Below are 72,089 nucleotides of genomic sequence, written 5' to 3' on the forward strand. Positions count from 1 at the left end.
GAACATGAAAGTAAAGGCTCTGTAGCCCATTCCATAGTCAGTCTAGACCATCTTTGTCTGATAATAACCCTGACAGAGTTTAAATTCAAAGCTCCCAGGCAAACATTTCAGAAATGGGCCTTTTTCATTTTTAAGGGCTGCAAATTCCCAAAACAAACAAAACAACCCAGAATACATGTACACCGAAAAGGTGAGTCTGTCATTTTGAGCCCACCCTGCTTCACCCAAAGTGCAGGAGAGGTTATTTTTAAAGGTTTTTGCCCCTTGGAAGAGGCTAAAATTCAGGAGTCAGCCTTTCCAGAACCTAATTAAAATGCAGTAAAAGAAAAATTATTTGGATGTTTGTTGAAAATGGTAAGAAAGACTATATTCAAGACTAGCAATAGAGGAGATTGAACTCAACTCCCAATACAATAAAGACAGCTGGAGATTTATAGCTGATGAGCAGAGTGGATGGAAAATTGCTAAGAGGAGCTTCATTAGTAGCAAGGGTAGGGGTAAGAATAGCTCACCACTATTCTTGCTAAAAGGCAGGCCAATGACATGATATCAAGAGTGGGGGGTGAGAAACTTGATCAGATTGGGGGGAGGTGTGCATATACGGACTTAGCCAGATTCTTCTCTAAAGCTGGGCTGAGCAGGCCAAGTGAAGCCCTAGTCAAGGAGATGACCCACAGGAGCCTGATTCAAGTGTGGTCAAGGAGCAAGCCTTTGTCAAAGGAGATAAAGTTGGTTTGTTTGTTACCATGACTTTATTTATGAATATTTGGAGTCTATAAAAGATAGACATACGATGACTTTGTGCAGGAACTTTGGAAAAGTAAATTTCCTTCCCCTACACATATCTGTAAAAAGAACCCTACAGAATTAATTGAGATTGAACAATAATACAAAAAAATGGGGGCAAGAATGAACTTAGCATACACACACACACACACACACACACACGGGGTACAGTCATACTAAAATGAAAAGTGTGTGTTGGAGAGTGGTGGAAATACAACTGGAAAGTATGCAGAAATAGATTAGGGAAAGCTAAAATCAATTAAAATTTAGACTATATTGAGTAAGTTATGAGAATTGAAATTAGAGCCTCGAAGATGTTTTCATTGATTAACATGGGAAAGTTGTAAGGGGGAGATGATTTTGGAGAAGAGATAAAATGTTTAGTTTAAGATATATTGAGTTTGAGGTGATGACATAATATGTAAATAAAAGTCCTGATATACTATCAGTCTAGGAAGAGAATGAGAATTCATGGCTAATGATGAAAACTTAGGACCCATCAGAATGTATTTACCACTAAATTCCTGGCCTTTCTGAGTGTTTTCTCTTTAATGTTTTGGGGGAGTGGGTAATCACGTAAGCAGCCCTGATGTAAGGTTCTCCCTTGGACATAATTGACTCTAAACTGTTTCTATTTTTTTAAAAAAATACGTCTCCATTGATCTCAGAGAGAGGAAGGGAGAGGGAGAGAGAGACGGAAACATCAGTGATGAGAGAGTCCCCTACCGGCTGCCTCCTGCACGCCCCCGACTGGGGACCAAGATCGCAGCCTGAGGATGTGCCCTGACCGGGCATCGAACCCCCACCCTCCGGGTCACAGGTCGACACTCAGCGCCTGAGCCCCTGGTCTTTCTTATTGACCATTATACACACCCTGCTTCTTTCTACACCTGTTCAATAGCAACCGTTATCCTTAATTAAGGGCCTATCATATAATAAATGCTTTATTTTCTTTTTGTTATTGATAATCCCCATTTGATATATGAGAAAATTGACTTTTGGGGTTCGTACAGTCTCAGACAAGGCCAAATGGATAAAGAAGGCAGCACTGGAATCCAGAACAAGTCTGTTGGGATGGTGTGAACAGGAACCCGCTCTTTTCACTACACCATTCTGCCTGCTCCACCGACTCCTTTCTCTTATCTCTATATGTCTAAATTCTACTTGTTATTTAAGGTTCACTTCAAATGAACCTTATCCATGAAAACCGCTGTGAGAGTTTAAGCCCCACCCCTGAACTCTAATAGTCCCTGCACACGTTCGTGGAGTCGTCAGTCCCCCCAGAACTGTAGTTAGGTATGCATGTTCCTTGTCTCCCTTTAGTCTTTTGAGGTGAGAGTCCACATATGATTTGTCTATTTGTCCTGCACACATCCCAACACCCATCCCAGCCCCATGAATGTTGTAGGCACTTTATGAATGAAAAATGAGTGAATGACAGCTGAATCCATAAGAATTACAGAATAAGTTTAGAGAGATTTAAGCAAAGGGCTAATGACCATTTCCTGCCAATATCCAGCATCAAATTTTGGTTGAGTTAGTGAAAGAGAAAGAAAAAAAAAAAAAAGGAAAGAAAATAAATGAAGAGAAATGGGAAGTAAAAGAAAGGGGAAAGGAGAGAAAAGAGAGGGAAGGGGGTGGAGACACAGAGATACTTAACTAGAGGAGAAAGGTGATTAAACTCAAAAGACAGAAAGTGGTAGGAGGGAAAATGACAGTGGAGTGCCACAGCTCTCAGCCCTTTCTCCCTCCAACCTGCTCCAACATGTGTCAAGAATGAATGAAGGTATGAATGAGGCCACCTGACAGCACCCATCTCACCCATTCTTCAGGACTGGGGAAAGGGCTTCCTGACGAGAGGATTGGAGAAATGAAGGCAGGAGTCTCTCCTACAGAGAATGTAAGTGGAACCCATCAGTATGAGTCCCAGAGGAAAAGAGACACGTGGGGGATGGAGAGCTATTTTCTAGTATAAACCTTAAGCTGAAGTGGTAGGTGAGTCTCTGTAATATGTGGCCCAACTCATGAGAACAGGGAAACATCTGGAGAGGCTTCTCTAAGCCCAAATGTGTGTGAAAGCCACAGCTCATTTCCTATTTAGATTCTAATAATAAAGGTGATTTATTTAAAGCTTGGCTTTAGGAGATAATTAAGAGAATTCCTCTGAGAATTGCATACCAACTCCTGCCAGAGGGCACAGCTGGGAAGTGGGAAGTGCCTGTGTCTGAAATCCCAACACGGCCTCAAGTTCTCACTCTGGGGCATGTTCCTTGGCAAGTCACTGAATTCTTTTGAGCCTTCATTCCTCCCTTGTCATATGAGAGCGAAAACAAGGCCTGTTGTTAATTTCTTTATTCACTTAAGACAGATTCACTAGCATATACTGTGCGATAGATGCTGGAATTGTTGGGGCCAGGATTACTAAAGAAAGAACTGAGACGTGCATGAAAGCCTTCTGCATAATGCAAAGCGTTGTAACCAGTTAACAGTTACCACGATGGTGGCCGTACTTCATGCCCCAGGCTTAGAGTCAAGATATATGACATTAGTCCCAGCTTCTTCCCCTAAGAACTACAATGGGTTATGATGGTTTATTGAATCACTTGTGAATGATTCCTTCTTAAATTCCCACCAGCGGTGCAGAAGATGATGATCTGACTTATAATTCAAATATTATTTGCCTGGGAGAAATATCATCCAGAAATTATCTTAATAAATAGTTTCAAAAACTCCACAGAAGTAGGAAACAAAATGTAGGCACATTTAAAGTGAGCCAAGTACTATATATTCTTTTAACTTTAAAAGGATGACGCCTGTGGTAAGTGATTGCCCAAGTTATAATGAGTCCAACAAGCTCATTCTTGTGTGCTCTCTAAAGCCAAGCTCATGTCGGAATAGTCATAGGGATCCTTTCTGGTAAATTGAATTTGCTGGGTGGACACGATGCAAACGATAACCTATCTTGACTTAAGTAGCTTTTTAAGGTACAGAAAACATGAGCAATTGAAATCCCCGAGAGAAAGTCACTGTACCTCTGCAGAAAATATTTATAAGTTATACATAACAATTTGGGGCAAGTGAAAATGTATGGGAAACTCCTTATAGTCACAAAATGTAATAACAATAGTGATATGTTTTGGCCTTTTACAGGACACTTTAATAAACTAACTAGATTAGCAGGGAGAAACATTCGAAGGTTGTGTTAAATTTAAAACTTTCTACTCACTGGATGTACCAAACATAAATATTTTGATTTTATCTCAATGGAAATATTACTATTATTATTGTTGTTACTGTTGTTATTATGTCCCGGTCTTCTTCTCGCCTACTCTTTGGGGCACAGATTTAAGCATTGTACTTCCCAGAACTTAGTAGCCCATTTCACTTATTCAGAAAAATACTAAATGACAGAATGATACAAGGGCAAATGTTATACAGCTAAAAATAATTATTTGTATGCAACTTGTAATAATAAAACTGGGTAGCAAAAACTAAAACGGAATATTAAACCTCTGCTTCAACACAAGGGGAATTGTGGTCCCTGCGCTAAGTTATAAACTGTCTCGATTGGCTGGGAAACCCAGCCGGTACCGAAGGCAGGCCGGGACCGTCTCTCATTCGCGGGCCGTGCTGTCTCCAGCTGGCAAACACTATCACAGCCCCCCTGCAGGGGCCTGGCGGGGGCTGCTAGGAACTCGGGAGCTGGTGCAATTATCTTTCCGCCAGTGGGGCATTCCTGGCTTTAGCGTCTTTTTTGCTGCTGTCGTTTTAAGTGCTTTTACCTTCCCGGTTATGCCCACAGGTAATAGGAAATAAGCGTTTCAAAGGAAAACTTGATCACGCTGCGAGATAGCGCGTATCCTGCCCGGGGTGTGAGCGCCCGAGGCTTTCTGGTGCTGCCAGAAGTACATATTTTTTTGATTGGTAACTGCCAGGTGACGCTTCATCAAATATAAATTCCAGCAAGACAAGGAGCGCTCCACAAAGCCGTCGGCCGGCAGCGGGAGTGAGACAAGGCAGGCTGGCAAGGACGGGCGATGGCTTTCGGAGTTTCCATGTCAGCCTATCTCCTGTTCAATGGTAGGTAACCCCTTTCTGTTCTGTTAACTTGCTGTCAGTGTAAAACCTGAATAGGATTTGTTCTCTCTGAATCAGTGAGAAGTTGGCTCTGATGGTTGCTCTTCATGACAAAGATTAGAGTAAGGAACCTGTGAATTAATTTAGTTTCTTATCCAATGTATGTTCCTCTTCTGATACATTTTGACACCTCTTTTTTTGAAACCTTTAAAATGTTTGCTTTCTAAAACTGGTGTCATTAATACATTTTAACTTCTATATGACAGCATCCTTGTGATCGAATCAGTATATAAATGTATTCGCTTTCTCTTAAATATTAATGTCTATTTTCTATAATTATAATGTAGTCAGTGGACTGGGTATGGATGAGAAACTGTCAGCAAATTGCCCTCGTCAGGTTATGGATCTCAAATATAAATGAATTAAAAATAAAACACAGGTGGGAATAAATAGAAAAACTTTCAGTCTGTTGCTTGGACATAGAAGGAGGCTCACCTGCTAAGGACGCCTTTCCCCCCACAGCAATGGCAGCCTTAACTGAAGAGGTGGCCTTGAATGTGACGCCCGCAGTCACAACCCAGCAAAGCAACTGGACAGTTAACAGAACAAAAGGTATTTGCTTCGTAATTTTGTATTTCAAGGGACTTCTTAACTTTTGAGAGCAATTTGGGTTTTGGTAAGAGCAACGTCGGGATAACCAACTCTTCCAGCACGGTGCCGTCAAATGGCCGCGACAGGTAAACGTGTCCGCCAAGAATTCGCTTTGTAAAAGGAAGAAGTGAGGCCGATGACAGAAACGCCTCCGTTACTGTCCTGGGTGTTAAACAGGCCACGTTTTCTGCCTTATTCCTGCTTGGTGCCCGTATCTCACCCTGTCTAGAGGCAGTTTGTCATCCTTTGGGGATTATATTTTGATCTGGTACTAACAACTTTGCAGCCAAAGAAATGATGGCTACAAGATGAAGCCTGAATTCATGTCCCCTCGTCTTTGGAAGTATTTTTTCCTTGTTCCTTTTAGGGGGCTTTTGTTGTTTTGGCACAGGCTATATTTCCTAACTACCTAATTTTGTCTTTCCTATTGTATTATTATTATCGGAATAGCTTCCCAGTGCTGTTGAGCATCAGCACAGTTTCACACCTGTCTGAACTCTTGGAGGTGAACTTGGAAAGCTTATCGCCTGCCAAGGCCTGTGTACTGGGTGGTTATGATTTCCTCGCAAATCACACGCCGCGCCCTGACGTGGGGATGGGTGACGCGACATGGGCCGGGGCAATACCGCGTCTCACTCTCAGAGCCAGGCAGGTAAACGCAGATCAAGTCAAACATTTTGTTTCTGAATATGAAAGAGAGTGATAATTAAGAATCTTCATTTCACTAATAATTTTAAATTCTAAAAAATGTATTTGAAATAAAGTTTCCCGTTTCAGTTTTTTAAAACTTACCTTTATTGTTCAAAGTATTGCAGGCGTCCCCTTCCCCCCACACTGACCTGCTCCACCCGCTCCACCCTGCTCCTGCCCATCTGAGGTTTTGAAGATCTGTCAATTTGCAAACAAAAATCAGTGTACCGTTTAAAATAACTTTTATGTCTTCATGTCTTCTGAGCTTTTGAACATAAAGGAAAAGAAATATGTTTTCTAGAAGATAATACTGCAGACAATTAAAGTGTGGCTCCTCTCAGTGAGTGAGTTCAGGACAGGGAACTGCAAGTAAATTCTCCACGTTACAGGTAATGATAGTGGCAAAACGTGACTGGGTAGATCATCTCTAGCGTGTTCCCTGCCTTTCTTCACGGGGAGCTTCAGTTTTTCCTTCCTTGCTTTTTATTTAACTTAAAAACCTGAATCTGGTATTTTAGGAAATTTAAAAATGTTATATACAGCAAATATTCTTCCACTTGAAGGAAAGCTTACTCTCTCTAGCGCACCCTTTCTTTGGAAATGTCTTCTTTCGGTTCTCACACTTTCTGGCAAATCTTGATTCAGGCTCTAGTCCTGAAGTAGGAAGACCCTAGCCCAGCTTACAGTGCAAATTGAATGAATTACTAAAATGAGAAATTAGACTCGCGACACCACATTCAACAAAATGAATGTGAATTTTAAGGTAATATTGTATGTTCTCAACCAAAAGGAAGTTATATAACAGAGGATCTCGTTGGTGTCTTAGTACTGAAACATTTAGTGTTTTCAATATAAAAAAGTCCTCCCTTTTAGATCTGAACAAGTAAATAGGAGTGTCTCAATCTGTGTAGCAAGACCAGTATGTTGTAACATAACTAAGGATGAGATATTCATGATATATTTATTCATAACAATAACAAAATAAAACGCCACTAAATCTACTTGAGAAAAGCGTAAGAAGCAGCAATTAAAGTGTACCAAAGAGGCCCGATTATACAGTTTTACTGCTGGCATTCCCACGTCATCACCCCCAGGGGTTATGTAGGCGTATGTCCCTAGCACACCAGGGAACGAAGAGTCCGCATCCTGAAAATACACGTTTTCCCACAACGCAGCTTCCCAAAGGGAAGCTCCTCATAAAGAGGCTTCTGGACACTTGACCACAAAAGTCCTGTCAAGTGTGGTCACTTGTTTAGTATAAGAGCGAGGAATCAAACCTCAGGTTTTTAATTTCCAGCTCCAAGGCTTTTCCCACTATTTCATAATGTCTCTTACGTGACTACAATTTCTAAATGATATTTGAAAGTATTGTCTGAACTGTGCTAAGCCTGAGCCATAGCTGCTCCTGGCGTCTTGCGCAGGCCATAACCGCACGCCTCCTGCATTCCGGTAGGGAAAACGCTCCCTCTCGATGAGCTGCTCAGGGTCGTCCACAGAAGAGGGGGTTCGCACCTCACTCTCCTCTGGTCATCTCACCATCAGAAACCCAAGTGGTCCTAAGTGCTGACTTCTGAGGTATAAAGGGAGAGTGAAAAAACTGTGTGAGATCTTTTATACCTATTAGCATTCAGACCTACATCTGGGAAGCCATGCTCAAGATAGCTTGCTAAGACTAGATTTGCTGCTGCCACCTTTTGGCAAACTTGTATTTATACCTTATTATGTAGCTTTTAAAAAATGGAACAACGATCAGTTTACCTCCATCCCCTAATTAATCAGTGATATGTCTAGGTGATATTAACCTACCCTTTGAATATAACCTGCCAAGGGAACCAATCGATAACTCAATGGACAGAGTACCCAAAGAATATCCTTAAAACTAAAGGTCTTTTTAACATGTTACAAATCTACTATAAAAAGTGACCCATATCATCTGCTAATATTGTGTCTCTTCCTATCTGACTACACAGAAGGACCCATAGCCTTGAAGTTCTCACACCCTTGCTTGGAAAACCACAACAATTACTGCATCAACGGTGCTTGCACCTTCCACCATGAATTGAAGAAAGCCATCTGCAGGTAACTGCAAAGAACTTTCCAAGTCCTAGAGATGGGAGAAAGCAAATGTATGCCTCTGGTGTTTCACATGGTCCGTTCCCACACACCTCTATTTTACGGAACCGAAAGGGTGCATGACCTGACCGTGACTCACCAGTCCTCTTTGAGGTTGAATATCTAATGAGTCTCTTTCTAAGCTACCTAATCCTCACTGCTCAAAACCGCGGTTCCCACACTAGCAGCATCTGTGCAACCTGGGAGCCTGTTAGGAACGCAGAAGCCAATGCTCCACCTAAACCTGCTGAATCCCTATCAGCATTTTAACATCATGCAAATACGATCATAGGATGAAATGAAATAGGTTATGGTTAAAACTCTTCGAGGATGTAGAGTTCTAGAGCAACTAAGATGCTGTTTTTATGATCACTGATTCGCTCAGCATCCTCCCAGTAATTTTCTAGATCAAGGCATGCAAGCCCTGTGCTAGCTCCCCCTTCACCAGTGAGGCAAGTTGCACTGATATGGGGCCTTAATGAAAGGATTATTGTAAAATGCAGAGCTTCTTCAATACCTGTAACACATGGGCTTTCATTTGGTACCTGCCTCTTTAATTTAAATTGCATACTTTCCATTGAAATTGCTTCATTCTTTGTAACTGGTCTTTTCTTTGTATTTCTATCATTGTGAATTTTAAAATTATTCATTCTTTTCTTTTCGTAAAGGTGTTTTACTGGTTATACTGGAGAAAGGTGTGAGCATTTGACCTTAACTTCATATGCTGTGAATTCTTATGAAAAATACATTGCAATTGGGATTGGCGTTGGATTATTATTAAGTGGTTTTCTTGCTATTTTTTACTGCTACATAAGAAAGAGGTATGGAAAAACAAACAAACAAAAAACCCAAAATACAAAGTCACTGGGTACAAGTTCATTTGAAAAATTTTTATTGAGTCCCTACAATGTACTAGGCGTTGACGTATATAATTTTTGGTGAAAATATGGCTGTAAATCTTGCAGGTTCCAACATATCTGTTTTGATGCCTTTTCTCATAAATCCAGACAAGCAGTAAAAATTTACCTGCAGCTGCAATAGGATAGCTTCAGTTTAGTTTCCCTCCACCCTGTCACTGTCTACATCGAAGTTATAATGAGGACAGTAGGCCCCACAAAGGCAGAGGTTAAGTGTGTCTTGTTCACAGTTATATATTCAGTGCCAAACACTGTGCCTGGCACACAACAGATACTCAGTATATATTTGTCGAATGAAGAAATCAAGAAATGAGTATTAAATGAAAGAAAATATGTGACAAACAGGGGTCATTTACTTCCAAACAATCAACTGAGGGTATATTCAGGAGATATTATCTACGGCTAGAAGCTTAGAGAAGATAAGCTTGATCCACTAAGTATAAGTTACTTGTGTATTAATTCTTATTTCTGTCTATCCACACTGGTGATTTTTTCCTTAAAGCCATATAGCTAGGGAAAATCAAGAAATAATGTGAGATAAATTAAAGAAAAAAGTATAAATACACTCCCTTGCTATACCCTATTAACTAAGTTGTCATTTTATAGACGACCAAGACTGACAAAATAAGAAAATTTTGGGTTGCTTAATTATTGCATCTTAGAGAGAATAAAATCTGTTATATAAAATATAGATCAATTGATATAAAATCTGTTAATCAACGGATATTATTACATCAATTGCCTAAGAAACCAAAAAGAAAAAAAAGGAGGAAGTAGACCTTTTAATGTTAATGAGACAGCTGTCTGAGGTCAGGTGCCCTAGAAGCAGAACACAAAATGGGGATTCTTGTGCAACTTATTGGTCAAGGGCCGCCCCACGGTGAGGCCTGTAATGAAGTAAGGAAAGCCAAGCAGAGGAAGGAGGTAAGCAAAGATGTGGCATTAGCTGAAGTCCAGCCTCAGCCTGACTCCACAGGGCGATCTCCAACTAGGATGGCATTGCAGACCTATCCCAGAAGGTAAAGGGTCTTGGTGTTAGCACCCTGTGCCATCAAGCCTGGGTGTCAGGATGCTCCTGGCAGGGTGGTGGCACAGGCCAGGAGTCTTCCAGGAATCTCTAGGCAAAGTTCTCTGTGGGCCCAGGGAACACTCTGGAAAAAGATGCTGCTGTGGTCCTGTTAACACCCACGGCCGCTGGGGTGGGTCTACCAGTGGGTGAAAGGGACCTGGGTGGGGCACAGCAGCAACTGCTACACCAGAACATTGATATAATCCTCAATAAGCTATACAAACGGTAGTCGAATTCATATGGCAATCAATACTCTGTTTTAGGTGTCTAAAACTGAAATCACCTTACAACGTCTGCTCTGGAGGAAGACGACTGTGAGGCCTTTGTAAGAAAATTTCACAAGGCATTTGTAAAAATCGGTGGACCCAAAATTGAAATCTTCAAATGAATCAACAAAACTTCCCAAGCTCACTAGACTTGAACATTACGGAAGCTGGGATCCTGATGAAATGAGAGAATGCATTTCAGCATTGGTCTTTGGACTTCGCCATTGTTGGGTACCGTGGGAGCCAATGGAACAAGCTTACGGTGACAGGAGTCACGTTCACAGCACCGCTCTGGGCCTGCTGCTGTCGTCGTGTGGTTGTTGTTCCTACCGCAGAGAGACTGAGTTCCACGCTTCTGACCACGTCAGATGTGAGCTTTCCTGAGCAAAAGGATCAGCCTTGCAGCAAGTCAGAGCGATGCCAAGCTTGGGTTCCTCCTGTGCTTGCTACCAGTATTTGCACCACTGCTCGAGAGACCTACTCCCAAACATGCTGCTTTCACAGTGCCTAACAGAGTGTGGCGTCAACTGTTAGGATGAGATCAGGGTCGTGGCACCTTCGGTGAACCAAACAGGTGCCTGGAGTCTAAGCCAGAGACAAGGAAATGGAATGTCCAAGGCAAACAACACCCTACCCAGCTTGTGGCGACACTGTGGCGCCTGTATGTGTGAAATGTGGAATAAGCTGAAGAGTTTCTGATGACTGAAAGCTATCTGGATATCAGGCTCCGAGCAGGCAGAACAGTTTTGCTTCTGCGTGGATTATAAAATGTTGTGTTGGACTCACGGGTCCCCCGATGCTTATGGTCATCGCTTCCTCCTGTTGGTAGTGGAATTACCTGGTGACCATCCATTTAGACTGAAATTCTAGAGTTCTACTAATAAGTGAAATTCTGCAATTGACCTTGAAAGAGAAACTGAAGAATCGGACACAGGAATTTTTTCGTCAGCCAGCAGCATGTGGAAACTTTCTTAAGCATTCTGAGTACTTGATAGCAGATTTGCACCTAGGGAGAGAAAATGCAACGAGGGTAGAAATAACTATTTGGGAATTAGGGTCCTTTCTCTTTAATCACAGGTATTCCATGTAATTAGAATAATCTTGGGCAGGACCACTGATATCTTTGGGCTTTGGTTTCATTTTCTACAGGGCCCTTCTGTCTCTAAAATTTGACAGTGGGAGAAGAAAGCAATTTTTCCATATCTGTGCTGCAAGTGGAATATTCTCAAGCCCACCTCTAAATCCAAAACACACCACTGGCTGTCATCTTAGGTGTATACTTTAGTGTTTGTTTTGTAAAATAACAATTTAAAAATGTGTATTTAAAGAAAGCAAAACATATAATTTAAAAATAAAATCTACAACTTTTATTTTAGATTCAATCTAAAACTCTGGACTTCTTTTCCACTGTGATGCTGAGAAGCAAAACAACTGTCATGAGATGGGTTGAAGGAGTACCAATCGTGAATATTCTTACAGTGGCTGCCCAGTAACCAGCCTTCCGCTTGTACTAAGCTATGACTTCGCATTCACTCTTAAACAAAACTTTACGCTCTGCTTTCCTCTGAGTAGAAGGTATTTCACTTGCTTTGTTTTGCCTCCAAAAGGAATTTAAGTTGGATGAATCGCGTGTCAGCACTTTCTCACTGTGCTCACAAAGTATGTAAAGATTACATCATACCAAGGAGTGGGGAGGCGAAGGTTCCTCCCAGTGACTCCAGGGACCACACCTAGAAAGCTATGCTCTCCCTGAGCATTTCAAAAAGGTGTTAAGAAGCTGGGGAGAGGCCAGGGAGAAACAATAAAGCTTAATTAAGGAACTGCCGCCGATGAAAGAGGAATTAATGCTGGAGTCTGGAGAGGCGATAACATAAAAAGTTATAAATATTTGCTGTCTATAAATATTTATAAATTGTAAACACAATATAATTGAAATTAAACAACGTCAGACAAAAATTTAAATTCCCAGATTGCCAAACTGAAAAGTACACCAAAGCAAAAAACAATAGAGATTCAATTTTTTTCACCTGTGGAGCAATATGCATTAACAGTATAAAATCCACCCAGTGAGGCTATAGAAATTTAGAGTGTGGTTCATGAGAATTCATCTGTTACGGTCTGTCATACACATGAATACACATGATCTTGTGATCCCCCCAACCCTGAGAGTTAAATTTGCAGGAAGGACTTAATCTCTGGCATTCCTATGAAGCTAGAGCACATCTACTGATATTTATGTATGTAAGCAGGACTTAAGTGAAAAAAAAAAAGCAGAAATACAAGATGTTCTGCACATTTTTTTCACCTCATATTTTTTCCTATGTGCAACAAGACCCTGAAAGAAGTCTACCAGTGAAGCCCTTGCATTAGAACTACGTTTTCAACTATCAACCTATGGATCATAGGTGGGTGGGTCATTTAGGAAAGAAATGAAAACAAGTTTCTGGCATTTTTGACTAAATCAGACTGGCGAAGGGGTTCATCAATGTCTTTCATTCATATTTTGTGTTCTTCCCATGTCTATCCTTCAATTCTTTGAGAAAACATCCTAGGATATGAGTTCATGAGTTAGCATTTTGAAGCATGATGGTGTTATTGGTGGAAGTGGAGTTCTTGGAGTGCCACGAGGAAAAGAATTTCCTGAGGCCCCCACAAGAGGGTAGGGCTTTGTGGAAAGCTTTATTGATGACGTACAATTAAGGGGGTTCTCCAAGGTCCAATCCCTGTCTATCTTGCCTTGGAAGAAGTCCAGTCTTGTCGTCAGCAAGACCAGAATTAAGGCCACTGCCCAGAATTTCTGTTCCATAGTAAAGTCCAGTCCAGTCCAGCATCTGTCTAGTTTAGCCTATATTCCCAGATGCATTTCAGTGGGTGTGGGATCCATATGGCCATGGGCCATGTGTCTTCTTAAGGCCACATGGCTATGGAGAGAGAATAGGTGAGCACTCAGGTGAGTGGGGGTCATGGAGCAAGAGAGAGCAAGTGAGAACAAGAGAGAGAGAGAAAGCTTCTTTGTTCTGGGAATTTAATGAGGAGCTTAGATTTCAACTACTTCTGATGGGGTTCACTCCCTAGCCAATCCATTGTTCCCCGGGCTAGACTGACAGGCAAGGGCCTTCCCTATGTTATCCCTACTTCACTGCACATGCACCCATCTCCCCATTTGTTCCATCCCTTCCCCCAGTGATCTGCAAGGAATGGACTGGTGGTGGTGGTTCCCTGGGAGCATGAAGCTGTAGCTTTCTGGTGAGGCCACCCAGGTGACCATGCTTATAATGTCTGGCCTCACTTTTCCTCTCTTCCTATTATTAATATTAACTAGCTAATGACAATGGTAACAACGGGATTGCGAGCAAACACTATAATTTGTCATACTTGAGCCAGTAAATTTATACAAAGGGAATCATAGTTTCTTGTTATTGCATCTTCTTTCCCCAAATTATTTTTTTGTATAATTATGTTTTTATAACATTTGAAGTGAATAAAATTATAACATAGTTTATCTTTTAGTGTTTCCTAGAACAATACGAATCTAATCCTTTAATTCTGAAATGTCCTTTTTGGTGACATCAAGAAGGTTTTTGTTCATTATACGTAATTGAAAATAAAAAGTCTTAAGACAATCACAAGGCAAACACCAGCAATTTAAGCTTTTGATGTTGAACATAAAAACAATTCCTTTCTGCCGAGGCTGTGAGTAAGCCATCTAACTTTTGTGAATTACAAAATATAAAACACTCTCTGTGCTGTAATGTAAATATTGATATCCTGCAGCTCACACTCATGGGGAGGGTTACCAGAATCGCTCTATTGCAAAATACCCACTCTTTCTGGCTTACATCACGGCTGCATGACTTCAGGACACTAGCATCTGCCAAGATGAACTGGAAGTGTTGAAATTTAATTTGTCAGAGTCTGGCACTGCTAATCTGGGTGAGTCTATGTTTCTGTCCAAATCTTTGGCACAGCCCCATGCAGTAGCACATTCAGAAGAATATCTCCCAAATTCAGCAATAAATTTCTGTTAATTATTCAATCAATGAATGTACAGCTCAGAGCAAAAGAGCCTAAGCAGCTAATTTCCTAAGAAATCAAATATTAGGCCATTTGAGAATATCTACCTGAATAAATGTGCTCCTTCATTATATTTCACTCTGCCAAAAATCAACATGATAGATGTTCCAGATCGTGGGCAACACCCACAGCTTCCAATGAGACATCTCATAAAGATTAGCAATGTTATTTTATGGTAACAGGGAGAAGTGAATTATTTAGTCAGGGCTTATCTATATACTTTATGTCCTTTCTTTGTAACTCTTATGTATCAGATATTATTGGAGCATAAATTGTTTAGATTGAAACTAGGTGAAGACCACAGTCAAGCAAGAATCAAACTCACCATGCTTTTGGTCTTTAAGAAGATATTAATTAGGCCCCCCAACTTTCTGGAAAGAACGGCATCTCTAGATCTTTAAAACCTCACAAAATATTAATTTAATATTAAGTCCTTTTGCAGATTCAGATGAAGCCAATGTGTAATATAGCTACCATTTATAAGCACTCACAATGTTTGAAAAGCATTACTAGCATTGTTTTAATGAACCCAAACCTGTGTATATTTGAGGCATAGAGAAGAAGGACCTGAACCAGGTAGATCTGAAGCCAAAGTCTAAACTCTATATGATAATGCTTTGCAATATTTTATGGAAAATATTATTGTTGGGATTCCATTTCTTAATGAGCTTAGAGATATACCCAAGTGATTTGTATGCAAATGAAAAAAGTTTTTTTCTTTAAAATATATAAAATAATAACTTTTGTCCTGGATCAAGCATAAAAACTCGCTGCTGTCCCCTGCAGATTATTAAGATATGCATGCCATCCTTAGGGTGGGGCCAGAACAGGCCTCGAGTGCCTGCTGACAGTTGACTGTTCAGGCTGGGAAAAGACTGTAGACTGTAAATGAATCCCGATTTATCCTCAGGACTCAGGGTACAAGAAGGTCACTTGGGAACACTTGACCCCAGGGTCCTCTGGCCCTGATGCTGCTGTAACGGGGACATGCCTGGCTCAGTCTGGTGATGGGATGAGTGAGTGCTTTTCACATCTACAGTAAAATCTCATCAACTGCCTTTTGGCTGTATCACCCTCAGTCTCACCCCTGGTCCCACATACACCTTAAAGAAAAACAGTCACTGGTGGTGATCCAGCTTGGGGCAAAAAGTGTAAGCAACATTAAAAAATCCATGCAGTGGGCGGACACCTTAATGACCTGTGGTCTCGTCCAGCTGCAGGATTATTTAACTTTTCAGGGACCCTTTGGACATGATATTCTTGCCTGTTAAATGGAGAAATTAGACTCTAAAGATGAGCTCCACATTCCCTTCCTGATTGGAAGTTATATGTTAAAAACTTGCAACCTAGAAGGCAGATCCAGCCCACAGACATCTTTATTTTGGTTTTCACTGTGTTTGTTTTAAATCAAGACCAACATCTAGAAATCAAGATGTTTTTCCGTAAAAATCGAGCTTTTCTAGCTTCTTTAGAAAACTAGAAATATAGAGCAATGGCCCTGTATTCTTACACAGGTTTGGTTAGAAGGGGTGTGCCCTGGACACCTGACCCGTTTCGTCACTATGCTACCTGGGCAGGGCTCCTAAGGGCCTTCAAGTCAGCAGGCTCAGTTCTTTGACTGGGTTTTGTTATTTAAGATCGTGCCTCATCTAAATTCCTGAGTCTAGTCATCAGGATGCCTGCAGAGGGCCTCGCTGGACTACAGGCTGCCGAGCCGTGATGAAACCTCAGGACGGGTTGCCCAGGAATGCGCTCTTTAGGAGAACCCACATTCACCTGGAAGCTGGCAGGGCCGCCTCGGTGACTCAGGCGCTGGCCTGCCCACGCCTCAGTCACTCTCTGCTGCAGTCCTTGCCAGGTTGGTTTGCTCAGTGCTCGCCCTCCTTATATTACCTCCGCCCACAAGCTGATGCTGGCTTCCCATTGTATGCCATGTTTAGGAAAGACTCCTCTGCAAGCTGGTGGCACTCCCCCAGGAAGCTCGGTGGGTCTCCCCTCCCAGGGCTCCCTGCACAAACCCCACAATTTCTATCAGCGTGTTAGGGTCTCTGCTGCTTCTTCCATATGATTCACCTTCCTTCATCTCTGTGGGCCAAGATCCTACACATTTTTTTCCTAATGCTGTCTTTTCCTTGAAGAATTATGTTATTTACAAATGTCATTTTTCTCTCCTTTGAACTCTCTGGACATCTCTTTTTTGAAAAAAGAAACAAAAACTCCATGGTGCTTACAGCGTTATGTATTGTAATGATTTATGTCCTTGGCTAAGTTCCAGTGGTAATAATATAAATAATGGACTTCATTCATTAAGTTCATACCATGGAGTAGGCATAGCGCTAAGTAACTTATACATAGTCTGTCTTCCAGTCCCTGGAGCCAGCCAGGAGAAAGTTTTATTGGGGGCTGTGGTGAATAGTGGTTAAGGAGACGATTCTTTGGAATTGAACAGACTGAGGCTTAAATCTCAGCTCTACTCTTACTAGCCATGCTACCCTGATCAAGTTTCTAAGCCTGAATTTTGTCATTTGTAGAAAGGGAATAATATTTATCTTCTAGATTGTTTTGAGGGTAAATGATTGATAAATACTATTTTATTATGACTGCCTTCCATTTTACAGTTTAGGAAACTAAAATTTATAAAGTTTTAGTAACTTGTTCAATGATATGCAGCTAGTAAGTGGTGGAACCTAGGCTTGCCCCCAAGGCTGTCCAGCTCCAAGGCAGGCTTCACTCAGCACAGTAGTTAGACTATGGCTGTTGCTTGGTCAATGTTGTCTGAAGCAAGATCTATAATCTCTGAGAGTTGGGTTCTTTGAGTCCCAATTGTTTGTTAGTTCTGTGATAGAGAATAAATTATTTAGCCCCTCTAAATCTCAGTGGCCTCTGTTATAGAATGGATATAATAATTACACTTAACCCATAGGGTCATTTTAGGATTAAAATAGATAGTTAATGTATGTAAAATATCCAGTACTCATTCAATAAATATTACTTATAATTAGTAAATATTTGAAACTGTGTTGAAGCTCTTATTGGCACTAAATATAGTCAGTTTGATCATAACGTGACATGTGTTCCTAAAAATCATCACTTTGCAAAATTGAGCAATAAAAACCACAGGGCTTACAGGAAAACTAGGGTTAAGGGGTATAGTGCTCAAAAACTTAGTCAATGATGCACAAAAATAAATGTTAGGTAGTACAGTTTTATACATTTAAAATGGTTCATAAATCAGTAAATGCACATTTATAAGTTGACATAGCACCTTATCTTCAAAAACACCTGAAGGTTGCTTGTGGAAGTCGGTGCGAGACGGTTGTAGCTGTGAGCTATTGTCAAGTGATGGAGGAAGGGTTATAGATATTGGACGGAAAGTTGCAACAACAGATGTGGGTGAGTGGAGCCCATAACACAAACGTGAACCAAGGTATCTGGGTACGTCTGAGACCTGCGCGGGTGTGTGCGTTCTGTGTAGCTCACGCCGCTCAGCTCAACAGCTTTTTGCTTTCGTCTAGCCGAGCTAGCAGATGCAATCATGCATAAGCCAACCCAGAAAGCTCAAGTTGTTCCTTTATGTTGGAATAAATTCAGGTTTTCATAACAAGCATTAAGACAGAACTGACTGTACCTTGAACTGATCACAACCACTGTCCCTCAACCTAAACCTCAGTTATAATTATTAAGCACTTGAAATATCCCGATTATATTAGGCACTCAAGACCTTGGAGACCAGAGGCTGTGACGATTCTCCTTCCTCCACCTAAATTTTAACAGAATATCAAGGACTTAACTCCAAAGCCCCCTATGACTGCCGAGTCACTTTCTCAGACTAACTTGCTGCAGGGCTGCTTGTTCTCTCCCTTTGTCAAGCTGCAGCTAGAAAGCCTCATGACTATTTTCTTTCCTGCAGTAACGTCACTCGATGAAGAGGCCCAGTTCTTCCTCCTTTCATCTTGGCTTATTCCCTGCTTCTTTTTTCCTTTATTCTCTGAGTAAACTATTACTTTTATTCAAAATTGTTTAAATGATGCAGGAGTAAAAAAAAAAGTGTCTTCCTTCAACAGTCTAATATTAGGCAATAAATTTTGCCAAATGGCAGACCTTGCAGAAGCAAGAACTCCCTTAGGAATTAAAAAAACAAAACATTTAATAGAAAGAAGGGGTCATTACGCGAGAGGAAGTCTGCAAGAAAGAAGAAAGTCAAACTTGGCATCTCTTAGGGTCCCTTGCTTGGGCCTAACAAAAGTTACTGTCTGGGTTCACGCTGGTCTAGGTGAGTCGGGCAAACAGGTGTGTCTGCAAACTGGTGCTTTGGTTCAGTCCATTTATGTGAAAGACTAGAGAGCTTTCTGTGAGTGAGCACACCTTCCAATACTTCTCAAACCGATCCAAACTGGAGTGTCTTCCAGTGGTTGCATAGCTGGGGAAATATATGTGTGGCATGTAGTAAAAAGTAGTAAAAATTCAATTACTTCTTTGCTTTTTCAGAATCCAATCCCCTTCTAAAAACAGCACCCAGTTTTGCTCTGGAGTACCATCGTCCTTCACCTTTATTTCACCTGCTCTAGGTGTAATTCCTCAGGTCTAATCCCAGGGTCAATCAGGACGCCAAATACTAGGACCACCTGAGAGGCGGCCATGCAGCTTAATCCAGATCAATGAAAATTAGTCCTGGGATTTTTATTGGAATTCTTTGGGGGAAAATGTCTATTTCTGATTGCATTGCTAAATAAATAAGAGGAAATCTTAGATTTTTCTAAAGGCCATTAAGGGGAATCAAAGTTTTTCTACCGTAAAACTGCCCTTTTTGGATATTGATTTTAAGCTGTTTATTAAGAAACAAGACTCAGAAAGAAACTTTGAACTTCCTCCCCTCTCCTGCTCAAGAGATTCATTCAGGAAAACCTACTTCAGGAAAGAGACCTTAGGATGTTCGCCTTAGCCTAATTTGAGTTAGGTATGATAAATAAGAGGGTTTCAGGCAGGTGCATATTAGCTGGATTCCCCTGATATCCCACTGATTTTGAGTTGCCTAGCAGAAATTTTCCTGACATGTATGGTCTGCTCTTCCTCAATGACCTTTAAATCGCCCATTCTCTTTTGTCCATAAATGTCATTAATATCCAATGTTGCCTCACTGTCTTCGGAATTTGTATGTTTATGTGAATACAGTACATATATATTAAACTTTGATTTTTCTCCTGTTAATTTGATGAGCAGCCAGCCTAGCTAGAAGAACTTAGAAGGTGGGAGGAAAGTTAAATATTTTAAAGCCCCCCATTTTGGCCAGCCAGGTAGGAGAATTCCCTGGCCGGGAACACTACTGACCCCCTGGACTGCTGCAGCGGGAGATCATGGATGTCTGACCACAGCCAGCAGAGGGGGTGAGCATTTTACCCTGTGAGCCTCTCTGATCTCCTATCGGCCAAGTTCAATGGAAGTTAGAAGTGGTGAGAATCTTTTTCTCTCTTCTAAATTTAGATTGGCAGGAGAAAACATTTGTGAAACTAGTTTCTTAGGCAAACCTGACTCTGGGGTCTCCTGTTTTCAGCTGACCCCATTCCTGCCACAGATGGTCTGTTATCTCTGCCAGCTGGGCCATGTGTGTGCAGCTGGTGGGCAACCGAATAGGCTGTGGATTCAAGAGTAGGGAATCTTAAACCATCTTCTGTTTGTGTGTGTGTGTGGGGGGGGGGGGAAGCTTGCGATTCCCTGTGTTTGCAACAGCTGGTGACAGATAGGACTCCCCATCTTTCTTAGGCTATCTCTGAGAAGGAACTGTTGGATCCATGAGGGCTGCATCCTTGTGCTCCTTCTAAACTGAAAATGTTTTTGGAGAGCTCTTATATTGGTATGATTAGTAGCCATTAAGACATTTTTAATAAGATGGGAGAACAGAAATTAGAACAAAAATTAAAGTCAATTCAGACCCCTTTCTATTTACCTTCAGTCAAGGGCAAATGAAAAACCTTGCATCTTCTCTACAATTATAATAATTCTGTATATGTATATAATCACTATTTGTGATCTGTGTGTTTGTGTTTATATACTTCCAGATGTTATTACTAGTTTATAATATTTAAGTGGCTTAAAGGAATTAATTTACTCATGTAAATTAAGAAATATAAGAACTAATAAATACATGTAACTGTATTGACTTTGGAAGCCAATAAAATTCTTTTGGAAAATCAGCCTGGTATCTTACATGGTTCACAGCAGACTTTCTAGCAAAGGAACGAAGGCTGCTTTCCCTGGAGATGGCAAAAAATAAAGAACCTCAAGACAATTTGTGGGACCTCAAGAACCCGAGGAATTCACCCAGATCTGTAGGTATTGCAGGCGAATGCTTATGGCAGCTGGGTGGCTTGGCTTCCGAGCTTTGAATGGCTAACTAAAGTTCAACCTGGAGGTTCCTTAAGAAATTCCAGCAAAGCAGATTCTTAAAAGACCCTATATGATCAATTGCTATTCTTGTTGTATTTATACAGGTAATCAGGCCAAATTTATTAAAACTTGACTTATGCAGTAAATAAAATAGTCTTAATTTGTCTATCTTTGAGAAAAACGAGAGTCATATGAGAAAAATTATGTTTCAATAGAAACAGTAATACATGATTGTGGATATTAGAATCTAGCTAAGTTAACTGTCTTTAAAGTTATTTTTTACCTATAAACTGGACTAAATCCTGATTTTTTTTCTACTTTTCTTAAATATTTGTCTACAACCCTCCAAACTAATGTTGTCTTTTCCTCCCACCCTTTGACATGGAATTATTGAGGGCTAGACCTTCTTTTCCCGAGACCTGCCATTACAAACGGCAGTTGACAGCATGTGTGAACTGCAGAGAAATGGGCTCAGCAGCTCGTGCCTAACCAGCCTCAGTGGCCGATGCTGCGGAAGCCACAGTTTCCCCGGGCACCTGATGATGTCACCGGCATTCAGCTCAGACAGGAGATCCGTCAGATTGTCCGCCCGCATTCCCAAAGCAGCATTAAGGCTTACACCTAGAAATCTCAGCTGACAGCCTTACAGGCCCAGAAACTGGTTTATAATTTGCTCTGGTCATTAACCTTTGTTTTCTTTTGTTTTCACAGACACGCCTCTTGGGCAACAGCTGAGGGCTCGCTGGCACCACGCAGGCCTCCGGTGGGCGCCCGTGGGCTGCTCCGCCGAGCTGACACTCTCGGCACGGAGCGACTGGCTCAGCGGAACACGGAGCAGCCTGCCAGCCTGGCTTCTGGAGTGCGGAACTTATTCGAGGGAATGAGTCCCATTGTTTCTGAGCTGCCCCGCAGGCATTTTCCTGCGCCTAAGTTCTGCTCTTCCCCTTCTTCCCGTAAACTGCCCGGTCTCCCTTCTGAAATCTAAAACCCTACCCACCAGCCCTTTTCTTTTTTCCTAAGTGTTTTTTATACCCAGTGTTGCCTCATTGTCTTTGGAATTGTCATGCTTATGTGAATTCCCCATGCTCATGTATTAAAACTTAGATTTTCTCCTGTTAATCTGTCTCTGATAATTTGATGAGTAGCACAGCCAGAAGAACTTAGAAGGTGGGAGAAAAAGTATTAATATTTTTTAGCCCCCACACCGGTTGAAAGGCACCTGCCTGAAGCAGCCTTGTTCACCATACTTAAGGCGAACATTCTAAGATCTCCTTCCTGAAACAGGTCTCTCTGTCTGAATCTCTCCTGCAGGTAAAGAGGGAGAGTGAAATGTTCTTTCTGAGCTTTGTTTCTTAACAAAGAGCTTAAAATCAATATCCCCAAAAAGGCAGCTTCAGGCTGGCAAAACTTCGCTTCCCTGCAAGACACAACTCATTTTTTTTTTTTTTTTAAATGAAAGCTCAAAGACTAAAATACAATGAGTGACAGAAAAATATGCCTTATTTTTTTTAAGCTCTTCTGGGAATTACGCCTTCTAAATGTATCCATCTAGAAGTTCTGCACAAATAGATTTTTCTGAAAAAATAGTTTTTAGCCTCATAAATTAGTGGCAGTTTTAAACTTCTTTCTTTTTCTCCTCTCCTCCCCACACTTTGCCTGGCTCTCATAAGTCAGTTTCATTATCTGTCAGACTTGGGTTATACAAAATATTTTTCTTGTTAAGTGTACAAAGTTCCCCTGTTCTGGAAAGTTCCTAAATAACACAAATGAACTAGAAAACTGGCTTTTTAAAACATCATTCTTCATATACTTAAAACAAGACATTTAAGTCATATGCTTATAGAAAAAATATTTGCGATAAGAACAATTCCAAACGGCCTGAAATCGTGAGGCATGTTGAGTAATTACAATGAGCGGCCGTCCATTAGGCTCCCTGCTTTGAACTTGAAAGTGATCAGCTGAGAACAGGCTTCTGAGCAGACAGTGAACCAGGAATGGCCAGCAGATCTAACAGGTACTTAGATGCTTAATCAAAGATCAGTTTGATTGCTCTGAAGCTGCACATGATACAAAATATTGGTGTTTCTTTGATGAGAAAACTCCAAGATAAGAAATTCTTAAAGTAATCCATCTTACTGTGTAAAAATTGTTATGCACAATGGAAATAAAATTATCAGTCTCTTTTGCACCTTCAAAGAGAGAAGCCTTAACTAGTAAAATGGAGAACCCAGCCAGATGGCCAAATTAAAACGTCCTTCAAAGTCAATTTCAGAATCATTTTGGATGGGGAATTGGGTATAACTGGAGAATGCTATATGCAGCCCATTAGAGGTAAAGTCAAGCTAAAAAGGTGTTTTTATAAAACACTTCAAATTCTAATATTAAACAAATGACAAAGATTGAGCTCATTTCTACATTATTTAACCTTAAAAATGGATGGAAGCAGAGAATTTACCTGCATGTTATTAAATTTACAGGTGATGTTAGTGATGACATAAATTTATGAACTGCCTTATAATATAACAGCCAAAGACCTTTTAAAGAGTCTGTTTTTCTTTTCTTTCTGGTTATCCTTAGTATTGATTGGAAAAAAGGTGCAATGTTTACTTATATGGGTAAAACTTATGACACAAAATTCCTGATGAAATAACCCACTACAAAGTCACTATGCACTGTATTTGGCTTCTCCTTATTTCAAATAGTTTGCTTCATAATTTTCTCAGTGCGCCTGATGGGTTGATATTCTTCACCTAAAAATTAAACACCAAAGTGAGAGGCAACTAGCATTTATTTATGATCCCAAATAATAGCTGTTCTGGAAGCATGGATTCGGGCAGAAACCCAAATAGTGTTCACATTAGGATATAAAGGTGAGGGGGTATTTATGAGAAAGGGCAAGGGAATAATTACATAAATAGAAAAAGAAAAGAATTTCTATGGGCATTAATAAGGTAAAGAAGCGATTTCTATAGGTGCAGATAAGCTGACATGGTCATGCCAATTCTGTAGGAAATGTAATTTTCAGCCTGGTAGTCCTAATGTCTGCTTTTCTGTTATCTTCGCAAACAGTTGTCTGGAACACTGCTGCTTGAGGGCCAGTCCAAAGGTTATTTTTCCTGGTTTTAATACCCCAAAGGTTGAGGAGTGAGATGTGCAAGGGGGTCTCCCTGGGATGGCAGCTCAGACCCCATTTTGAAGTGGTTCATTTATATTCTTTTTCACAGTACAAATGTCACCATTTATTAAAACAAAACAAAATAAAAATTACCATAGTTTGAATTTTTGTTTTAGGCAAATGTGTAATAAAATAAGAATAAGATGTAATAGAATAAGAGAACTGAAAACTCATTCTGTCTGTAGCTGGTGTCGAGGAGCGTAGGTGTGTAATCATTTTCAGACCTAAAATTAAACGATTGTTCTCTATATGAATAATAATGATTAAAAAGTAATAATATCACAGCAATACTTCTTTTAAAAAGTGAAAATAATTTTAATTTAAAAATTGGATTATGTAATAAGTAATACTTTTTTAGACTGTTCAACCAACTTATGTAAATGCTTTCATGAATAATAAATATGATAATGTGTTATGGGTTATTTCTACCCATTTTCTAGTAATCAGATTATTTGAATTAAAAAATCCTAGGAATTTTTGTATTTCTGACCTAATCCATCAGAAAATTGTAAGCAATTTCCATCAGGTATTTTAGGGTGGCTTAATAATCAAAATCCCTTACGGGTCCTGAAAATCTTCTTTATATTCACTCATATTTCAGTGTCTTCTCGAAACTGTGCATGTTCTTGGGCGTTTCCTAAGTTAATCCTGCAGATCCAGCGTATGAATTTCAAACTGCAGTATAATACATTTCTAATTCCACTTGCCTTTGCTATATGTAGCTTGGATGAAATTGTTTGCTGAGTTGTTAATATTAGTTGTTTTCTGAAAGTTAACATGACCTGGCAGTAATGAAATAAATGGCCAACTTCCACAGAAATCTGGGTACTCTAAATACCTGTCTTGGTGTATTGACAACCATGCTCTTTAATGTAGCTTCTCTATCAATGGTTCTCAAAATCTAGTGTGCACAGGAATTGTGGATTGGGGCAGGGGGAGCTGAAGATTACTGGGCTCCAAAACAGATCAAGAGAATCAGAATTCTGGGAGGCAATGCTTAGCAATTGACATTTTTAATAGTATTGTGCATCCCTTCCCATCCCCATTTCTTCATAGAGACACACTGTTGGAGATCTTCATTGGCAGAGATGAAAGCAAGCAATGAAATCATTTTCTTGGCAAGGAGAATGTTGCCCCTACATTATTATTATTTTTTTGTTCAAAAGATGGGGGGAAATCTGAATTATTCAGCACCACAGATTTTCAAACATTGTTTTTAAAACCACTTGTTCAAAGTACATGGATAGAGATGTTGATGTAAAATTTAGCAACAAGATTTTTTTTGGCTTCAAAATTATGTGAGCCCATCTGTTCTAGCTTGTTGAGCAACAGCATGAACAAAACAGGAAACACAAATCTTACTGTAGTTAAAATTATGTGTCATAGGTCTTTCTGTGTGCTATCCATGTAAAGTTTTTCAAATGCTAATTCTTGTTAACGTAAGACTGCCAGACAATGTGTTTAGAGTCACTCTCACCAGAATAAATGAGGGGAAAATTTCCCTTTTAGTATCGGTCTGAAAATGTTCTGACATATTAATTGATGCCAAAGCCTACTGTAATATGATGATGAAAAGCTTATGCTCTAAAGCCACTGGCCAGGTTCAAACCCCAGCTCTGCTACTGGAAACTGTCTGACCTTGAGCAAATCATTTAAGCTTTCTAAGCATTGGTGTTCTTGACTGTAAAATGTGAAGCCTGGTCTACTCCTGGTTCTTTTTCACTTTTAGGATGTAGCTCTCCAATGAAAGACTGTGGGTGTGGTAGGAAGTACATTCTTTTTTTTGGTAGGGTCTAAATCTAATTTTTGTCCCTGTATTTGTTCTAGTGCCAATTCCAATGTGTGTATGTGTGTGTGTGTGGGGGGGCAGTGTTTCACCACAACAGCAAGTGCTACTTGGCTATCCTATAATTCAACTGAGTGATGACACTGTCTACCCAGATATAGCACCAGGTTCCACAAGTTCAAGGTTCAGTCCTACAAGACTGCCCCCCAACCCCAACAGCCCTCAGATGCCAGTAGCTGGTTGTAAGCCCAGGTTGTTATTTGTGCTTTTGACCAACTGACTATAAATCAGAGGTTCCCAAGATCCTTCCTCAGGTTCAATTAATTTCCTAGAAGTCAGAGAAACATTTTACTTACTAGGTCACCAGTTTATTATAAAAGGATACACACACACACACACACACACGTATTTATATATCTCAGGGACAGTTAGATGGAAGATCTGAATGACCAAATATATATTTTTTATAAATCACAATATCTCAGTCCCCATTCTTGGAAGCTCATCAGTAGTTGTGCTCAGCTTTTCAGTCCCTCGCCTACTACTTTGTTGGAAATCACCCAGAGGGAAAAGCAGCCCAACAGCTGGACTCACCACTCTCCCTCCCAGATGTGGATCCCTGATTCCTTATTGCTTCGCTAGCTGCCTGAGGCCTGAGATCAATGCTTTCTTTTAGTTTATTTCACTACAGCTTTTCTAAGTATTCTCAGTAGACAGGTTAAACCCAAATACCAGTTTCCTTATTTTTGTCATTAGTGTAATATTTAAACAAAGATTTTCTGCTATGGTAGTTATGTTAATTTTGTTTATATCTATTAATTTACTTGCTTTTCTCAATTCTGTCTTCAATGTTCCTCTGTGTTTTAAGCAACATTTGTTGTTCTTTTTTGCTATTTTAAAAAAAGTGTTCATTTATACAAAATTTTACCTTTTTTCTATATATTTTTGAACTCTGACAATGAGTGCCTCCAGTCATTCTGTTGCCTCATCGCAAAGCCCTGAGGTCTTCTATGTTATCTAAGAGAACTTTGGTTTTTATTCTAGGCAATGCAAGTTTGTGGCAATGTGTTGTCATGGTTTTTATCTGCTCAGTCAATGTAGTAGATACTTAGATAGGCCAGGTCCAGAGGGTCACCAGGGTGGAGATCCCCAGGTGCCCAGCAACAGCTAAAATTCTAAGCCTGTGCATGACCACTCCCTTAAGCATTAACCCGTGGAAGATGACATCTAGGCTTCTTCTGTGCTTTAGCTCCAGGCCCAGAGAAGCAGCAAAATCAGATGGAGTGACACCATGGCTGACATCAGGACCAGCTGCATTGACTAATGACCCACTGGTGCTGATCAACCAGTGGAGACCACGAGGGGGCACAACTGGAAAGCTGATGAATGTTCCATTGGGATTCTCCCCTAAGCCCTCCAGATAGAAGCCCTTGGTAGAGGGAGTCCTCAGAGCTCTCTCAATGGAGCCTTTCCCCACCCTCTTTCCCCAGGAATGCTTTCCTTGCCTCTCTCTTTTTCCTAAGCTCCAAGGGCCCTTCCTTTGCCTCTGTGACTTGTTTCCTGAGCCCATTTCTTCTACAGCTCATTTATTGTACCTCTGTGACTTTCTAAATGAACTTTCTCTTATAGTTTGAGTCTTGGCTTTGAATTCTTTCTTAGCCTGAACTCAAGTACCGAGGTTGTTGAACCCAGGGCTGGCCAAGTTTGTTGCTAACTCCTGGTGCTGTTTTCCTGCTGCTGACGGAAGCATTTCTCTTGTGTGTTCTAAACCTACCATTGGTTTCTTTTCTCCTTCTCTCGTCATAACTTTTGAGGTTGTTTTCACTAACAATATACTCAATTAAACAGTAAAAAAAATATGCATAATGTAAAAATGGTTTTAATAGCATTGTATATAATATTCAGTAAACAGGGCAAAAAAGCTTGAAGGTCAAAGACAAGTCTCTAATTCTTTACTACTCTGTTCAAACCCTGGGTTCTCGTGCTTCAGGGTGTTTTTTTTTCTTTCTTATCTATAAAATAATAATAAATAAAAATAATAATAGTCACACCTTTTTCTTAAGAGTTTGTAAGAATAAAATCTGTCTTAGTTTGCTAGAACTGCCATAACAAAATACCACAGATTGGATAGCTTAAACAAAAAATTTATTTTCTCACAATTCTAAGAGTCTGGGGTGTCCAAGATCAGAGTTCTGGAAGATTTGTGTTTTTTTCCTGAGGCCTTTCTCTGGGATTGCCTTCTTGTTATTTCCTCATGTGTCCTTTGCTTGTGTATGTGCACTTATCTGGCATCTCCATGTTTCCAAATTTCCTCTTATAAGGACTTCCGGCAGATTAAATTAGGGCCCAGCCTAATGGCCTCATTTTGACTCAGTCACATGTTTATAGATGTTGTCTCCAAATTCAGTCACATTCTCAGGTACTAAGGGTCAGGATTTCTGCATATGAATTTTGGAGGGACAAAATTAAGCTCATAACAGAAATCATTATCCGTCCTATTTTAAATGATATTGTTTTCATCTTAATAGTGCAAAATTATTCTCATCAAACTAGTGGAATCAACACAGCTAGTTTAACCAGTAGGGATGGTAAAAATAGTAAAAAAAGGAAAAAAAAAGAAAAACCAGTATCCCTGTAACTATAAATAATTGTTTGTAAAACTTATTATTTCTAACACCAACAATAAAATCACGTTGCCTGTGACTAATGTTTAAATGAATAAATAATATTAGGAGTATTTGCAGCAAATATTAGTTGACCTGCAATTTTATGGATAACTACAGAATTTATAGATTACTAAATCTTTCAGGTTGCTTATTATGTTATTATTGTTTATAGTGATTGTTATAACTTTAAATCAATAAAATGTGTGCTTTCAGGAGTCCTCTACTCTAGATTTTATTTAATCTTGTTTAATAACTTAGCTGTATACTTGTGTCAACGTCAAAGGGTTGTTGTATTGAATGAGATATTAATTAATGCTAATCATATAAGCTCTTAGTAGCTTTTACATCATAAATGTATCATAATTTTTAGCTTTTTATATTAAGCTATGGAAATAAGACAGGCATTGTCCTTAGGAAAATAAATAATGAATATGTAATTACAAGAAGTGTCAGGTGCTGAGGGCAACACTTAGAGGCACACTCTCAGAGAAAAGATTCGTCTTGCATGCAAGTCTAACAGTACTGCTGATATAAACTCACGTATAAGTAAAATTACTCTAAGTTACAACCTTGAGGATGAATGACAAGCAGTCAAACATAAAGCACCAGACACTTGAATGCCATGGGTTTATTGTATTGCATTAGCCTTTTTTCTGATCTTGGTCACTTTAAAAACAATAAAAACCTTGTATGGTTTATAGTTTCCAAGTTGCTAAATTTCATGTGGCTAAAGTTTACTGAACTCTTACCATGGGCCAGACATAGTTCTAAAACTCTGTGCCTGTGTAAACCCACAACATCCTTAAGAGACAGTAATACTGTTATTTTTGTTTTATAAGTGGGGGGAAAACAGAGCAGAGAAAGGCTGAATAACCTGCCCGAAGTGTAAACAGCATAGTCTGGATTTGAACCCAGGCAACAGGCTCCAAGCTTTCACATGTCATCCCATTTAATGTGCAGCCCATTCATTCACCTGAAGAGCACTCCTGGAGCCCTGATTATGCTCCAGGTATTGAGCCGGGTGGTGGATGATATGGAAAAAAGTGCAAGACATGGGACTTGGTTCACCATCCAGAGAAGGGGAGAAACTTAAAAAGTGTCCCGTGGACCTTCCAGTGTGGCTTGGGGGGAAGTGCAGCGCGTCCCCACGTCCTTCCCTGACCTGCAAAAGAGGAGGGTCTTTGGGGAAATTCTCACCACGAGTTCTCCAGGTGCTTCCACAGGATACCAGGGGCAGCAAACCTTTGTTGCTGAGGATCTGCACTTCACTTGAGAAATCTCTTGATTGTTTTATTTTTCTCAGGCTTAAAATAAAAAAGAAATCCTGCCCCCCCTGCCCCCCAGCACTATATTAGAAATACGAAGAGAGGGAAAAGAGGAAATTTTCCCTCCCACACCCTCAAATCCTGACCTCAATGTTTTCTCACCAGAGCCTGAGTTACTGCAAAGCAAAGGACCTACGTAGGTAACCATCTGATCTGAGGCCCTGCCTAAACTGAGCTAACCTGGGGGGCGACTTTCTGGCAGGAGGCACCTCAGAGTGGGGCTCCGGCACTGCTAACCCGGCGCTTAATAGGCTCAGGTACCCTGGTGCCGTGTAGTCAAAAGTTGAAGTTAAACTGGGGTCCAGTGGCAGCAAAGAAACAAGGGGAACGGGGTGCTGTGCCTGAAGGGTGAGTTGGGCCCCCGAGGTGTTGCTTGGCCACGGGAGGCCCGAGGGGAGGGAGCAGGAGGAAGGTGGCTGGGGCTCAGGCCTTGGTGGGCAGCAGCGGGGAGCGTGACCGACAGCAAGCACGCAGAAGCAGAAGGGCCTGGGGAGCAAAGGGGCGCCAGGGGAGGCTAAGGGGCTGCAACGCAGCACCCCAAGTTTCCCACCCCAGCGCCCTGGCTGCGGGCCCTCGGCGTGTTCTTCAGCACTCAGGTCCTCAGCCGCTGGTAAGGGAAGGTCCTACCTCCCCAGTGGGTTGCTGTGAGGACCAAAGGAGGAAGCCGTCGGAGGAAGCATTCAGCTTAATGACTCACACGGCGAATAGTAAATAAACACAAGTTCTTTTCCTTCTGCTCTTTACGCATCTCCCCTCACCCACCCGTCCCAATCCCGACTGCTCTTTATAAACTGGCTTTACTGCCCCTGTCCCAAATAGATGGGATTTTAGGAATTCCTAATAACAATTTAAAGTTCTTTCTAATCAGTTTAAAAGTGTGGAATGTCACCTTTGTGCTTGAAATATTATATATCTCTCTGAGACAAATGTGTTGCCATCCCTGACAGACAGATAGAGGCTACAGAAATATTTGAATTTTCCCTGTGACTGAAATGAAATGTTTGTTGTCTAAAAGATCATGAGGAATAAAGCAATAAATAAACTATTTAGAGACAAAAATAGATTCACTTATCAGAAACAAAAACAGCGACCATTCAAAATTAAGCATAGAATTCTAAGCAAATTAACACAATCCCAGAATATAAATCCCAAAATGGTAATGCCACATTTAAAAGATGTAAGGAAAACTGCATTAGAAGAAAATCCTAAGGACCTAGGTAAATACGTTAGGGTGCTGTTTTTTTCTTGTTTGTTTTTTGCAACTTTGTTCCTAGAATATTGCTTGAAATAAACAGTACATCATATAAGAAATCTTTTCTTTTTAGTGATTTTAGAAGCAGTGATTTTGTCATAATGAGATTTGACCTGTAAGGTAAAGAAATTATAATGTGTACAGGTAATTGTGAAACTTTTAAACACCAATAATAGGCTTCTTTAAATGAAATTTTATATGTAAGACTTGCAAACACAACCAAAAATTGCAAAAGTGGGAGTGAGGGCCTGGAACACACACCGCCTCTCCCTCGGACGCTGCGAGACGGAGCCCCCGTGCCCTCAGAGCTCCCCAGGCTACCACTGCTCTGCAGCACCATGGATCTGTTGGGTTGTTTTTGTTTTTCTAAATTGCATGTTGTATCTGTGGGGGCTAAAAAATATATAATAATACATTTCCTCCTACCCTCTAAGTTCTTCCAGGCAGGGCTGATAATCAAATTAACAGAGACAGACAGATGAACAAGAGAAAAATAAGATGTTAATAAATGCACATGGGGAATTCACATAAGCATGAAAATTCCAAAGACAGTGAGGCAACATTGGGTAGGTAAGACATTTTTGGATAAAGGAGAAGGGTGAAAGGAATGAGATATTAGATTTCAGAAGTGAGGATGAGAGATTTACAAGTAGTTGCGGGAGAGCAGAACATACCTGGCAGGAAAATTCTTGCTAAGCAGCTCGGGGCAAGGAGACACCGGAGTGTCTAGCTCCCAGGCCCCCTCCTGAAGTGCCCTGTTTACGGTGCTTACTTAATTCAAGCTAGGCTAAGGCGCACATCCTAAGATTCCCCTTTTGGAGTAGGTTTTTCTGTCTGAATCTCTTGGGCAGAAAAGGGGGGAGGGTCCTTCTGAATCTTTTGTTTATTAATAAAGAGCTTAAAAAGCAATATTCCAAAAGGCAACTTCAGGGTGGCAAAACTATGGTTTCCTTCATAATTAATTAGTGTGTCATTCAGTAAATTTTAGTCAATCTCAGTTATTATTTTATCTTTCTTATGAAATAAAATACACCATAGTACATTTCAACACGATAAAATGTTGCCTTTGAAATATTTATCAGGTATAGATGAGTATATATACTGGGTATACTGCATCGTAATGTAAAATGATTTTAAGTTCCAGTCAAGAAAAGTTTAAAAGATCCGCCTCACTACTTCATGAGGTTGAGAAAACCTCATGAAAATTATAACATTTTGCTAAAATAATTTGAAATGACTAACTTCCAGCTTTAATAAAATAAAATGGAACTTTACTCAGAAGAAAAGTTATGATTAAACATATGTAGAGGCCAATCAATGAAGAAGTTGAAAGCAAGAATTTTGTTAGCAATAAAGAAAGAAGCTGGGTCTTTTTACATTTATTTATTTAGAATTTATGAAAATTTATTAATTATGAGTGCCATGTTATTTTTTTCCTATAAAATTTTCCCATTTTAGTTTCAAACCTAAGATTGTTGAATAACTTGGGCTGCCTCTGTCATAGTCACTAAGTCCTTCATAAATCAGGGGCACACATATAAAAGTATTTCAAATGCTTCAAATGTACAAAGTGGTAATAGCAATAACTCTGTTAATCCATTGAATTGGCTATTTCTCCTAATACCATTAGAGATGTGTTTATCTTTTAGGTCTCAGTATCATTCTTGTGTTAATTTTCATATCAATGATCATCCGAATGGCATCAGCTCTCTTTCATGTGGAGCACAAGGGTCTTGTGTCGGCTGAGCTCCGAATTCCTAGGTTCCCAATAGCATCAGCCCCTTGGCTCCTTAAGCTGCACAGTGTTTTCTCAAAGTGATTCATCCCATCTCTGGCCAGTTCTCAAGATGATTCAAGATATAGTCTTCAGCAAGCAGCCTATGCTAAAGATTGCTTAAAGAATTTCCTCTGTGCAACAGGCTTTTCGTTGTCCACCCCAAACCCATCACATGAAATAGGGACTTTTAAGTGTCACTGATCAACCAACGCAGAGAAGCATTGTTAAGTAGCCTGCTTAACGGGCAAGTCTTCTTTACTATTGGCCCTAAATTTGATTTGTAGGTGTCTAACAAAACTGGTCCAGGAGCTAGTTGAAATAATAGGCACATCATTAATGTAATAGGAATTATAGTTGCAATAATTGCTAACACTGTAATGCCTGATCAGTACCAGATATGGGACAACCGAGCCCCAATGTCATTTCCTTCACTTCCTATAATTTATAATATGAAATTCACCTTTGGTAATCAACAAATTCATTCAACAAGTATGTATTTAGTGCCTACCATGTGCAAGACACTACACTAGAAACAGCACAGCAACCAAACACAAATAAGACATCACTTTGGCTTCGAGAATATTGGAATCTGGTATTGAGAATACAACTTATAAATCACCACTAATAATAACAATAGTCAATACTTATTGTATAACTTATTATGTGCCAGGCAAGGTTCCAAAATGTTTAACCTCATGTTTTAGAACCTTGCCTGGCACATAAGTTATTCAATAAGCATAGTTGTTGATTCCTTCCTTCTAGAGCTTATCTTTCAGTGAGAAAAGCAAAGAAGCACATGTATAAAGAACTGATAAGTTCCATGATAGAGAAAGTTCAGGATGTAATGCGAGGACATCACTCAGCAGAATGCATAGCTCGGTCTAGGAAAATTAGGGAAGCCTTCCAGAAGAAGGAATATTAAAATAGAGACTCATTTGAGTGTTAGCCAGAACAAAAAAAAATAAGAAAAACATACATATAGTGTCTGATGTGTATATCTTACCCCTTCCCCAACCCCATACACATACACAAATAGTGCCGTAGGGACAGGTGGGAAAAGACTTAAGAGGAAAGACTAATACATTTAAATAAGGAGCGAGGATAGATCCTGTTTCTCAGAAAATCACTTTGTCCCTAATGACTCTATTATGATATATAAGGATACCTTCTTAGAGCTATGTAATATTAAAGGAAATTATTTTTTATATTTCTCTCCATATTTAATAAGAAAAAAGTAAGCAATGCGTGTTATAGTAAAATCCACCACAAGCAGCTTCTCTCTCGTTCATTTGAATATAGCGTGAGTAAAACAGAGGCCTGCATGGAAGAGTGACTCATCCCTATTACATGAGTTTCACACTTAGTTCTGACAATTTATGAGAGGCCTGTGCGGTAAACATCCTTTTGCTGAGGCCCACAGCTGGTTCATCGTCTCTGATCATAATATTTGGTATTAGAAGAAGAAATATAGACTATTAATGCCTGTAATTTGACTTCCCTGCTCTGTTCTGCTGAACTTTCTCCTGGAAGGTTACCAGTGACCTCATTACTGCCAGGCCTCTTCCGTCATTCCTGTCGCCTTGACCTCATTGTTCCGCCTGCCCTTGGTCACCGTGCCTCTCTCTGCAACGCCCACCTCCTTCTGCTTTGGAAATCACGCTCTATCATGGCTGCCCTTTTAACTCTTTTTGACCCTCTTATATAGATCCTGGCATTAAATAAATATCAGATATTCATTAATGTCAACACATATCTTTTGGTTCTGTCTCATGATTTTGTTAAACATTATCTCATTTTAGTTCCATGAAAATTCTGAGATGAGTGAAAGACAGGAACAATTATAATCACAGGTTTTACAGATGAGGTGATCGAAGTTTAAGTATGGTCATGAGGTCAAAAGAGTCAATGAAAGATGGGAGCCAGGATTTAAACCTGCAGCTCCTGACTACTGTTTTAACATCAGTTTTTGCTTAATTGATTGCTTTATTTTCTGATTTTTTAGGACACTTAATACCTATACTTTTTTTCTTTTCATCAGAAAGAGTGAAACTTTTCTCATAAATGTGGTTTGGGTCATATAACAATGCAGTTTTTTTTTTATCTGCAATGGGATCCAAATTTTCTAGTTTCCAATGCCTCACTTTTAAAAAATTTTGGTGGAGTTCATGATTTATAAATTGTAAGCAAAGGGGGGACATTTTTAAAAGGCCTAAGCAAATATCCTAGGGGTGATGGAGGCAAGATTTTAGAACAGTGGAGAAGACCGCTTATAAGAGAAATTACTTTTCCACATCATGAGGACATTATCTGTGCTGTAACTCCAGGATATTTTAGCCAATGCCTTTGTACCCTTGCCTAAAATTGCTCGATGCTAAAAGACACAGGATCAAGAGACAATAAAGCAGCAGTTATGTATTAGTACCACATCTCAGAGGTCGTAGAAAGATATCCCATTAGAGACTGTGTAGTTCAAACTTGCATTTTAAGGATGAGAAGAGTCTGGCCCAGAGCAGTTAAATGGCCTATACAAGACGACACAATTACAGTCAGGGGTAAAGCTTGGATCTAAAATGTGGTTTAGTGATCTTTCTCTCTTTCCATGTTTTAACTAAAACATCAAGCTGCCTGTTTGTAAAAATGCATTTATTCGAGGCCCTTCCCAAACCAAGTGAATCAGAATCTCTGGGAAGGTAAGGCCACACATTAGTTTTATTTCTGAAGCTGACTTAGTGATTTGATGTTATTTTTTAAATGTTTTTTAGAGGAAGAGAGAGGGAGAGAGAGAAAGAGAAAGAGAGAGAGAGAGAAACATCAATGATGAGAAAGAATCATCAATTGGCTGCCTCCTGCACCCCCCCACTGGGGATGGAGCCCAAACTCGGGCATGTGCCCTGAGAATTGAACTGTGATCTCCTGGTTCATGGGTCAAAGCTCAATCACTGAGCCACGCTGTCTGGGCTGACCCAGTGGTTTTAAAGAGCAGCCACGAGTGACAACAAATGTCTAACCAGCCAAACAACAAAATATTAACAATTTATCAGAATACTTCCTTATAGAGTACGACGCATTGCAAGACAGAGTATTATCTTATTTATATGTAATTTTATCGAGGGGTACTTACTAGGTCAATCATTACCAATAATATCCAATATAATAAAGACTTTAGTAGCTTTTTGTTTTATGGCCTTCACTAACAATTTTTTAGTTGTCTGTTAACAGGGAAAAAAATCAATAATAAAATATTCCTAGAATTTTGGGGGCATTCCACTCTGTTTTCTAGATATTTTTACCCCCAGTATCTGCATAAATTAGGCTATCCTAGGTAATGTTTATTGTGATTTAGATTTAGAAAGTAATTCACAGGTACCTTTGAGGTGATTAAAAGATAAAGTTTCAAGCTTAGTATTTTGCCCTTTTCCACACCTGAGAAGAACATTAACATCAAAAACTCGTAAAATTGCATAAATCCACATGTAATCATGCTATAATCACTCAAATGATTTAGCAATAAAATGCAGAGTTCTTCAAAGGCTGATTGGCGGTTGTATGAGGCATAAAGTATCTGTTGACTGCCCAAACAGAAAATGATTGCTGAATCTATAACTTTAAGAAGGTTAACATTTTAACTGTAAAATGTTGCTAAGGAGGTAATGTGTAGTTACATGCAACTAGGCGTCAGCTAACCATGAACTAGTAGTGCTTTAAATAGGGATTTGAATCTGCCTGCATTCCTAATTCATCGTCACTGCCTGTGTAATTAATGGTCTGTGGCACCCATAGGTGGCCGGGGAGGCGCTTCTAGGGCGCAGCTCGGGCGAGAACAAGCAGCAGCAGCCTGGGAATGCTCCGGCTCCGAACAGTATCCAACAGTGTCTGCTCTTCCCGCATTCTGTGGTTACTGAGATTTCTCAGAGGATTCTGTTGACAAAATTCATGGGAAACGTGTTGGATGTGAGATTTTTGAATAAAGTGTTTTTCATAAGCACAAGGAACAATGAAAAAGATAAACAAATGCTCTGACAATGGAAGATGGAAGACAGAAACTCGTTTGTTTCCTTAATAGGAAAACAGTAATATAGACGGTTCTTTCTGATTGTTTGTTTTGTTAATTCTCACCCGAGGATATCTTTTCCATTGATTTTTAGAGACTGGAAGGGAGGGAAGGAGGGGGAGAGACAGAGAGAGAAACATCTGTGTGAGAGACACAGCTATGGGTTGCCTTCTGCACTTGCTCTGACCAGGTATCAAACCTGCAGCCCAGGCACAAGCCCTTGACCAGGAATGGAACCCGAGGCCCTTAGGTGCTAGGCCAGTGCTCTAATCACTGAGCCACACTGGCCAGGGCTAGACTGTTCTTCTTAAGGAAAGAGTGTAAACTCTCTGCAAAGGGATATGAATGCTTTTAGCAAATAATCTAAAACTAGAGAACCAGAAATGTGGATTTTAATGAAACTATATGAGAACACCCCACGGATAAGAAACAGACAGTGCACTAAATATTATAAGGAAAGGCAATAATAAAGTGTGGTGTTGAAGAGTGTAGTGCTGGCTGGGGTCAGGCTGCCTGGTTTGAATACCATCTCTGTCATTTTTGAGCTGAAGGGCCTTGGACAAATTTAAGTTTTTTGTTTGTTTTTTGGCTTAGTCTCATCTGTAAAATGGAAATAAAATGGTACTTACCTCAAAGGATTATTTTGAGGAACAAATGAGAAAACACATTTTAAACTGCCAGGTGAGTTGAAAATGTTAGGTATGTATATTAGTTGCTATCATGATTACTATTATTAGGCACATCTCATTTAGATTTAAGAACAAATATCTAGTACCTTCCTGTTCCTTTCCATCTGTAGTTCTGAATTGAAAAGAAACCACAAACAGAAGATATTGTTTTTCAGTTAATCAGTCATTACACCGTTCACTTGGCATTCAAATAGTATGTGAATTTTCAAATGTGTTGAAGTCATTTTTAATTTAAAAAAAACCCTCTCAAATTATGAAGTCAATCAATGACAAAATATAACTTACTGTTTAGTAGGTTTAAAACCATTCTCCATTTTATTTTCTTCTATATCTTTAATTATATACTAAAAGAAAAACAAGAAAATTTTGCCTTTTGAATTCTTGAACCAATTCTCAATTAAGACTGGATTACTCCAGAGAAAAAGACTTTTTAAAATGCCTGAGATAGAGGCTATTTAAATAAAAGAGGGTGCCTTATGTTCAGTATATGTTTCTCCTCTCTATTTTGTCTCTAAATGGATTAAAAATGATTTGGCTTCAGGAATGCACCTGTATATCTCGATCTATCTGTATCTATATAACAATGCTATTACAAAGATATTCAATAAATATTTGCTGGGCATATAACTAAATGAGAGACTTGCCTAAATAGCATTGTAGTCTTGATTTTGGTCAAAAAGGAAAGCAAAACAGGTATTGTCTTACAAAGGTTATGGGTAAATATGGAGCCCAGAATTTGTCTTGGAAATGTGTGCTTTATTTGTATTTTATAAGACATTATCTAATTTAAACATATATTTTAAAATTTATCATGAAAGACATAAATTCTTCATTCAAGTTGAACTTGTTCAAAAGGCCCCATGTAGTTAACATCAACTAAAGTTAGAATATAATCAATTTTTTTTTCAGAAGTTAGCATCGAATAGAATGGAATTATGTTAAGGTCTCATATTTTGAATATTAAACTTCATAATCTCCTCTCAGACACTTACCTTAGTTTTCAATGCCTTCACTGTCAGAAGGCGATCTGATATCATTTCATCTCAGGGGTTCTGGTTGAGGATTAGCTAATGAAAGACTAAACATCGGTGGTATAAAAAAGCTAATTCGGCAAAGTAGGTGTGCTCTGTTGTCAGTTTAAAAAGCAGTGATTTCAAAACAAACAAGTGCCAGTTTTAGTCCCAAAGAGCACCAACTTGAGGGGAAAACAACAAAAGATGGAAGAATTGTGAGGTTTTGTAAGTTCTTGTCTGGCTCTTCAGGGCTGGCCCAGGACTTGATCTGGCTGCAGCCTGTAGGGCTGATACGTTTCGGGCCTGCATGTGGATGCTGCCAGTCCAGGATTTCCTCACTTCTCCTAAGAGAACGCAATTTTAATGTAAAATGATAATTGATTTTTGCAGCATTTCCCTGCCTGATAGTGGTTACATGTTTCTTATGCATCAATTAAAAACATAGGCCACCAAGCCACCTTTGAATTTAGTATTGAACTTGAAATGAATACACTTTAATAATCACAATAGAGACTCAATACATTTTTAAGAATAGCATTACATACATATTTAGTCTATATATATATATATATATATATATATATATATATATATATATATCTCATTTAGATTTACTAACCCTTTGAAGAAGAAAAAATCCCAATACTTCTCAGACTGGGCATTGCTGATCTGGCTAATGTGTCCAAGTCACTTCCTAGTAGGAAAATTCCATATGACTTGGTTATTTTCTTCCCAAATTGTTCTATCTTCAAATATGTTTGTACCTTTAAGAGGAATTACGATAGCAATTCCTACTATGTGTATATATTTAAATGAACGATTAATGAAAATTGTCCTCTATTAAAAAAAAAAAAAAAGACATGCGGAGGCAGCGGCCAATCTTCCCCGATGCATCATGATGGAGTCATTCTCAAAATCTAATGGCTACAAAATTGAGTAAACATAGAACCAGTAAAGAAAAGATTTCTTCACACCATGTGAAGAGCACATCACTGTGGAAATTTTTGGGAGAAGCACAGCATTTTTTCCCACACTGATGACATCTCATGCTTGCAGACATCAGCTACAAAGTAAAAAATTCCTCCCCACGTATCAATGCCATAGAGCTGACTGTTGCAGGATGACCCCATTCTCCTCAGTGCCTTCCCACCCCATCCTTTGGAGCACAAAGCGCAACACTGCATTTGATGAAACAAGCCACTCATTAGGACTCACAAATTCTCCCCGTCACTCCTTGTAAGCACCTCGCTCCCAGTGGACACGCCGTTCTTTCAAATTCTGCCTTGTTTTCAAACACCTGAGCTATTTCTTTTCCAAACCCACTTTGTAAAACAAAAGCTGTTACACAGCCAGCAGTCCCTTTTCCTAACTCCAGTTTACCAAATTGTGATCTCTGTCAATGCTCAGTAAACCTGTAGCCCATTCCCAGAGTCATCTTTCTTGGTTTCATTTCGTCTTGCAGTTAAGCAAGAAGTCCCTTTCTGCTTGGTTTCCTGATAGATTCAGACGCTAGATTTCAGAGCCTGTAATTCTACCTCTCCCACTAGGCACTGACTCCTGAATATCGGCCACCCACCAAGTACCTTTATCCTACCAGGCATCAGCATCAGTCTCTACATGTGATAATAATAGTAGGTATTTGTAATGAGTGCTAACCCTGTGCCAGGCACGGGGGTAAGCGCTTCCATTATCTTGATTTTATCACTAGCATCCCTATTGTGCATAAGAGGGAACAGAGGTTCAATTACTTGTCTAAGGTTCAAAAGCAGACATGCTGAGTCCAGAAGCCACGCTCTGACCCCCTGGGGGACAGGTTATGTAAGCATTTGTTTCCAGCACGAACGTTCTGGACTTTGAAGAGCACCATTTGGAGTGAGGAGGGAAGAGGTGGGAAAAAAGGGAATAAAAATAAGGAAACGATAAAAAGTGGGCGGGTAGGAGTTGCTCGCGTCCGTCAGTCCGTCGGGCTTCGCTTTCCATTCCGACAGGTTTTCAGCCTTGCTGAAGGGCCCCTGTTCCTTCCCACGGGGAATGAAGCCCCGGCGGAGAACCTGCGCGTTCGCACAGCCCTGACCTCTGACCCGGCGCGAGCGCCGACGCGGAGCGATACAAAGTAGCCGGGTGGGGGGAAGGGCCCCCTGGAACCCTGCGGGCGGGTGGGGGTGGGGAAGGGCCCCCTGGAACCCTGCGCGCGGGTGGAGGGCCCCAGAAACAAGCCGCAAGAGGGCCGGCGGAAAGCGGGCTTTGTCGGTCGGGTCAAGACACCCAGGCCTCCGAGGAGGACGACGAAAGGGGCAGCACTGGAGCAGCTGCGCGTGCGGGAGAGGCCGCGGGCCCAACCGTGCCGCCCCGGGCGCAGCAGGAGCGCGGGGACCAGCAAAGGCCTGGCGCGTCCTCCAGCCTGGCCGGGTGGGCAGTTTGCTGAACTAGAGGGAGCTGAGGCTAAAAAGTCGGGGTTCAGGTTGGCGGCCCGCCTGGTCCAAGGCAGTGGCAGCCACTGAAAGATTTTGTACGGGCAGGCGGCAGGAGTGAGGCAGAATCTGCGGGGAGTTGAGCCAAAAGCGGAGTCCCATAGACGGCGAGCGGGACCGAGCAGAAGATGTTGGGGACTTTCTTCCAAGGACCGGGTGGGAAGCGTAAACGCGGGCAGCGCTGAGGAGGGGGCCGCGGGCCCCAGGGCACCGCGCGGGGGCGGGCTTGAGCGCGGGGGCAGCCTGAACCCTGGAAACAAAAATGCCCTTAAGTCGCGCACACGCACGCACACACACATGCACACACGCACACACACGCACGCACGCGCACGCACGCCGCCGAAAGCTCCTGCTGGGGGCTGCGGCCTGGCCTGAAGTGGGCCTTTGATTCAAGCCGAGCCTGTCGCGCAGAGCAGCTACAGCCACCCACTGTCCAGGCCGGTGACCCCGCGAGCAAACCAATCCGCCTGGTCCGTGCGCCCCGCCTCCCCCGCAGGGTCGGAGAGGAAGGTGGAAAAGTGTGGGCGCAGCCCCCGGCCGACCAGAGGGCATTTCTCATTCATTCCTCAGCCCCCGCCCGGTGCTCAGAAAGGGAGGGTGGCAGCTGGACAGCGCTCGGGCCACTCCCCCGGGCGGGTCGTGAAACCGCGGACACTTCGCACCTCGCCCCGCGCGGAAGCCCTCAGCCCGAGGCTCCTCCCCGCACTTACAAAAGCCCACCGCGCCGCAGGTGAGCTCAGTGGCCTGACAGCCCGGCGTCGGGGGACGTGCCGACTGGTGGCCTCGGGTCTCCACCGCGCTCCAGCCGCCGCCCGCCGCTCTCAGCAGGGCAGGGAGCCCCGCCGCCCAGCCCCGAGCCCGCCGCCCGCAGGATGGCCCCGCACCGCGCCCGCCGCGCCCCCGCGCCGCTGCTCTGCCTGGGTGAGTCCCGCAGCCGCCCAGGAGCGACCCGCGGCCCGCGCGTCATCCGTCACTGGACAGCTGGGGGGGCTTCCGCCGGCGGCAGGGTCCTTTCCAATGACGTCTCCCGTCGCGAGTCCGTCTTTCCCTCCCGTCGCGAGTCCGTCTTTCCCTCCCGTCGCGAGTCCGTCTTTCCCTCCCGTCGCGAGTCCGTCTTTCCCTCCCGTCGCGAGTCCGTCTTTCCCTCCCATCGCGAGTCCGTCTTTCCCTCCGGCCGCGAGTCCGTCTTTCCCTCCGGCCGCGGCGGGAAGGGGCAGGCCCGGGAGGAGGGGCGTCGGGGTAAGAAACGCTCCTCGCCGGCGCGGTGGCTGTCGGCGCGCGTGCCACGCGCGAGCTTCACAGCAGCGTCAGGCAGGAAGAAAAGCTGAACCGCTTTTTTGCTTTTTGCTTTTGTAAATGTGCTGCTCTAGGGATCAGAGGCCGGACGCGCGCCCCATCCCCAGTCCCGCCGCTTCGCAGGGCCGGGTGGGCAGGGGCGGGAGGGCAGACTGGCCTGGGGCAGGGTGGGCAGGGGATGGGCAGGGGGTGGGCAGGGGCGGGAGGACGGACTGGCCTGGGGCAGGGTGGGCAGGGGCGGGAGGGCAGGCTGGCCTGGGGCGGGGTGGGCAGGGGATGGGCAGGGGGTGGGCAGGGGCGGGAGGACGGACTGGCCTGGGGCAGGGTGGGCAGGGGCGGGAGGGCAGGCTGGCCTGGCCGGGCCCTTTAGAAAGACGCGCTTTCCCTCCTCCTCCCCTCGCGGGTGAGCCGGGCGCGGGCGGGCCGTGGCCGCTGGCGGCCCCAGGAGCTCCCGCCCGCCGCCGGAGCCCGAGGGGCGCCGCCCCGAGCCCTCGCCCCGCACCGGCCGTCGCCGTCTGTCCCGCGCTCGGTGGCCGGCGGCTGGTCCCGCGCGTTTCGCTGGCGCGCAGCCCGCAGCCGCTGAGTGCGCTTCAGAGCCTGTGAGCGCTCCGCGAGATGACTGAGTGCTAGCTGGCAGGCCGAAAGGGAAAAATCTAACGTAAGCTTTCTTAATTCCCTAAACCTCAAGAGGAATGTGGAACCGCACATGAAAATTTACAGAAGGAAATAAAACTGGCGCGTCTCGCATTCTTTCTGCACTTGCAATGAGGCGAGTTCCCCACCTCCCTGCCTCCCTTGCAGGACGTGACAGTTAAGCCATGTCGACACGCCTTCTCTGGGGGTTGAGAGACCTAGTGCAATGCGCACTGTGCGCAGCGGAGCGTGCCCCAGGTCAGGCACCTAAGTGGAAACCGAATGTCTGGTTTCTACCGAAACTGCGCTGAGGAACTGGTGGAGGGCTCCCTCAGCCAGTAACGCGGCTTTGCTGTCCTTGCTCTTAAGTCTCTGTGGCAATAATAAAATCGGAAAGGTGACAGTCTTCCTAGAGTTAGGAATTAACCTAGAGGTCAAAATGGCTCAGCGCCCCCCCCAAGGTCGCGTCGGAACAATGCAAGTGTCTGTCCTGAGACACTCGCTGAGTGTTCTAATTTGAGGCAGCCGGAGCCTATGAATAACCTGCTGCTACCCACCTGTGTTGTGTGTGTGTTGTCATGAAAGTGCTTAACTTCTTTATTGCATTACTTAATTGTAGGTCACTTATTTCGTCAGCTGCCAAGCCCATTTCCAAATGAGCTAGGTCAGTTTCTGTTTTCCCAGGGTGCTCAGATATTTCTGTGCCACTAGGAAAGTTCCTGTTTGAAGCTGTGTCCCATCCGCTCGCTTTAGGCAGGTGTGCAAGTCCAGTGGTTCTGCTCTGCAGCACCTGGAGAAAGGGAGGCCATCTGCTAATTCCGAAATTGCCGTTGCCCCCCCCCCCCCACAAAAGATTATAGAACAATGCTTTTCCCAAATGGCTATCCTCATTTATTTTACATTTCAGCAAACATTTATTATTGCCTTCTTGTGGAATTTATATGTCTTCATGACTGTGGAAAAAATATAGACATCTTCAGTTCGACCCTCTGCCTCTAACACATGGAGGTTTAAATTGTTACACACTCACAATCATTTGGTTATTTTTAAATTTTATAAATTTAATATTTTATTTATTTAATATTGATGTTCTTACTTTACATGTTGGAAACTATGACGGAAGCTCTCACAGAAAAGCAGGGCTAAACTAGGCAAGTTCACACCTGAGTGTGCCAGCACTTTTGGCTTGCTGAGCATAAGTAAAAGGGTGGAGATTCCCCCCATTTGATAACACATTTATAAATAATCAATGATTTTAGAGCTGAATGATCATTTCTAGTCTTATGATTGTACCAGAGTGAAGAAGAGACATTTTTATTTTGAGCTCAGCAATTAATGCTTAGGGGCTCTTGATTTAAAATCAAGCATTTTCATTGATACCCAAATGGGCTTTTCAACATATCCCTGAATGACATCTCCAAGACAATGTATCTTTACCTCATTGCACAGTGACAGAGAATTGAGCAGAATAAACTTTTTTTTTTTTTTTTAAATATGAGAAGCACGGATCTCGGTGAGACATTGGCTCACCTCAGATCTTTTCTGTTGACCTGAGAGTTCATGGGCTGCCTGAATGTTAGCACAGCCGGGATGACACAGCATAGGCAGAAAACGTGACGACAGGCCTCTCCTGTCTGGGTGTTGACCTAGGTCCCCTAGCTGCCTCCACATTGTCTTGCCATATGAACGACCTGAGTAATTGGGGTGTGTGGTTCTGCACTGGGGGCCAAATCCAGGAGCTGGGAAGGGAGCTAACAGTTACCAAATGCCTACTGTGTGCCAAAGCCGTGGTGTGGTAGGTGCTTTACACGTATCATCTCATTTACTTCTTAAGGTAACTGTATGAGATTGGTATGATTAGCCCAGTTTCACAAATGAAGAAACTAAGGCTCAAGAAAGAAACTAGAGTAAGTGCTGAGCGTAAATGTCTTCTGTCCATTCTTGCCCAAGAGTCTCCCATTTCCTGGTTAATGGTCACTCAAAAGATGCAAATGCCATGTAAGAAATTCTCTTCAAAGAGACTATAAATTAAGGTGTGGTTTCCTCATCTGTAAATCTTCATTCTGAATACAGGCCTATGCAAATTGTCTAATTAATATGGTTGTAATTTCTGCTGGGAATATTCCTTGGGAAGACAATGGTAAGACTCCCCAAAGCTGCAATAGGAGGGATCCTTGAGGAGGAGCATCCTGAGAGCCATTGCCTTGGCAGGGCAATTCTGGAAGCTTTAGAAAAAATGAAGTAATGTGGCAGACTCAGTGTCCTCTGGCGATGTGTTGTGAAAGACTGGATGTGTAGTGACAGGGCAAATAAAAATTCAGTGACGTTCTAGGTTAAAGTAATGGTTTCATTAACTGGGATACTACCTATAATATGCAAGACTGTTTGATAATTGTCCAGAAAAAATCTTAACCCTTAACTTTTTAGGACAAAATCCTGAATTTTAAATTTAAGACATGAAAGTGAGTTAAACCCAAATCCTCTTGAAAATCCTCCAGGTGAGGGAAAAAGCCACACACACACACACACACACACACACACGCACACACGTCAAACTTTATAGTTTTGAATCAAGAGATATAGATAGTGTATAGAATACAGGTTTCACACCCCAGTTTTTTACTTTGATATTTTCAGAAAGATTTATTCCCTTGTGAACCTCAGTTTTCTCATCTGTAGAATGGAGATCATAATAACTATGTTGTCAGGTTATTGTATGTGGATTTAATAAATTGGATGATATTAGAAAATAATAAAAAGCATTTAAAATTAGAGCTATTATCATCATCATCATCATCAAGTGCTTTCTTACAAAATACCTCATTTAATCCCTATAATAACTCCCTTTTAACCAGGAAAGGTGTTATGATTTGCATTTTACAAATGAGAAAACAGACTTGAAAGAAGTGCTGTCCCCCGCGTAAGCTTCATGTTTGAATGTGCCGACCCTCTGCTGTGGATGCCCCCAGCTCACTCTTCACTTTTGGGGAAGTTCCACTCCTTCTTTAAGACTGCAAAGAAGTGCCAAGCTTCCTCTGATAACTGCCTCCACCTTGCTTCTTGCACCACTCAAAAGCAAATGTGCATGCTACCCTGGCAAGGGAGAGCCCATGGCCAGACGGTGGCTGCCCCCGGCCACGCTTACCCATTGCACTCCCGTGGGCTGACTCCTGCCATCTCCCCAAATGGGGAAGCTCGACCGCATAATTTGTGGCGGTGGGGGGCTGTGTTTGCACTCTCCCCTGGCAAAATAATAATAATAATGATATAAAACAACATAAAAATAAATAAATGTGCAGCCTGCGCCTCTCGTGTTCCTGCGGACCTGCCCTTTACAGGGCACACTGTGATCTAGCCCTGTCTCTCCCTCCTGGTGCTGTGGTCATCTTTTTTTCATTCACATTGTGATAGTCTACTATTAAACACACAGTCAGCGGGTGATTAGGCTGATCTTTTACAATGCTTACCTCTATGTTTTCACTCATCCAGCTGTTCTTTGAAAATGTGTTTGAGAAGCTAAATATTTTAAGACTAAACAATAGCTCTTGAAAATTCAATTTTGTTGTTTCTGATAAAACCTAATAATCATTCTTCCTTCTTTTCCCATTTCTCTCTCTTAATACAGTCTCCATTCACTGAGGATGTGCCTAACAAGATTTAAGCATATTTTAAATTACACACACTGTGTGTGTGTGAGAGAGAGATTGAGCAGTGATATAACTGAATGATGGATAGTCAGTAAAGAAAGAAAAGTATTGTTTTAGAAATGAAAGGAACCTTAGAGTCATCTACTCTAAATTCCACCCCCCTCTCTAACCTACTCCATTCCTAGGTTTCTGTTTTCAGAGATAAGGAAACTCAACTGCAAGGAAATAAAATTAGTATCTGAGCCAGAACTGGACTCCATGCCTCATGGGTGTAATGCAGGGATTTTTGGCCTTGGCTGTATGTACATTATGGGCTGGATAATCCTTTGCTGTGAGCCTTCCTATGAATTGCAGGGTGTTTGGCAGGCATCCCTGCCTTCTACCCACTAGATGTCAGTAGCACCCCGCCCCCTCAAGTTGGTACAACCAAAAATGTCTCCAGACATTGCCAAATGGCCCTGGCTGACAAAATTTCTTTGGGTTGAGAACCAGTAGCCTAATGTGTTTTCCATTCCTATAATACATTGGCACTCATAATTCACAGTTTGAATAATCTATGCTTAAGTTACCAAGACAAATAATATTAATGGTAAACTGGATGTAAATATAAAACCAATTCTAGTGTTAAAAAAATTAACTTAGCGAATTTTTATTGCAGATTTTAGCATCATTGGCCCTGAATAATGAAGAATCTTATTTGTGATGGAGTCACTCATACTTTCTTCTTATACGATTGCCTTGCTGACTTCCGCACGCCTCCTTTTAGAATTCTGACCTATTGGCTCCCACAGCACTGACCTTTCTTTTTTCCTCCGATTTCCTTGGCCATTTCTGCTCACTCCTTATCACCTGCTTCCCAGAGTCCTGTTATTTTCTATTCCGTGCCGTTTCCCTTGGAACGTTGGAACGGCTCGAGTGCCTTTCAAGGCCGTATTCCCTCATATGACTTTCAGATGGGCTCCACCAACTCCATTCTTACTCTTTTACTTGAGATCTGTATCCCCAAGGGCCTCATAAAAATAAATGGGCGATATATGAACTACAGCCTCAAACCCCGTCACTCGTTATTTCCTCCATTCGCGTCTGCCAGCTGCAAGTGCCACCGCACACCTGCTGCTCTGCCTGTTTTCTACTCTTAGTGGCACCACCCTCCTTGGTGTTTCTCGCCAGACTCTTGGCAGCATCTCTGCCTTCTCTCCTTTCCTCTCCATCCCCGGGTGTCTGGCCCATTCACTCTGCTGAGGACAGGAGCTGTATCTTTTACATCACTTTTCCTTTTAGCATCTTGTTCAGTACCTTGCATAACAGAAAAAGCCTCAACAGATATTTATTGAACAAATATAATCTCAGACGTGTAGGTAAAAATAAGTATAGACTAAGCTGCTCTCCTTTTCATTCATTGACGCAGCTGTTCTCCCCATCCTCGCATTATACTACAGATGCATAGGTGCTTCTCACTGAAGTTGAAGTCTCCAATTTAACCAAAAGTATCTTTTCAAAAAATAAAATTTTTTTAGCAGCTTTAAATGTGCTAGGCGTGTTACGCACTTTTGCTGAATGAAAAGCAATTAGCTTTGAGCTTTGAAAATTACCTTTGTGTACTCATTTTCCCTCTCTTTTTCTCTCTTACTGATTAAAACTCTGTTCTTTCGCAAATTCATTTTTGGCAATAGGCCTTTATAAAGAATGCACGCGACGATAGTATGTTTCTAAAAATGCCATTACGTAGACAAAGCTTCAGGCCGCACACAGTATGACCAGAATGAAAAGAATGCAGATGGAAAACACTCATAATCTAGGCGGTTGCCCTTTTAGGAGATGGTTCTTCCGAAACAATAATGTAATAGTAATTAAAATTTCTGGATTGGATCTATAGGGGTAGGTGTGAGAAGCAAGATGGAAGTGAGGAATGGTAAAACATGTTTCAGAAAGACCCTCCCGTACAACATTATGTTGAAGAAAAACTTATATTTCCAATAAAACATTGGAAATGATACTCTAGGGGTGAATCTTTGGCTTTTAGGGGATGCAAGTCCCGTATCAGGAGCTCTAAGTCAAAAGATTCCAAACACTCAGATTAATAGCATTGTACCCTTTACACAGGGTTGATATGCACCCTCCTGCATTGTGAGAACATTTCTATCATGAACAAGATACGTCTTTAAGTCTATTTTAGGGTAAAATAAACGATACCCTTATATTTTGACACATTGGTTCTTGATTTGAATAGCTTTAAGTATAGTATTGCATGATAACTGAAATATGAGCACTCTGAAGTGTGATTTAGAAATTACTACCAAGATTGAAGAATATAATGGCTGTGCATTGAAAAACATGGCCTAGTACATCTTTTCTTACCCCTTGACAAGGAGGGTCCTATGGCTATTTTAATGTCAAAATTAAAATAAATACTTATTTGTAACCATTATTATATCAACTTCTGGTTTCATCCTATTTTAACTCAAATAGTTATAATTGGTTTTTACATTTTGTTTTTAATGAAGCTTAGTTAAAAGGGTAACACTGAAAAACTGTAGGAAGACAATGATTGCTGCTGACAGAGGCAGGGTGATTTATCAAGATGTGAAAAGGAGGGTGTGACTAGGAGTCCTGACAGTAGTTTTTCACATTACGCAATGTGATAAAGATTTTACAGCTGTTTTAACCAAGGTGCACTCTAATAGCGGGGGGTCATCTAAAACAAAAGGCATGTGGGAATGGTGGGGGCATATTCACTCCTTCAAAGGGTCCAAGACCTAACCTGCCTCCTGTGTTACAGACAGATGCTAATGGAACAGACTGCTGTGGAAGAAGTTGCTTTTCAGGAGAGTCGTTTTATCCCTGAAAATCACGATATATTTTGCTGACTTGGCTTGGTAGGCCAGTCGCCAAGTCCCTGCTTCCTTCTAGATGAGCCCCTCAGTGTGGCCAAAAAAAAAAAGCAAGGTCAAAAGAAACCAAGTGTAGTAGAAGGATAGGCTTGCCATTTGGCATTCCTCCTGCTTTGGGGCAAGCCCCTTAGTGCCCCAGGGCCCGGAACATTCAGTGCTACCCTCATTCAGGTGATGGCACTCAACCTCTCCCACGCGTGCGGTCCCCAGTATTGTGCAAGGGTGTAGGCCAGGTCCTGACTCACAGGGTAGAGGTGGTTTGTATCCTGTGAGTCACCCGCACCACTTCCTGCTGGCACATGAGAGATCTCACTGAGACACAGTCTCTGAGAGGTGAAGGCAGAGAGATGGATAGGCGAGCTTCAGGACCCTAAAATCCATCTGGAAATTTGACAGGAAAAAAATGGCCTCTAAAGGGATCTTGATCTTCATAGTAGTATTGGAATAGAAGTTTCACCAGCCAATTTTGAGTTTACAAATCATTTACCCCATGTCACCTTGTGCAGAATTCTTTGTGTCTTAGCTACCTGTGTGAATTTGCCACTAGGTCTGTCTTCTGACACACCGGCACTATTCCAAGTCTTTAGTATCATAGCAAATTATTTTTCTTAGCAGGACCCATGGTCAAAGATCCAAACTCAAGTATAATACTTGCAGTTGAATCTTAGAGAGATCATTATGTCTAAATAACACTAAAGTCATGAAAAAAACTGAAAGATTAAAGAAATATGTGGATATGACTTTAGCATCTATTCCTTCCCTGTATGACTTTAAAGTAGTGAGTAGAGGTTCTTGAGGGTGACAGGGCAGCAGACATCAGACTCCCCCACGGTGGGGTTTCTCAGTTTTTGATCACCGCCGCCGATTCATCTGCCCCAGTCCAAGGGCTGGGGCAGAGGTGAGGCGGAGGGAGGCTTGTGCAGGTGGACACATGGTTGAGAACCAGTTTTGCTCTCTTGTTGGTTACATACATCCACGATGGAACTGGAGTCTGAGCACTTTCTTTTGAGAGCAGCACTTAAAATTATTTACAACTTCATCTGTAAAATACCCGGATATTGGATTAATACAGTGAGTCTCACAGAAACCATCCTGAGCGATGGACTATGTCCAAGGGAGTGTCGCAGGTTAGGAGAGCCCGGTTTTTGTGGAGGCACGCCCTGCGCTGAACATTCTTTAATTCACAAAGACAAATATTTCACCCGTGGCCTGACCAACTGGAACAAAGTTTCCAACAGTGGAAAAACTAACAACTGCTAAAATCCTTAAAAAAAAAAAAGACTGAGAAGCAACACCCCAAAACAATTACCTGGATTCCAAATAGCCACAGGTGGCAGCTAGAAGCAGTTCTGAACAGGAGAGGCTAGTTTCTGATTTCTGCAAAAGATGAAATGAGACTCAAATGTGCATTTGCACACTGGACCTGGCTGGCCCTTTCTTGGTGGGAGAATTGGTAATGTTGCCTCCAAAAGACCCCTCAGGTGAAGAAACATGAAGGGATAGCAGGGTCAAAGACGTAAGGACACTTGTCTAGAACTCCAGTTTGTGTTGAGCAGACTGTATAACCTAAAGGGTTTAATTCTTCAGTCGTCAAAGTGCATGGAAAAATTATACAGAGAAGTAGAACAGAATTGACTTGGGTGAGATTCTACTTCATTCTCCATGAAAAACGATGCGGACAAAGTAATCCTTTTTTCATCTCTGTTCCACTGACAACAAAATCCAAACTTTAGCCTTTTTAAAAAAATTTATTTAAGAAAGATGATTTTTTTTCTATAAGAGTAATTGAAGTAGCATTTATATTGTTGTAGAAATACAGAAGGGGGAGGAGCTAGTTCTAAACTTCAAAAATCATTTTAAAATCATTGAAAGATTCTGAGATTTGATGACAAAAGGTTTATTATCTTCCATGGTCACTGGGTAATTGGTCTTAGACAACATTTAAATTAACTGCACTGAGGTTGTTTGAGGCTAATAACCACTTCACAGGATTGTTACAAGTGTCAAGTTTGAAACATGAAATTACAAACTATGATGCTGATGCGAAGAATATGCAATTTGCTTAACGAATACACACCTCCTCTGAGAAAAATAAAATAAAGTCATTTATTACATGGGTTAAATCATCATTTAAAATGCCAATTTACAGAGATGTATAATCTTGGTACAGACCAGGAGAGGGCACTACCCACGTATACTGCTAACACTGGAGGCTCGATGTTGAGTGTCAGGGGCCGTTTGGGGGATCTCAATGGCATTTCAGAAAAATATCATTTCCTTCAATTCTCCCAGAAGCTCTAAGGGAGGGAAATAACTCACATAGCTCAAGTTTTCCCCCAGGATTGCCTTTTCCTCATACTTCGTTGCCTCCCTTTGGGGTTAAATCATCTGCTTCAATGACATTTGCACAGGCCTGTGCCCTGTGGTATCTGTCACACTGAGGCATTGTGGTCTGCTCCCAAATTCTCGAAGTGGCTCGTTCACAACAATACCAGGTACCCCTAGGAAAGCCGCTTAAACTCTTTATGTTTCCGTTTTCTCATGTGTCTAGTAGCAACGATAGTGTCTTCCTCCTAGAGAGAGAAGGGGGGAAGTGAGGTGATGTGGACCAGGCGGAGGGAGCCGTGCCTGCAAAGGGCGGGTGTTCAAGACGGGCCACCGCGATTTCTATTTCTATTTCGATAACAACTATTCCTATAGAATGGAAAGAGCGGCTGAAGTACAAATACCTGGCTGAGATTAAACTCTCTTCAGGAAATATCTATGCAGTTAAAAGCATTGATCCGATGCTTTCTACGCAGTTAAGAAACTACTTGAGTCACGTGCTGCCGGTTTTCCAATATTTGTCTTTTCACTGGCGACACGTGGTGAAAGGCCGCGCCAGGATGCCCCCTGGGCTGGCAGAAACTGCATTCTCGGGCTCCGTGTCTGCGTGTTCATTCCGTGTTAGATAAGATGTATTTAGACTTTGCTTAGATTACATTTTACAATGCAAGGAGTAATTCGGAATTTAGGCACTTAATTCAACAACAATGTGTCTTAGGTTGAGAGTCCTGTATAGTTGTTACCGTAAGTAGAACCTAATTCTCATTCGAAGCCTTCTTTTGTGATAGGTTCTCCCTTGGAGCATTGCTTCGAGCATAACATGGAATAAAACACTGGAAATGCTACAATTTTTGAATTTCTAAGCTTCTTTGGATATCAAACTTCAAAATCAGGTCTTTGAAAAGGTTCCTGTGAAACATTTAAAGCAGGTTAAATCTATAACTTGCTAGTGTAATGCGAAGGCTTTGACCCTTGGACCTAAGAGCTGGGGGTTCATTTTCAATTACATGCTTGTTTCCATGAATTATTTTCTTTTATGGTGTCCATGCATCCAATTCTTGAAATAATTAAAACAACTCTATGAATATTGCATTTATGTGGAAATCTGACCAAGCTTTCTTTCCCTGAAGCATTAATCACATATTTGATTTTTTCCATAAACAGGTTTTCATCTCTTACAAGCAGTTCTCGGCACCACTGTGATTCCTTCATGCATCCCAGGAGAGTCTGACAACAACTGCACAGCTTTAGGTAAACCCAGCTCTGTCCGGAGGGCTTCAAGGGATCACACATTGTTAACAGAAATGTAAACGCAAAGACTATAAATACAGGGCAGTGGGGAAAAAGCAGGGGGGGGGATAGCTACTGTGTCAACAAAAGAATTTTTAACCCCCTTATGACCTAGCGACCTGGAACACATATATAAAGAAGTAACTGGGGGCAGAGGGACTGTGCACCTAGTCATATGGAGAAATTTGGTCTTAGAGAGGTAAGAAACAAGAAAGCCAGATCCCCTGACGCTTTGCTGGGAAACCATCGTTACAGGCTGGATCCCAGGCAAAGCAGGAAATTGAAGCTTTGTACACGGGAGATAGTCAGTGTATTTTTGTTGTTATTTTTGTAAGAGGAACAAGGGATGTCCTGTCTTTTTAGCCGCAGCGTTCGTTTAGAAACATTTATGGGGTACTTTACTACATGCCACATGTGGTGTTCAGGCAAAGAAAAACGAAGATGAGGCATGCACAGTCTTTCTCCCTCGACGACCCCGGAGGACTCTGGCTGTGGGTTCAACAGAGGCCTGCTTTATATTTAGTCAAGAGCTGTTGAGTCGTGGAGTCAAGGGTTATCCGGAGCTATTGAGACAAGGGTCATTTATGCCGAGGAACCAAGCTATTTTCCAAAACAACTTCACCATGTTTCTTGTCTGCCTTCATCACTGGGCTCTCTAGAGGTTTAGTCTGCCTCCCTGGCCCTGTTTTTGGTCATTTGAACTATTGCAATCAAGATGCTATTTTAAAAAATAATTTCATAAGCATTCTTCACACTTTAGTAACTGAAACATTCTAAAGTGAATTTTGCATGTAAGTTGCAACACTATTTCTAACAAGGTTCCTATTTTCACTGTTGCATTTTTGCCTAACTGAGGCCTTTGTAACTCAGGGTTTACCCAGTTCATGTTTGGGTCTCATTGTTAGAGACGTAGGGAAGCTTGATTTCTTTGACGGTAACCTCAAAAATTCTGGAATGCACATCAAAATAAGACTTACTAGCTTAAAAGCCACTATAGAATTAAGATCTTTTTAATTAATGTATTAAGCTTACAATTACTTTGGAATAATGAATTTCAGAATTATTTTGATATTTGAAAAAAAAAATAGGCAAAATTTGGCTTAGTGAATAACTGTGGAGGGTAATGATTTTGTGTGTGTGTATGTTTGTGTGTATGCCCTAAACTTACCTTTTCTACTTTTAAGTGTTGTCTTTTGAGAATTAAATCCCCAGGTTTGTCTGGCTTAGTCTGTTGGACACTTTCTTTTGGGCTCAGGTGTTTGTCTATTGTTTAGGGAGTGTGATAACTAGAGTGACTTTGTACTCCTGCAAATTCTTCTCTACTGATCAGTACCTGACCTGCTTTGTTACAATAGATCAGTGGTTACTATTATGAAAGAATGATTAATGTTTCAAAGAAGGTAACAGAATATATTCAACTTTCCATTTTCTTCACAGTTCAGACAGAGAACTATCCACGTGTGGCTCAAACAGCAATAACGCAGTGTAACTCTGACATGAATGGCTACTGTTTGCATGGAGAGTGCATCTTCCTGGTGGACATGAATGAAGAATACTGCAAGTAATGTCCCCAAAAGAACAAACAAGTTTTTTTAAACCTGTATTTCTTTATTGTTTGAAGGTACTCTCTATTTCCACAGGGAGCAGTTTATATGTACTATGAGCATACAGTTTATATGTACTATTAAAAACTTTATTAAGTGAGTGTTTTAAAATTAGGCAGCAAATAGTAGCTATCATATTGTACAGATACTTCAGGGATACAGATTGGGGAGGGCTTCAGATGCTTCCCTCTCACTCCTGCCACACAAGCAGCTCAAATTTTAATCTTTTTACTGCTCTTACATATATCAGCCACTGTTTTAGGAGCTGATTCCACTGATACAGACAAAAAGCACTTCAAACCTAAAAATCGAATGAAACGCTATTCTAGACTGGCAGCACCCCGGCAGCTGAACGGGACTGGCGTTTTCACACCCCACTTTCACCTGAGAGCAGGTGGAGCTCTTTGTATCACTGTTGGCCTAGTTCCAGGCCAGCCTTTGAATTCATCTTTACAACTTTCGGCAACCCTTGTTGATTTCGTGCATTATAGTGCGAGATTAGTTCTTACAAAAATAAGTTGTAACCGTGATTTTAAAAAATTAATTGGTCTTTCTCTTGCATTTTCCTTTAGGTGTGAGTTGGGCTATGCCGGCGTCCGATGTGAGCACTTCTACTTAACGGTCCAACAACCCTTGAGCAAAGAGTACGTGGCTCTGACCGTGATCCTCGCTCTCTTAGTCGTTCTCCTATGTGCGGGTTCCGTCTACTACTTCTGGAGATGGTAAGCCAGCGGTTTTTTTACACTCTTTCTAGAAATTACTTTTATACAGTACAGATTTTAAACTGGGTAAAAATATGGACAAAGCATTCTTTAGAGGGATAACATAGACTCTGCACTGATTTTATTTATAAAGAAGGTTTAGTGGCAGGGCATCTGGATCTGACTATGTTATCGGCTCTGTTACTTATTACCTACGTGACCTTACGCAGGTCAGACTTGGGAGTATCAGTTCTTTATAAAATACAGATAGAAATCCTTATCCTACGTTAATTACAGGATTAAATATGATAACACGTGAAAGCGAGCCATCGCCGTGATGCCAGTGTTACAGTTGGTGACTTGTATTTAATTTATTGGGTCAAGTTTTGTATTTGGTAAAGCACAGCCTTGTAAATGAATGACCCCAGAAATGTAAGGATCTTAGAATGTAAGGCAGACTACTAGGAAGGAGCTTCCAGACAATCATAAAAGCCTACTTTAAAAAAATAGTTCAGGTCAGTCCCCCAAACAGCCACACCGTCCTCAGGCACGATGCCATGCCTTCAGGCGCGGGACCGGGACGGGGGCCGTGTGAATTAGCTCATAAAACCTGCTTGTAAAATGTCCCATGAAATTCTTCTTACTTTGGACCTGTTACAAATTGTTGGGTATACATTGGAATGATTTTTTCCTGAAAGTAGCGCACTTCTACTCCTGAAGGTCTGGAAGTGTGCTCCTTTCGTGAGACTGAATTTATTTTGCCCGTTTGATTTTGAGCACTCATCCATATTAGCAATGCCTCCCTAGTCATGGTCTCAGAACTGGGTGGGATTGAACCGAAGGACACCCGCCAGGTCTCCGACCGCAGGCCTCTCCCGCATCCAGGAGGGAGCGTGAGGCCCGGCGCGAACGGACGCGCCCCGCGGTGGGCGAGCGCGGAGCGAGCGCACGAAGGCTTCGTGATTCCCCCTCCCGCTGCGCACGGCCGCGCGCGCCTCGGCCCCAGCGGGGGACCCGGGCTGCTGGGGCAGTGCGACCGGGCCAGCGGGCCATGCGGGCCCGCAGGTCTGTGAGCCCCCCGGGGACCCGGCCGGGTGACGCGGCCCGCCTGCGCTTCACGCTCCTCCTCCATAGACCGCAGAGGGCAGCGGGGAGGGGGCCGGGGGGCGCCGCACGCAGCGGGTCACGGCGCCAGGACGCGGCCGGGCACCTGCTTCCAACCAGCGCCCCATAAGGCCCGGTCATCTTCATTTTGTCCGTGATAGCATCGTATCACGTGAGGGGCAGGATGCGCCGCGATACTCAGAATACCAGTTCCTTAGTGGGTAGGTCGAAAGGAAGGGAAGGGGGGGAGAGAGAGAAGGGGCAGGGAGGGAGGAGGGAGGGGGGAGGGAGGGGGGAGGGAGGGGGGAGGGAGGGGGGAGGGAGGGGGGAGGGAGGGAAGGAAGGAGGGAAGGAAGGAGGGAGGGAGGGAGGGAGGGAAGGAAGGAGGGAAGGAAGGAGGGAGGGAGGAAGGAGGGAGGGGGGAGGGGGGGAGGGGGGAGGGAGGGAGGAAGGAAGGAGGGAGGGAGGGAGGGAGGGAGGAAGGAGGGAGGGAGGAAGGAGGGAGGGAGGGGGGAGGGAGGGAGGGAGGGAAGGAAGGAGGGAGGGAGGGAGGGAGGAAGGAGGGAGGGAGGAAGGAGGGAGGGAGGGGGGAGGGAGGGAGGGGGGAAGGAGGGAGGGAGGAAGGAGGGAGGGAGGGAGGGAGGGAGGAAGGAGGGAGGGAGGAAGGAGGGAGGGAGGGGGGAGGGAGGGAGGGGGGAGGGAGGGAGGGAGGGAAGGAAGGAGGGAGGGAGGGAGGGAGGGAGGGAGGGGGGAGGGAGGGAGGAAGGAAGGAAGGAAGGAAGGAAGGAAGGAGGGAGGAAGGAGGGAGGGGGGAGGGGGGAGGGAAGGAAGGAGGGAAGGAAGGAGGGAGGGAGGGAGGAAGGAGGGAGGGAGGGAGGAAGGAGGGGGGGAGGGAGGGAGGGAGGGAGGGAGGAAGGAGGGAGGAGGGAGGGAGGGAGGGGGGAGGGAGGGGGGAGGGAGGGAAGGAGGGAGGGAGGGAGGAAGGAGGGAGGGAGGAAGGAGGGAGGAAGGAGGGAGGGAGGGAGGGAGGGAAGGAAGGAGGGAAGGAAGGAGGGAGGGAGGGAGGAAGGAGGGAGGGAGGGAGGGAGGGAAGGAGGAGGGAGGGAGGGGGGAGGGAGGGGGGAAGGAGGGAGGGGGGAGGGAGGGAGGGAGGAGGAAGGGGGGAAGGAGGGAGGGGGGAAGGAGGGAGGGAGGGAGGGAGGGAGGAAGGAAGGCCGGCCCCAAATGAGGCTTAAATGTGGTCACAAGCTCCTGGAATTTTACAATTTTCATGTTAAGGCCTCTGGGGACTCCTTTAATCATGTTTCACAATTTTCTTCCCCCCAAATTTTAAGGTTTTTTTTTCCCTCCTCCCCCAAAATTGTTTGACCACAGACTGTCACTCCCTCTGCCTCCCTTTTCTCAGTCCAGCCTAAACCTGTTCACCTTTGTCATTCTGGAATCACCTTTTGCGTCCATACGCTTGTTCCTTTTGTTAACATACTTCTTTCTCATTACTGTTAATTACGGGACTAACAGTTTCATTCATTTCTGAATATTTCTAGGTACAGAAATCAAAAAAGTGAGAAGTCAAGAAAGGAGTATGAGAGGGTGACCTCGGGGGACCTGGCGTTGCCACAGGTCTGAGCGGTGCCATCAGGCTCATGGGCTGGGAGGCACAGCCAGCCTGCTTACGTTGATATTCCTATTTTATTAATAATATTTATGTTGGGTCAAGTGTTAAGTTGACATTGTATGTTTTTAATATACTTGGAAACTTCTGTATTTTTGTTTTATTTTTGACAGACTGTGTAATGTACACAAACTAATATAGAAATAAAATAGGTATTATTTTTTTTCTTGAGCTAAATGCTTTATTGGAAGCTACAAAGCTTCTTTGCCTACCAAATAGGTTGCTCAGGAAGTATCAGCAAATGACAGATTTCTGTAAGCTCAACCATATGGTCAAATCAATTTAATAAGTACATTTTCTCTACTCAAAGCAGTGATAATTGGTTTGACTACACCATACTTTGACGTATAGGTTGGCACCACTGTGCCATGTACTGAAACAATGATAAAATGAGCATTGGGGTGAAGCAAACACGGACTGTGTGCTAAACATTACAATCATTTGAAACAAACTGCACTGGGAGAGCTCCGCTGCCCGCAGGCCCGTCCTCAGCGCTAGCTGCTCACCTGCCGGGACGGGATTCCCTGTCCCAGCCACACTCCTGCGGATTCGAGCCACCCACTGGCAGATTCTCCTTACGTAAAATGAACGGAGAACTTAGCTTTATACCACCTTTATGCAAATAGTAGGTATTTTATAGCTTCACAGTGTTCCTCCTTTTACAGCATTTATGTGAGGTAACTGTTGTTCCTGAGACAATTAAAAAAAGCCAAAATTTGTGCTTCTTTGTAAGAGTATTTATTTTCTTAAGGACTTTGCTGAAGAATTCTAAGATTAACTCATAGTCCAAAATTTGATGGACTAATCATTATTTTAAAGTATAAGACAATCATTCTGTATATTGTCTAAAGACAGAAATAGTTGTTTTCTATACAAGAGGTTTTTAACTTAAGAAATTAAGTCATTAGCTTCTTGTAGAATTTAAAATTATATGTTTAATATTATATCCTGATGCAGGATGTGGGGGAAATAAGTCAGGGTGTTTTTTCCCAAATGAACAAATTTATTTGAAAGCTTTATCAATTTAGACTTAACCATTCCTTCCTTCCTATGGAGGTTGAGATGAAACCAGGGCCCTGGCTTCCGCCTTTTGTTTATTTTTTGGAGGAGACAGAAAGGGGCCATTTTGGTTAATCTGAAGCATCTCAGCTCATATTGCATAACTGAATGCAAGCACTTTGGTGTGTTTTCAGTCTTTATTTAAGAATGCTTGTAGAACTAACCCCTATAAAAGTTAAATCTTTATTTAGAAATGCATGTTAAATAATAAAAAGGTAGGACCCAGATTGTTTTTTGTGGATGAAAAATAAGTAAGAATAATTGTCTTAATGAGGGTAATGCTGAGCAAAAATGAAAAGTGATTGCTATCAGCTCATGTTTCCTATGAGCAATGGAAGATCTGGCTCACATTTAGTTTGCCTTCCTCATTTTACAGATTTCTCGCTATGTTTCTAGAAGGGACTATTCATAGCCAACATATCGAGAACAAATGCAAATCCAGTGTGTAAATGATAATTGGTGACTTCCTACCAAGACCACACAGTAACTCACTTGACATACTCTGTAACCGAGGACATAAAGTTCTATGATTGGTACTAAAGGTTTAACCTCAAAATTGGGATTTATGTAATATATTGAGCATTTATAGTACAATAGAACACTACCATTCTAGACATATATTTTTTTTCTCTCATCTTTCTGCCAAATGTCAAAGCAATGGGAGAAATGGTGCACTGGTATGACTACTCTAACTCAGATTTTTATTCTTGCATCCTTGGGAAGAAAGCTAAAGTCAGCTGCTGTCAGATAACATATTTTCATACAACAAACGCATGATACTAGTTTCTAATTTCTATTGGTTTCGGTAACACAGTTTGTAAATGCTTATGTCTGATCCACTTTGTCATTTTTGCTGCAATATCCATACTGTAGACTTCAAAAAAATGCATTTATTTTGCTTCCCAATATTTTCAGTTTTTTTTCTACTCTTATTTATAAGGGAGAAAGGGGAGTAACCACTTGTATAAACAGTGTTCTAGAGTACTTTTTAATATTTTAACTAAAGAATAATTTACCTAAAACATATCTGTTATTCAAGTTGAAACAATGCTAAATGTATTTTTCTCTATGCCTTTTTTTTTTTTTTTTGTACTCTGTAATTGCACTTTTTAAGTTTGAAGAGCCATTTTGGTATACAGTTTATATTAAAGATGCTATGGAACATAAAGTTGTATTGCCTGCAGATTAAAGTAACTTATTTGATAATGAATTTTATCCAAGTACTGAATTGTATCAATTTGTTTGTGTTCAATATCAGCTTTGATAATTGTGTACCTTAAAATATTGAAGGAGAATATAGACACTTTACAAGATATTGTTAATGTTTATTTATTTTTGTTGAGAACTGGAAAAAAATTGAAAAATAAAAATGCATTAAGCCATGCATTAAAACTTCACTGATGGAGTCTCTTTTCCCTTTTTCCCATAATGCATTCAAGGATTTAAGAGCAGTGACAAGACTACAATGCAGTTAGATATAAAGACAAATGGTCTTAGTTTGGGAAAACATTAGATAATTTTATCACATTTTATTGCCCACCATAGTAAAGAATTTCTTTGAAATATAAAAAGCCACATTATTTATAAAATTCTAGGTGTTAGTATTTTTTAAAGAGTATTTTAGAAGAATATTTAAAAAGTATTTTTTAAAAAATTAGATACCCTAATTTAATCAAATAAAATTGACATTATTTTGAGGGACATTTTTTTTTTTTTTTTTACATTCAATATTAGTTCCAGGTGTACAGCATACTGATTAGATAATCACATACTTTATAAACTATTCCCTTGATATTTCCAGTACCCACCTGGCTCCATACATGGTTATTAGAATATTATTGACTATATTCCCTCTGCTGCACTTTACATCCCCGTGACTGTTCTGTAACCACCAATCAGTACTTTTCAGTCCCTTCACCCTTTGCCCCTGTCCCCTAACCCCCCTCCGCTCTGGCAACCATCACTCTGTTCTCGGTATCTATGAGGCTATTTTTGTCTGGTGTGTTCATTTCCCTTGTTCTTTAGTTTCCACATATAAGTGAAATCATATGGTTTTTGTCTTTCTCTGACTGATTTATTTCATTTAGAGTCAAGTAGCAGCAATATGCTGAATTCTAACATAAATATCTTCATTTAACAACTTCTTATCTCAAAGAGAATTTTTTGTGCTCACAAAACATTTACTTTAAGTAAAGACTTACTCTTTCCTCAAAAAAAAAAAAGTGTATATGAACAACTATGCATGGTGTCAGATGGGTACCAGATTATTAGGACGATCGTTTTGAAAGTTATATGAATGTCTAATCACTATGTTGTACACTAGAAAGTAATGTAATATTGTATGTCAACTATAATTGAAACTTTTAAAAATAAATTAACAGAAGAAAAGTGGAAAAAAATAGAAAGCATAAATACCCTACTGAGAAGTAATTCTTGATAGGACACGTCAGCCAGAACATGTCTCGTGGTTCCCTCAGCTTCTACCAACTAAGAGGCTTGACTTCCCCAAGCCTTTGGAGCAGGAGGCACTGGTCCCTCTGAATGTCCATCACAGCAATGGCTCTCTTGGTTCATACTTCAACAGCCTACAGAATGCTGTGTCCTTAGACCATTTCACAGTCCGGGGATAGGTCAGGGAGGCATAGGTATGATCATTTCCCAGGGAGGTAAAGGAATTTGTCCAGGGTCACAGTGATAGTAAAAGTGGACATGGTATGAGAAACAAGGTCTTCTGGTCCCCAATTCCACTGTCATTCTGGCCCCGTCAGAGGCAGCAGAACCATCATGTGCAGTTAATCTGAAATCTAGTTTAGAGTTTCCTTGGGAGAAACAGAAATTTTTGTAAAATAAAATTCTTAGGATCTCACAGAACCATCGAATTGACTCTGTTCAGAGCCTGAGAACGCAGAGGGTAAGAGAAAGAATGCTTTGAAAAACACTTTCCACTTGGCTTCCAGGATACCACAGTCACCTGGGTTCCCACCTGGGTCTCCACCTGCTTCTCAGCCTGGAGCTAGATCTTCCTTAATATCTCCCATCCCCAACTACAGGCCTGTAAATGTTGGAGTGCCCCAGATCTCAGTCTTGAAACTTTTTTTTACCTTGATAGCCCTCCCAACTTTATTTCATACAGTCCTGTCCCTTTAATTGTCATATAGGTACTGGTTACCCCCAGCCTGGATATTTCTGTTGAGTACCACACCTCATTATTTAGCCACCTATCTAAAATCACTTGGATACCCACTAGACATTCAAAGGTACCATGTTCAATCTCTGATATCCCCCCTGAAAAGTTTTCTTCTACGATGTTCCCATCTCAATTAAATTCAACCACATCCTTCTTGTAACTCAGGCCTAAAACCTGCTACATCCTCTGGGAGGCACTGAGGGACTCACTTTCAAGTGATTTCAGAAATGATTACCCTAAACTTTTTACAACAATAGCAGAATTGGTCATTTTTAGGAGATTATGCAGGAGGAAAAAAAATCCCAGGGAACCAGGGTTAGATAAAATATCATAATTTTCAAAAGGAAGATATTATCTAGGCACTAAATTAGACTTTGACCAATTTTAGAACATATTTTACCCTACATAGTCACAAACATAAAACATAAGTGATGTTCATTAGGTTCCAACATGGATTCATTAAGAGGGAGGCATGGCCCGGCTGGAGTAGCTCAGTGGTTAAGCAACGACCCATGAACCAGGGGGTCAGGGTTCGATTCCCAGTCAGGGCACATGCCCGGGTTATGGGTTCAAACCCCAGTCAGGGGCGTGCAGGAGGCAGGTGATCAATGACTCTCATCATTGATGTTTCTATCTCTCTCTCACTCTCCCTTCCTCTCTCTGAAATCAATAGAAAAATATTTTTAAAAAAGGGGGGGGGCATAAAACATGGATCTCTTTTAAATATCCTGTTTGGTCACCAGCTAATGGCAACTACCCATCATATAAAACCAAACACAGATACTTCATTCAGTTTATCTGAATATCTGAGAAATATTTGAGATAATTCTTCCAAAAATTTCACGTGTACCTGAAGTGCCAAGTACCTATTTAAAAAATAAGCACAGCCTAGGTTCATTTAATGCAGGCATTTCGAATGGATCCATTACCTGCTAAATAGATGAATGCCATATGATAGGATGACAGAAAACTTTAGATAAAGGTTTTGTTTATATTCACTGGGGATATAGGAAATAAACATAAAAAGTACAATAAGCGAATGGTGATTTTTCCATTCATTTTATCAGAAGGGAAAAATGATTTCCATTCTTCTGGGGATAGCAGGATTGATATCAAGAAAATATATGTCAGGTTCCTTGTTCTCAAGTTGCTATAGAGAGCAATTCACATTCTTAAAAAAAAAAGATAAAATCAATGCTTTTTGAATTAGTCAACCAATATTTTATTGAAAAGCATTTTTTTTTTTTTGTATCTAGTAATATATAAAGAGTTGTGGAGTATTCAAAGAACAGGTAAAATATATTGATGTTTTCAGAAAAATTAGAAGAAAAATTTGGAGTTATGGAGGCATTTAAAGAACAATCCAAGGCTTTAGTAGTTAGGATTCTTTGATTTTTATGGAACAGAAAATAATTCTGGCTTAAGAAAACATTTTTAGGAACAATATGGGGGGAGTAGATAGAATTAAAGTAAAAGCCAAAGTACCAGGGAAGTTCTGGTGATTTAGTTAGCAATGTGCTGCTTTTAGAAGGTGAAGTTTTAAAAATCATAGCACTGTTAGTTCGTGGATGCCTGTGGTCTAGAGAGACAGCATCTGACTGCCTAGCTGGGATCCTGGACCTACCTCTCGGCCAGGAGGGCAGTACATTTCACTTGAGAAACCACCAAATTTGTATTTAATGGGAGAAAAATTTCCCCCAAAGAAAACCCAGAGTGCCATTACCAGAGGAAGAATAAATGAGTTCTGAACAGACAAACAGAAGTCCACCATATATACTAAACAGTATCATACCAAACACTTCAGAGGAATATTTCATCAATAGAGGAGATAGGACATTGACTGGGCCTTGGAAAATTGACAGAATTTTGCTAAGCAAAGGAAAGACTGCCAGGCATGGAAGAACAATCAGCAAAAACACCAGAACAATCATAGCATGTTTAAGGCATGTCAGGGACACCGTCCTGGTGACGGTAGTATAGGATCTATACTTGGGAATAGTTAAGAAGTTAGTTTGAAGGATTTTCAAAGCCATACTGAGAAGGGAAATTTCACATTGATGGGTAATGGACATCATTTAAAGCTCTTGATTAGGGGAGCAATACCATTAAACTGGTGTGGTCAGCAGAAATAATGTCTCCTGGTCCCTCGCTGTCTTTCCAAAATGCCCATGTCCTGTTCTCTGGAATCGGTGACTATGTTATCTTATGTGGCAGAAGGGATATTGCAGATGTGATTAAGGTTACAGATCCTGAGGTCAAGAGATCCTTAAAACAATACTGAGGTATATAAATACTTTTATAAGACTAATTTCTCAGATGAGGAAACAGGCACTGAGTAACTGGCACAAGATCACATGGGCAGTGGTAAAAATAAGGTGGTAATACATATATACTCTAGTTTCAGGGCTGCTTTAGCTGGGGTGGTCAGGGAGGCCTGCATGTCGAGGTAACATGAACAGAGACATAGAGAGATGAGGTGAACTCAGCCATACAAACATGTGGAGCCAAAGTATTTTTGACTTGAAATAGGAAGTAAAAAAACTCTAAAGTTCAAAAGACCAGTATGACCAGTGTGGCTGGAGCATGTTCAGTGGACAGTGGCAAGAGAAGCCAGAGAGGTAGTCAAGGGTAGGAAATTTAGGAGGCATAGGCTTTGGTAAGGTGTTTCTTTTATTAAAAATGCAACAAGCCACCAGAGGGTTGGGGATAGGGTGTTGATATAATTTGTATTTCAAAAAGGCCAGCCTATCTGCTCTATGGAAAGTAGACTAAAGGGAGCAAGGCAACCCTGGAAGAAAAGGTAGGAGTTATCTTAATCACCCACTTAATAACGTGGCCAGGACCAAGATACAGTAGCACAGGTGACGAGCAGTGGTTGAACGTGGGCTGTATTTAGGGTATATTTCATATCACCAGGACTGGTTGATGGTTATAACCAGGAGAGAAATTAAGGGAACCCAATGGCATGAAAATCAGGAGAAAAAAACAAAACAAGATTTACAGCAGCAGTCAACACTATCTAGTACAAAGAAACAGAAAAACTGAGGAGGAGGAAACATGCCACTGGTTTTGACTTCTGAATGTCATGAAGGTTGAAAAAGTGTCTTAGTGGATGATGGGATGGGGTTAGATTGCACTAGATTACAGGAGTTGGTGGTAACTGCTGGTAGAAAACACTTATCTAGAATCTTGGCTGTGAAAGTGAATGGGAATGAAAAGCTCTCAACTGTTCAATAATTACCTCGTGTTTTTATTTACCAGACCCTATGCTTTTCTCTTTGGGCTTTTCTGTGTTTGTTAAAATCAATGGTAAAAGAAAGTTGCCTTCAGGGAGGAGGTTAAGATTATTTGTTAAAACGGAAGTGGGGAATAACCAATGGATTTTGGTTCTTCCAGTCGTCGCTGGCATTCATACACACAGATAACTGAGAGTTGGCTCTCACCCCAAGTTTCAGGAAAGGACCAATCAATGCATGTGAGTCATGTGCTTACATAAGATGAAGTCGAGATTACAGGAGGAGAATATTACTATGGGAATATAAATAAGCCCCTTATCGCTGGGTAGGGCCTCTATAAAACATGGGTTGGGCTACGGAGCAGAAAGTTAAACTGAAGAACATGCTCAGGAGCTATCTTGAGAACCTGTCGTTCCTCCAATGCACATGATGCTCCTGACCTGTGGGTAGTGTCATATAATTTAGAAATCCCCAGTAGGAAACTCCCGGCTAATGGATATAAATCACAGCTGACTTCTCAAAGGTAACATTTTGCTCCCCATGATATACAGGACTGGGAAACCTAACGAGGACTCGCAGTCAAAATAAATTGCCTCATTATAAAATTGTTTCTGCTTTTTTAATTTATGAGTCAATTTGTGCATCAGTCTTCAATAGCCCAGAGCCTGCAGTAGGCTGGGACTGTTCAGTAGGTTGGAACCCAAGCTCCAGTAGTTCATATACTTGATATATATTTATTTTCTGGCCATTTGTCATCCTGTGGTACTTAGTTGAAGAGTTCAATATTTATTACTAATATGATAATATAAGTAATAATTCCTGATTAAGACCAATCTAGATTGTAAAAATGTCCAAAGCCAAGACTACAATAGACATAGTGTCTGCCTTCTTAGCGCGCACACACACACTCACAAATACATATTGTTTTTATAGCAATACTCAGATAAAACTACTAACAATTACATCCAGAGTTGAATGACAATGAGAAGATTTAAAAAAAAAATCACATAAATCGTTCCCAAATCCAGGCCCATACTATCTGAAATTTAGATCTTTAAAAACATGTAAGAAAATAAACTAACCTTGGAAATTCAATCACAAGATAAATCATTGAATTCCTTTGTAAGTCCTGGACATTGAGAAAATGCAAATTTAGCATTTAATAAAACTTTAATAAAAGAAGTGTACTTTTTCACAGATCATAATACATCATATTGCATTTTCTTATCAGAATGCTCTGCATTTGGTTTCAGGCTTGATGCTTTAATCAAGTAACAAATCCAACAGGCCATGCCCCTTTGTAATAACAGCCACACATGGGTCTACAGCAATGGTAAAAGGATTTCCTGGCAATGGTTCAAAAACTGGGCCCCATAAGGAGAGGGCAAGGAGAGACCTAAGAGAGATGCAGACCACTCCAGACTGTGGGTGTCAATAAGCAAAGGACTTACACAGAAGGCTTGCCTTGGGCGGCCCCATGATGAGTAGATCTCCATGCCCACCGGCCAGAATCTCAAAAGTTTATAAGTTTATATAGAGGAATACTGTCCAGGTGGTCTCAACAGCACCTTACTTACTCAAAGCTGCGCCCTTGAAAATGCCTCCTACTGTGGGAACAGTGGGCAGAACTACATTCCAAGGTCAGAGAGGAAGGATGCGAGGCTAGATTTGTCATTGATAAAGAAATAATGGCCACGCATGGCAGCCAGGAGAGGAGGGCGTTTGGCATTTTTGTGGTTGCATTGCACCCTGTCTCTGACACATGATTGACACATGATTGAAAGGCGGTTTATTTTTGTCATGTTTCAGGGCCCTCTCTGACTCTTCCTGATATTCTGTGGGTATAGTTTATATTTAGTCCGAGCTGTGATTTGCCAGCTGCCAGGCCTCGTTGTATTATTTTATTTTATTCTTATTTTTTGCACAATTACTTTATTCTTACATGCAACACATGTGTATGAGTTTCAGGATGCTCCTGGCACTGGGTGAGGTACAAAGTATGCAGGTGAAGCTCAGGTAACAATAGTGACCAAGAGCATGGCTTCGTAACCCTGGCCAGTGTGGCTCAGTGGTTAGAGCGCCAGCCTGTGCACCAGAGGGTCTCGGGTTTGAGTTCCGGTCAAGGGCACGTGCCTGGGTTGAAGGTTCGATAGCGCCCCCATGTTGGGGGGCCCGCGGGAGGCAACCAATCAATGTGCCTCTCTCACATTGATGTCTCTCTCCCCCTCCCCTTTTCACTCTCTCTAAAACTCAGTGGCAGAAATATCCTCGCTCCTTGGGTGAGGGTTAAAAAAAAGAGCATGGCCTTGTGGTCAAAAACCCCAGGTTTAAATCCTGGCTTTATCACTCACTGTCTGTCTCCTGGGGTAAGTTATTCGGTATCACTAACTCTCCGTCACCGTATCTGTGAGTAGGAATAATAATAGCTTCCTCAGGAAGTTGTTACTGATAGTAAATGCATTAGTTATTTCATCAGCACCAAGAAAGCAGATATTAAATAGCAAATTAAGAAGCCGCTAAGTGCTGCCAGAGGGACCTAACGGAGTCCGAGGGAGTCAAGAGAGTGTCCCACAGGAGCAAAGTTGAAACTGAGCCCTGAGCACATTCCAGTTAAGCGGGAGGAGTGAGGGGAATGGTTTCCTGTCCAGGTAGAAGAAGGGATTTGAGCAAAGACTGAGATTAAGGGAGCATGCCACAGCAGAAGCCCTGGGAGAATGGCAGAGTCCAGGCTGTGAGGGGGCCAGTGGGGGGGGGCAGACTAGTGAGCTGGGCAGATAAGGTAGGGCCTTGATCTCATATTAAAGACTTTGGCCTGTCCCAAGAACAACAACACACCGCCACCAAGAGTGTCCTCCCTCCCCAACACCCTTTACAGGAGCCACTGCTCAACAGCTACAATAAGGAACTTGAATTTTAATCTATTTACTCCTCTCTCTGGCTCCCAGGTAGGCTCCAAATAATGAGGTTTGAGTTGTCAGCTCAGACAACTAACAAGGCCTTAATTTGTAGTCAAAAATTTATTTAAAAAGAAGAGGGAAAAAAGAGGGATATCAATGGGCAAGGTAGCTTTTCAAAGTTTCAGATAGAATACATGACACATGCTTCTTAAAATCCCTTTATCCAGGTATATTTGACCTAACATGTTAGATTTGTATTTGAGAGTCCAGTATTTCATAGATTTTTTTCCTATGCTTGTAATTTTTTTTCAATGCTTGTAATCACTTAGCTGCCAACTTGTTTAAGTGATATGGAATTAACTGAGTATATGTGAATAATCTAAAATATGGATGTATATATTTTTTAATCACACATTTACATATATAAAAATTAACATGATAAAATATTTTTAAAACATAAATAGTTATTTCTAATAATTTTTGTTTTCTGCTCTTTAAAATTATTATAATTATCTACTCTAACTTCTAGGTCTGTGTTACAAATTATGTGAAATAACATATCCAATAGATATGCAGTACACAGGTGTGCCTTCCCTTCTACCAGATGAAGGGCTCTTCTGAGGAGAAGCCAAGGCTAACCAGGAAGAGTGGACCCACTAATGAAGTTGGTATTTGAGCCTATGATCAGTTAGACAATATGCTAAAAGTCTGAACAAAAGCACCAGTGGAACAAAAGCTCCATTTCTCATCAAATTTGCTTTCCCCCAAAAAGACTTTTGAGGTCATGAATCTACAATAACTTGTCAGACTTTTTCCAGGTGGAGCTGAACTAAAAGACAAACAAAAACTTCTGGCAAAATAAACTGCCCTAGGCTACCATTCATGTGACTCATTTGAACGGAAATGTGAAATTATTTGAAGGCATAATACAAATTTTATATTAAGTGATCTAAGTAAAATGAATTAAATGTCAAGTGATGAGTCAATTCTTTTCTCCAAAAGCATCAGAATTCCTGCCAACCTCACTCAGAATCACCAGTCTTCCTGTAACTATTTCACCTTTTCTTTCATCTTGCATTCACTCCTTCCTTCTACATTTAAATCACACAGACTCTCCCAAGATTGTAAAACCAGCAAGCTGTTAATTAAATTTTGAAATTAAAATTAGCGATTTTGCCTTTGATGGAAGGTGTATGAATTTATCAATAAGCTTTCAATGTTGCAATCCTTCTTATAAACAGCTGCTACAATGCGTCAGAAGGATCCATTTATATCAATGGTTCTGAGAAACTGATCACCCAAGAAATTTCCAAACTTTATCGTGAGTTACACAACAGAAGTATTTATAAACAAATGGCAGTTGAAATAGCACAGTGTTTTGTTTTATCCATGTAAGACGTGCAAGGGGTAAATAAGTCTCCTTCCCAGATGGTGTCCTGTCTGGGTGGTGACATCTGTGCTGAAATGATCGCACACGCTTGCACGCTGCTCATGCCCAGGCTTCTTCCATCAAAGAGGAGTGACTAAGAGTGACCATGCCAGCTCATGGGCCAAGAATTTCAGGACAGTCTGTATGCCTGCTCAGGCCCAACCAGCCTCAGGCTTAGGGATGGAAACCCTTTCTGATCACTGTCACAATTCCTTACAACTGGGAATAATTAGTTAAACAGAGTAGTCTCTTAGACTAGCTATTACTTAGTTATTAAAGATGACCAGTAAGAACAGCCAATGACAGAAGTATATTTTCTTCACAATTAGTTATAATTTTTGTTATTCCCTAACTCTGTTCGTATCAACCCTAATTACATGTTATTATTGAATTTAAAAGATTAAAAAAATATCTATGCCTAGGTCTTAGTTCGGACAAATTAATTAGGGTCTCTTGGGGTGACACTTGGCTTTTCAGTAGCTCCTCATGATGCTTATGAGCAGGGAGGATTAGGAACAATGGCCTTAACCGATGAGACCCCTTGGAGAGCTTTATAAAGTGCAGATGCTTGGGTCCACCCCCAGAGATTCAGACTTAATTGGTCTGGGGTGTGGCCTGAACAGTGGGAGTTCTGAGAACTCTGAAGGTGACTGTAATGTGCAGTCAGGCCAAGATGATGATCTTATAAATTGTCTCCATCTTCTGTTTAGACATCTATAAAAATCTAGGAAGAGGAAACCTCCTATAGTAGTGGCTCCAACATTGGACCTCTTCAGAGAAAACAGCTACTTATAACTATAATAATCCTTCACATTTATTTAGCATGCAGTGCATTTCAGAGTTTTCCAAGGCATTAGATCATATTAAGTTGGTATGGAAATGTTTTTAAAATAATTTTTCAAATACAAAACCAAAGTTTCTCTAACATTGCCTCTCATTTTCTACTTTGTATTATCACTTAGTTCCTCTAATAAACTAATAATGACTAAGGTTAACTTCTGTATCTTATTTCCCTTTTTATTTCCCACAAGTGTTCTACAAATGTTTTTACTTGGTAAATGTTCAATAAGTTTCTCTTCGACAAATAATTAGACAACTCCATTTGCTTCGATTAATACTATTGAGAACTTCTGTGCCTGCCTCTCTCTTGGCCTTCTAGATAGAGTGAACTGTATGCTCACAGTTCCTGCTGTCATGAAGCTTACATTTCAGGAATGAATGAAATACTAAGATTTCAACTTCTGGGGCTTCTCCATATGCCTCACATCAGTACTGACATGCCACAGCAGAGCTGCAGACGGGCACAACCCAAAAAACTCAAGAGACATGTGCTTTTACCTTGGCTAACAGGCAGACAAGAATTGGCCTGTCACATCGTTGCAATCCTTCTATCAATCATTTTAAATGAATGATTTCCTTCTATTAAGTTCTGTACTCTCAAAAGAAATGTGGCTTCAGCAGAGGGGCAGATGGGGGCTATAGCATGATCTGAAGACAGGAGACTTGAGAGTCAGACTCTCAGGCCTTTCTGATCAAAACTGCCCTTGGGAAGCAGGAGGAGAAATGAAGAATAATCATAAGTGGCCCTACTTTATTCGAAGTAGCACCCTGATTCACTGGCACACTGGCACCAATACTGCACGATGGGATGGGTGACATTTGGCCAAAAATTTATTTGCCTGCAGCTGTTAAAACTCTGCTTCGGATTTGAGAATTCAAGCTTATTGGATTTTGTAATCAAATGTCTTTTTAGGAGTGCTGGCAGGCTTGACGGACCAATGGAAGTAATTCTATTAAACTGTCTCTGTGCTTAACTGGGAGCCAGGATAATATTCAATTAAAACAACTGAAGAATTACCATTATACCCAGACCTAAAGAGTTATTTT

At 41.5% G+C, this 72,089-nt stretch overlaps 2 protein-coding genes across 3 annotated transcripts; both read left to right on the top strand.

The window, feature by feature from the left end:
• Window positions 1–4,823: 4,823 nt before the first annotated feature.
• Window positions 4,824–11,825, top strand: EPGN (epithelial mitogen; the record flags this gene model as incomplete). 2 transcript variants are annotated; one of them, XM_081149470.1, is made up of 5 exons in its annotated part: window positions 4,824–4,866; window positions 5,386–5,475; window positions 8,175–8,283; window positions 8,985–9,137; window positions 10,566–11,825. In XM_081149470.1, the coding sequence occupies 5 exons, from the start codon at window positions 4,824–4,826 to the stop codon at window positions 10,618–10,620; spliced, it is 450 nt and encodes a 149-aa protein (XP_081005596.1). In that variant the 3' UTR covers window positions 10,621–11,825. The 2 variants fall into 2 exon arrangements, with proteins under 2 accessions (XP_081005596.1, XP_081005597.1); XM_081149471.1 differs by lacking the exon at window positions 8,985–9,137.
• A 29,757-nt stretch (window positions 11,826–41,582) lies between these two features.
• Window positions 41,583–58,348, top strand: EREG (epiregulin; the record flags this gene model as incomplete). The annotated part of the gene is made up of 5 exons (XM_081145355.1): window positions 41,583–42,152; window positions 53,188–53,274; window positions 54,751–54,874; window positions 55,490–55,639; window positions 58,267–58,348. The coding sequence occupies exons 1-5, from the start codon at window positions 42,104–42,106 to the stop codon at window positions 58,346–58,348; spliced, it is 492 nt and encodes a 163-aa protein (XP_081001481.1). The 5' UTR covers window positions 41,583–42,103.
• Between the last annotated feature and the right edge of the window lie 13,741 nt (window positions 58,349–72,089).

The sequence above is a fragment of the Miniopterus schreibersii genome (assembly GCF_964146895.1).
Source record: "Miniopterus schreibersii genome assembly, chromosome: 1".
Classification (NCBI taxonomy): Eukaryota; Metazoa; Chordata; class Mammalia; order Chiroptera; family Miniopteridae; genus Miniopterus; species Miniopterus schreibersii.